This window comes from Bubalus bubalis, chromosome 16 (assembly GCF_019923935.1).
Source record: "Bubalus bubalis isolate 160015118507 breed Murrah chromosome 16, NDDB_SH_1, whole genome shotgun sequence".
NCBI classification, from domain to species: domain Eukaryota; kingdom Metazoa; phylum Chordata; class Mammalia; order Artiodactyla; family Bovidae; genus Bubalus; species Bubalus bubalis.
The window spans coordinates 35982018-36051631 of NC_059172.1; the positions used below are offsets into that span (position 1 = coordinate 35982018).

The 69614-nt window shown below is 38.3% G+C and overlaps 3 protein-coding genes, 1 non-coding gene and 2 pseudogenes across 4 annotated transcripts; 3 read left to right on the top strand and 3 right to left on the bottom strand.

Moving 5' to 3' along the window:
• The first annotated feature begins 9788 nt into the window (after positions 1–9788).
• On the top strand, positions 9789–10745 carry LOC102403348 (olfactory receptor 51H1-like). Its single transcript, XM_006039546.2, has one exon. It carries the CDS (start codon positions 9789–9791, stop codon positions 10743–10745), a length of 957 nt encoding a protein of 318 aa, XP_006039608.1.
• A 13578-nt stretch (positions 10746–24323) lies between these two features.
• LOC112579360 (olfactory receptor 51H1-like) lies at positions 24324–25274 on the bottom strand. The gene has a single exon (XM_025265718.2). It carries the CDS (start codon positions 25272–25274, stop codon positions 24324–24326), a length of 951 nt encoding a protein of 316 aa, XP_025121503.1.
• Positions 25275–34569: 9295 nt separating this feature from the next.
• Positions 34570–45094, top strand: LOC102400121 (annotated as a pseudogene).
• A 7333-nt stretch (positions 45095–52427) lies between these two features.
• Positions 52428–53432, top strand: LOC112579485 (olfactory receptor 51T1-like). Its single transcript, XM_025265930.2, has one exon. The coding sequence runs from the start codon at positions 52449–52451 to the stop codon at positions 53430–53432; it is 984 nt and encodes a 327-aa protein (XP_025121715.2). The 5' UTR covers positions 52428–52448.
• Positions 53433–62899: 9467 nt separating this feature from the next.
• On the bottom strand, positions 62900–63828 carry LOC112579486 (annotated as a pseudogene).
• Positions 63829–68458: 4630 nt separating this feature from the next.
• Positions 68459–68565, bottom strand: LOC112579776. Its single transcript, XR_003104109.1, has one exon. It is a non-coding gene; the product is annotated as a U6 spliceosomal RNA (small nuclear RNA).
• Between the last annotated feature and the right edge of the window lie 1049 nt (positions 68566–69614).

Sequence of the window (69614 nt, forward strand, 5' to 3'; positions counted from 1 at the left end):
ATCTGAGGTTATTGATATTGCTCCCGGAAATCTTGATTCCAGCTTGTGCTTCTTCCAGCCCAGCCTTTCTCATGATGTACTCTGCATAGAAGTTAAATAAGCAGGGTGACAATATACAACCTTGACGTACTCCTTTTCCTATTTGGAACCAGTCTGTTGTTCCATGTCCAGTTCTAACTGTTGCTTCCCGACCTGCATATAGCGTTCTCAAGAGGCAGGTAAAGTGGTCTGGTATTCCCATCTCTTTCAGAATTTTCCACAGTTGATTGTGATCCACACAGTCAAAGGCTTTGGGATAGTCAATAAAGCAGAAATAGATGTTTTTCTGGAATTCTCTTGTTTATCTAGATAAAAATCCCTGCTTTGCTACTTTCTTTCTATAACACAGAACAAGCCACTTCACATTTCCAAGCTTCAGTTTCCTCATCAGTAAAAAGAGTTTGTATGTAAGGTTAGCGAAGTGTCCAGAATGTGCATAACTCCTATTATTTGCTGTATGTGCCCATCAATGTCAGGTCTCCAATCTTCCCTCTTTGTTGTCCAAAGTGGCTTTCTCTCAAAGATGAGTTATGAGCACCTGATATATATCAGATATTATTATAGCCTACAGCAGTAAACAAGGGAGTAAACAAGAGTAGTCAAATTGCTTGTTTCATGGATCTTCCAGTGGGGAGAGTGATAGACAATAAATGAATAAACAATTCAGACAATTCCAGATGGCTCTATCTAAGGTCCATAAAACAAACAGAAAAGGATCATGGGATAATGAATGGAGAGTGGTTGAATACTATAGGAAGGGTGATATTTCTGAAAGTTATATTTAAACTGAGATCTAAATATTGAGAATGAAATAGTCATGTGCTGATATGGACAAAGCAGGTTTTAGGCAAATTCTCAAGCAGTGAGGCAAGACTAAATTTTAGTTTGAAGTCCAAGGAAATACCCTTGGGTGTTTTCAAAGTAGAGAAATGTAAAGATATGATTTATGATTTTAAAAAGCTACATCTACCTGCCATGTAGAGTAGGAATGGACTTAGCAGGCACAAATGGAAGTAGGGAGACCATTTAAGATTATCAGAAGATACCACATGTATGTGGAATCAAAAAAAAAATAATACAAATTAATTTCTTTACAAAACAGTAACAGACTCAGAGACAGAAAAAAAAAAAAAAAATATATATATATATATATATATATATATATGTTTACCAAAGGGAAAAATGTTGGGGGAGAGATAAATTAGGAGTTTGGGGATTAACATACACACACTATTAAATTAAATTTCACTTCATACATTAAATTTTCTCAGTCTTCCCCACTCCCTACCAGCTAACAGTGATCCTCCTGATTTTAAATGCCTTATCTTGGTTTGTGCTTCTTTTACAGTACACAACACATTTAACTTTTCTTATATGTATTTTAATATTTCATTTCTAAATCTATTATTTTGATAGAAAACATATAAGGAAATCTACTATGCTAACCACTTTTAACTGTATAGTTTAGTGATACTAAGTATATTCCCATTGTTGTGAAATAGATTTCCATAACATTTTGTCTTCTGAATCTGAAACTCTGTAACCATTAAACAGTGGCTTCTTTTTTTCCTCTCCTAAAGCTCCAGGTAAGCACCATTCTACTTTCTGTTTATATGATTTTGACTACTTTTGATACCTCATATGAGAATTACAGTATTAAAAGGGCTAGTATTTTTATTGATGTTCATTTATTAACAATACATTAAAATGCATCTTTTTTCCTGAAAAATGAAAATTTACAGGATTAAATATCTGAAATTTAGTCACTGATTTAAGAAGAAACTCATGACATATTCCATATAAATACTCAAAGATAAAGATTTTATCATTAAAGAGATCAATAGTTACTCTTGGTCATATTTTTTTCTATATATACATATCTTTTAAAAAGTCTTAAACTATTTGGTGGATGAAAGGTAAAGTTACACATGGTTATATAGAAAGCTTTTGAAAACAAAGTTTAACCCAATGTTAATTTGTTTTACACAAATGAAATGAAGAGCTTTGAAAAATATCTGCTAAAATAAATCAAAACTGAACAAACAAAACAAACATATGATATAGTTGCAAAAACACAACGCTCTGTTTTTATTCCATTGGTACCCACACAGTGGAGTCAGTATTAATGAAAAAGAAATAGTATAGTCTATTTATACACAGGATTATTATCTTTAATTGCTCAGTGCAATGGGACAGAGATATGAATAACTAGATAATCCACAAGTTTAATATATCTTGTTTTTCACTGTTTTTGACCAATATAGACCTGATAGTGCAATGCAGCTGCTAAATAATGATAGAAAGACATACGTAAAATTTATCATTCAAGCATTTTAAGCAAGATAACTGCAAGTCAGAAAAACAAATCATTTCAATTTAGCAAAAGTATTCACAAAAGATAAAGTAGCTTAATATTTACTCTTTGGAGTGTATGTTCCTTTTGACTACAAACTATCTCCTTAACTAATAGTAAAGTACAATCCAATTATGGAATTTGGCAGGGTCGTTAAATATTTCCAGATGAAAATACAGAAGAAAGGATATAAAGTACAGTTTTGCCTTTCTGTTCTAGAACATTGACTTCACCTTTTCCTTCAACATGGCTTTTTGCTCCCTGGGAGGAAAATGGTGGAAGAGCAATTGCTGCTTTTGTTGGCAGGTTGGTTATATCAGATCCTCAGATAGGGAAAGTGTGACTCACAACAGAAGTCAGAGTGCTTGACACTTTGCCTTTAAATGCTGATATGCAAACAAAATGGTTGAAAATTATTTTAAAGGAGAATTCACAGCTAGGTAACAAACAAAATTTGCATCTTGTGCATGCTAGGAGTGAAAGACCCTCAAGAAAAGGGACAAAAGTCAAATTCAAAATGAAAGGAAAAGAAAAAGAAAAGAGAAGTTACAATTACCTTTCTTGAGAATTTGGAGTCTTTCTTCCATTCAGGGATATCCTGTGTGAAATTCCCTAGAAGAACAATGAGAAAGAAAGAAGAACCCCAAAAGAAGAAAAACAATGGAGTTAAAGTGGATGTGACCATGACGGACAATGCTGCCTAAGCAATCTGGATACCATTCTCTCTTCTTTTGAAACAATATTCACTCTAAACTCCCTAGGCTGAAACTCAAGAAGGAAATTTCCAATTTGTGAAGCAACTTGAAGATTTGACTAGAAAATTGTTCTCCCTCACCCCCCAAAATAGAAAGATTCAGTAAATGTCATTTTTGCCCACTGCCAATGTTGTTTTAGGAACATAGCACTGAGAGGAATGATCCACTCCAGGTTTTATTGCACATCCTTAGATTTAGTATACACCAATACAAGAGTGAGCAGATGTGTTGGTATACACTATTGGTAATTTTTCTCGTTCCCTACTAGCTAATATTCCCTGAAATATGTATGCAATGGAATTCAATATTTTTGCTCATAAAAGAGCTTCTCTTAAGCTAAGAGAGCTTCATGATGGAAAGGGCAAACCAGACTCAGTCTGCATGCTCCCCAATTTATTATTAGCTATTGGTTGGGCCAGGCTTCAGCAATGTGTGAACCGTGAACTTCCTGATGTTCAAGCTGGTTTTAGAAAAGGCAGAGGAACCAGAGATCAAATTGCCAACATCCACTGGATCATAGAAAAAGCAAGAGAGCTCCTGAAAAACATCTATTTCTGCTTTATTGACTATGCCAAAGCCTTTGACTGTGTGGATCACAATAAACTGTGGACAATTCTGAAAGAGATGGGAATACCAGACCACCTTATCTGCCTCTTGAGAAATTTGTATGCAGGTCAGGAAGCAACAGTTAGAACTGGACATGGAACAACAGACGGGTTCCAAATAGGAAAAGGAGTACGTCAAGGCTGTATATTGTCACCCTGTTTATTTAACTTATATGCAGAGTACATCATGAGAAACACTGGCTGGAAGAAACACAAACTGGAATCAAGATTGCCAGGAGAAATATCAATAACCTCAGATATGCAGATGACACCACCCTTATAGCAGAAAGTGAAGAGGAACTCAAAAGCCTCTTTATGTAAGTGAAAGTGGAGAGTGAAAAAGTTGGCTTAAAGCTCAACATTCAGAAAACGAAGATCATGGCATCTGGTCCCATCACTTCATGGGAAATAGATGGGGAAACAGTGTCAGACTTTATTTTTCTGGGCTCCAAAATCACTGCAGATGGTGACTGCAGCCATGAAATTAAAAGACGCTTACTCCTTGGAAGGAAAGTTATGACCAACCTAGATAGCGTATTCAAAAGCAGAGACATTACTTTGCCAACAAAGGTCCGTCTAGTCAAGGCTATGGTTTTTCCTGTGGTCATGTATGGATGTGAGAGTTGGACTGTGAAGAAGGCTGAGCGCCGAAGAATTGATGCTTTTGAACTGTGGTGTTGGAGAAGACTCTTGAGAGTCCCTTGGACTGCAAGGAGATCCAACCAGTCTATTCTGAAGGAGATCAGCCCTGGGATTTCTTTGGAAGGAATGATGCTAAAGCTAAAACTTTAGTACTTTGGCCACCTCATGTGAAGACTTGACTCATTGGAAAAGACTCTGATGCTGGGAGGGATTGGGGGCAAGAGAAGAAGGGGATGAAAGAGGATGAGATGGCTGGATGGCATCACTGACTTGATGGACATGAGTCTGAGTGAAGTCTGGGAGTTGGTAATGGACAGGGAGGCCTGGCGTGCAAAGGGGGTCGCAAAGAGTCGGACATGACTGAGTGACTGATCTGATCTGATCTGATGTTAAAAAATAGGGCTTCCCTCAGAGCTCAGTTGGTAAAGAACATGCCTGCAATGCAGGAGACTTGAGTTTGATTCCTGGGTGAGGAAGATCCCCTGGAGAAGGAAGTGGCAACCCACTCCACTATTCTTGCCTGGAGAATCCCATGGACATAGAAGCCTGGCAGGCTACAGTCCACAAGAGTCAGATATTTTTATTTTTATGTTAAAATAAAAAAAAAAGATAGTATCATTTGTTTAGTTTTATACTCACACTGGCAGTTTATGACAGAAAATCAGAATCCATGTGGGATGTAAATATTCAACCTGCATAAGCAACAAAAACAACAACAAAAAGCTGTTACCTGAGGAGCTGGAATGAAATTATAGTGATTCAATTACTCAAAAACCCTATTTGTCCATATAGAAGAAAATTACAAATAGGAGCATAACTGAGCTGCAAGATGAAACATTTATAGTGAGCACTGGAGTAAGGTAAAACAGGAGGTTAAGCTATTTAAAGTAGAGCAATTTCACATTTTAACTACTTCAAAAGAATTAAAAGAATGATTATGAATTAGAGGTGAATTTCACCTGAGTTAAGGAACTCAATGGCACCCCCACTCCAGTACTCTTGCCTGGAAAATCCCCATGGACAGAGGAGCCTGGTGGGCTGCAGTCCATGGGGTCGCTAAGAGTTGGACACGACTGAACGACTTCACTTTGACTTTTTACTTTCATGCATTGGAGAAGGAAATGGCAACCCACTCCAGTGTTCTTGCCTGGAGAATCCCAGGGATGGGGGAGCCTGGTGGGATGCCATCTAGGGGGTCACACAGAGTCGGACACGACTGAAGCGACTTAGCAAGGAACTCAATACTTTTTTAGAGTCTATAGTATTAAAAAGTAATCTGCACTGATACTTAGTCCAGGATTATCATGTAGATATATGTTCAGTGACTGAGCGCTTAGTACATGATCTCGTTCTCTATGAGCATTTCTCCCTTACCTAGTACTGGTGTCCTCCAGGATCCAGGAAGTCCAGAATCACCTGGGGCAGTGAGGAGTCCCTGCCCTGTTATGTCTAACCTGAGTAATTTCTACAGTTAAATTCTTACTGGGCCAATTCCCAGTGTGATCCTCCTTTCAAAGGAGTATTAAGGTATTAAGGATTAAGGATTATAATGGTGAAGTGTAAAGCAAACATGATAAAATGTGATAAAATTATACAACTGATAATCCTCAGAATTAATATTAGATGTTATTATCACTATTATTAATGCTACTTATGATACTATTATTGTTATTCAGAGGCAGGTAAAGACAGTAGCATTTTCTAAAGATGATAATTTGATATTTTGGAATATTCATTGCCTCCTGAATTTATTAATGACTCCCTGAAGGGCTTCTTGCTTTCCTTTTGCACAGAGCATGATTAGTTTGATACTGAAAACTGAAAAATACAGGTGAATTATGAAGAAAAATTTATTCATTAGAGAATCATTTCAACTTTAGAACCATATTTCTTTGGGAGAGTTTTATTAGTTTTGATGTGTTTTGAGAAAAATAAAGGCAAGTATTATTCATTTCAGGGCATGGAAGAGTGAGGTGCCCAAGATGGCTCTAAGAGAATGTGATTGAATACTGACCAGCCTCTGAATCCTCCACCCCAAATACACACACACACACACACACACATGCACTTTTTGCTAATATCCTCCTCAATACTATCTCATTGTTCAGACATGAGAATCTAGGGCTTGATTTCACAATCCTGGAGAGACCGCCTCAATCTTGGGAGCCCCAGGGAACAACCCTGTTTACCGATCTGTGAAACTCTCCGTGGTCTGGTATGGGGAGGAGTTCAGGAGCAGCTCAGGAAATGAAAGTCTTCATGTGAGTAGAAATGGTTTTGCCAAATGAGCCTCAGGCAGCTGGAGAATCCTCTTCCAGCTAGGGGTACCCTAAGCAACAAGGTAAGTTTTAGAGCAAAATCAGAGGCTAAAGTTGTGCTATCAACAAAATATCTTAAGATAATGTTACGAATGTCTCCAGTTGTCCCCCAACCACTTTCTAGTACTTAGTGAAATGGAAGTGTTTTTGTTTTTCTGCTGTTACTCACACAATAGAGAAATTTTGCAATTTTATTGTCCACTAGTCAATCAAAGATCTCTAATGAGATCATATAACTTGTGGCAGCCTATGGGGCAGATATAAAACACTTACACAATCTTTTTCCATAAATGAGGCAGCTTCCATGGTCAGTAATGGCACCCCACTCCAGTGCTCTTGCCTGGAAAATCCCATGGACGGAGGAGCCCAGTAGGCTGCAGGCCATGCGGTCGCTAAGAGTCGGAAACGACTGAGCAACTTCACTTTCATTTTCACTTTCGTACATTGGAGAAGGAAATGGCAACCCACTCCAGTGTTCCTGCCTGGAGAATCCCAGGAATGGGGGAGCCTGGTGGGCTGCCGTCTATGGGGTCGCACAGAGTCAGACACGACTCAAGTGACTTAGCAGCAACAGCAGCAGAGGGTCAGGTTAGATGAAACTTTCAGAAGAACTTGGGATCTAAGAAACTGATCTTCGCCTGTTTAGTACATCCTGGGAAGTATAATTATGGAAGAAATCAAGGACACATTTTAAGGAATAAGCAACCTAGCCAAGAGATGCCTTTTTAACTTTGTCTTTGCTAGCTAAACCCTCAAGCTTCCAGTATATTTAGTTATAAGTTTCTTTCCCTCCTTTTCTCATCTGTTTTTCTTTTTTTTCCCCACTGACTATGTGTTCAACTCAGGGCAAGTTATTTTCTTTATCTATACTTCAATTTCTTTAATAGTAAAATGTGAAATAGTTCGACATTTACTTCTGCTCTTCTTTGTGTGTGTAAATCACTTCAGTCGTGTCCAAATCTGTGTGGCCCTATGGACTGAGGCCCACCAGGTTCCTCAGTCCATGGGATTCTTAAGGTAAGAATACTGGAGTGGGTTGCCATACTTTCTTCCAGGTGATCTTCTAAACCCAGGGATCAAACCCACATCTCCTATGTCTCCTGCTTTGGCAGGCGGGCTCTTTGCCACTAGCGCCACCTAGGAAGCACCTGCTGTTCTTTGGTTTATGCTTTTCTTTTTTCATTCCTTTTCTCTCCTTCTTTCTCTCATTCTATTACTCTCATTTGTTTACCTCTTAAAAATTCCTTTAATTTCCATTCTATTACAATTATTTGAAAAACTTAAATATTTTCTTTCTCATAAGTCCAAAAACAAAAAATTAAAACAAGTTTGTTGAAAGAGTAGAAAATATATGCTATCTAAAAAGCCAGGGTCTTTTGAACAAAAGGCTAGCTGTCTTTCATAGGAGCAATGGAAAAATGAATGAAAAAAATAAAAGACATGAATATTTTACAGAAACAGAGGATATTCCCTGAATAAGGCTGGGGGAATCTGTGTCAGAAATCTTTCAAAGAAGATCTTTGAGGAGAGAGATTTCAAAACTCTACAATATGTTTTTGATTCATTAGGAGTATGCATCAGTCAGAGATGTATACATAGCCTGGGGTTCAGACACAGTTTGCAGAGTTAGAGGGTAAATTATTCAAAGAAAATAAGAGACACAAAATTAAATGTGATTCTTGCTGATAGAAGAGCATCTGTCAATTTCACTTCCATCAGCTGCAGAGATCTCTGGCTGAAAAATCCAAATCAGAGAGACAAAACAAAAAACAAGAAAGAAAAAAAAACAATATTAACACTGATATTAAGAACATGTGAAGAGAAGAACTTTTTTATTCCAAGGTCTCATAATTAAAAGCACATATTTTGCTTTTTTACCAATGGAAAGATCTTTTGTAACCCTGGCACTGCCCTTTAGCATAGGCATTATTGTCCATGTGCTACGTATATAAGGCCATATATGAGGAGCAAGGGAAACCAGAATCTGATTAGAAGATGTGTGGATCTGGAGTTTACATTACCTTGCCTTTAGTCACCTTGGTTCTCTTCAATTGATGAAGGCATCTGATGTGCATCTTAAGGTTGAGAGAGCTTCTCAAAGAGAGTATGCAGTACCTCTAACTGGTATTCATATCTAAAGTTGAATGGCCCCATCAGGAGGCATTTTGGAAAAAACATAGTTACTGATTCTGGAAATATCAGCATGTTTCTTCCAGATCTCTACTAGGACCTCTATACTGGCCCTCTGAGAGTGTAAACAGCATTATGTGAATGATCACTGTGCCTTTAATAATACAATTTCCAGATGATCCTGATTCTAAAAAAGGCTTCAGAGGAGCCTCACTTCCTTTTGGACAAAATGAGTTAGTCTGAAAAAAGAATTGCTGCTGTTGCTTTCCTAAATATAACTTACTCCCCTGTCTAGATTTCATTAGATTAGAGATGACAAATACATTTCATTTTCTATGATCAGAAGTTTCTGTCTGAGGTTCCTGGGTTGAGAATGATGGAGTCCACATCCAGGCTCAGGGGAAATGGTGGCCATGCTCAGATGCAAGCACAGGCATGTGCCCTGGGCATGTCCATCCCTGCCTTACATACAAGACCCATTGCCTTCATGAGAGTTCCAGTACTGGGCATAAGGAGAGTGATGGGTGGAAATGACATCCTTTGTGAGCAGTCAACTAATTTTTGTTTTATACTGATTCTGTCTTAGTTATTGTGTCCTCAGCCTCTGACTCAACAGCTTGTAAGATATGGATGAGAAAGAGGGAGAAATGGACTGGAGAAAGCAAAATATTTTATCTAATGCAGTGTGTTTTAAACTGAATGTGACTTATTTGACTTAGTGAAACTTTTTCATTGGGACAGTAGAAGTTTCCTCCACAGGATATATCTTGGAAAAGTAATTTCAGGGACTCAGCCCTCCCTTAAACTCTCTCTCACCCGTGTAAAAATAAAATGGTTCTGCTCTGAGGAAGATCAGATTCTAATATATTGTTAATACTTGTCACTGCATTCTTAGGAAGACACACATCAGGATCTCAAAATTTCCCTCCTGTGTTACATTGACTTCATGGCAGATAATAACCACTCTCACTTCCAACATCTCTACTTTGTCTTAACTGGAATTCCAGGGCTTGAACTAAAGTATTACTGGATGGCATTCCCACTGGGTGCTATATATGTCATTGCCCTCTTTGGCAATGGTGTCATCATCTCTACCATCAAGTCCGAACTGTCCCTGCACATCCCCATGTATTACTTTCTGTGTATGCTGGCACTGGCAGACACGGGACTAGCCCTTTGTACTATGCCCTCCATGCTAGGCATATTTTGGTTTAACTACAAGTCCATCGCCTTTGATGCCTGCCTTGTTCAGATGTACTTCATCCATACCTTCTCAGCCATTGAATCTGGCGTGCTGGTGGTCATGGCCTTTGATCGGGTTGTGGCAATCTGGAAACCCCTCAGGTACAGCACCATCCTCACCAATGGCGTGGTCTTCAGAACAGGGGCAGTCATCTTGACAAGGGCCATCTGTGTGGTCTTCCCAGTGCCTTTCCTCATCAAGCGGCTCCCCTTCTACCACTCCAATATCCTCTCCCACTCCTTCTGCCTCCACCAAGATGTCATGAGCCTTGCCTGTGCCAGCACCCGGGTCAACAGTCTCTACGGCCTCATTGCGATTATCTTCACCAAGGGTTCTGACTCCCTCTCCATCCTCCTCTCCTATGCATTCATACTTCGAACAGTGATGGCCATTGCCTCAGGGGAGGGCCGGTTGAAGGCACTCAACACCTGTGTTTCCCACATCTGTGCAGTTCTCATCTTCTACGTGCCACTCATTGGGGTGTCTGTCATTCACCGTTTTGGAAAGCACCTTTCATCACTGACCCATGCTCTCATGGCTAATGCCTATCTTCTCATACCCCCTGTGCTAAACCCCATCGTCTATACTATGAAGACCAAAGAGATACGGAGGAAGCTCATCCAGATGTTTGTTCCAGCCAAGGTCACTGCAGAGGATTAGGGTCTGCCAGTTTAGAGAGGAAAAATCTCTTCTGTAAAGGCTCAATTATGACTATGAAAAAATAGTTTTTATTTTTTCACATTTTTGGTGTGATTTGAATTGGGCAGAGATAATTCCCTGCTCTCAGAACATACTTTCCACTTCCTGTACCAAATCGTCCTTTTTGCAGTATATAAAGAGCGGCATTTATAAGAACCGTTCCATGGACTTTCCTGTGGCCTTGCATTAGAGTTGGCCCATAAAAAATGAAAGGGGCATATTACTAATTCCAATCTGTAATAACTCTTTTGAGCAGAAATAAGCCACAAGCTTAATGTCTTTTAAATTAAAGATCACTGAGTTGATTTAACATTCTAGCTCAAGTGTTAGGAATGGCCTCTATTAGCTTAATAGGGGAGAAATGAATTATACTCATTAAATAATAAGAGAACACCTGGGGATAATACATTGTTAAATAAAACATGGATTAAAAAGATGGTTAAATTTTAGTATTAAGAATATAAATGTATATAATTGAGCAGGGGCCAACCATATTGTATAACTTGAGATCAACAGATGAAGGGTGAGCTTTAACTCTTCCACGTGTGACATTGGATGTTCCCTTCCCTACCTCTAATGGCAATTTCTTCATTTTGAAGCTGGAAATATTATCACTTAACAACCAGTGTGGTAATGAAATTAAATTTAATCATATAAGGACAAGTATTTGTAAACTATGAAGGGTTGTGCAACTATAGTAAGTGCTCAAGAATATTGAATGTAAGACAATAAAAGCACTTATAGACTGTCCACGAAGCAAAAGACAGTACCAGAGCCTTTTACATGCTGTCATATTGGATAACTACAGCATCCGTATGGGGGACAGTGTTGTATGCTGTTTCCAAAGCAGTTCATGTGTTGGCCAAGGCTCAGTCAGGCAGATTTTCTGGGGAATGTTGAACTATCTATATTCTGGGAGACAGATAAAATGGGTTGGGCAGGGTGGGGATGACACTCAGGGTAGAAGGTTAAAGAATTACTACGGATTTAATTTGAAGGCAAAGTATCAGATTGGTCAAAACGTTTATTTGGATTTATCCCTAAGATGTTATGGAAAAACCCAAATAAACATTTTGGCCAACTCCATATATGAAGAAGAAGAACAAAAGCACACATATACAATGTATACTAATGAGCGACTTACACTCTTTTACATGAGCCACATGACTTTTGCTCAAGTTTTTATTTGCTCTTTAAAATCTAACACAAAAGATTCTTTGGGTCTTTCATGGTATGTAGTTACCTATTACTCAAATCAGTAGCTACTTTAGAAGTCTGTCAGAACAGACACTAGCCTAGCTAAGACAAATTTAATAATACTGTGTACCAGAAAGCTTATTCCCATTTTAATACTGCTTTCAGGTTCACCAGTCTTTCTGAATTAATCTTAGATAGGTTCACAACAAAAATTTTTCTTAACTCTATAAAAAACAAAGGCACATTGATAACATTGAATAAAATGAATCTAAAATATCATTTAAACCTTCTGGAATTTGTGGGGAGCCTTGAGTCCTACCACCTCTGGAAGGGCTTGCTAAGAGTTCACCAATACTATCACAGTCCTGAGCCTAAAACAGGAATTGCTAGGGGCTTTGTTAAGAAGGGGTTTCCCTGGTGACTTGGTAAAGAATCTCCCTGCAATGCAGGAGATCTGGATTCAATCCCTGGGTTGGGAAGATCCCCTGGAAAAGGAAATGGTAACCCACTCCTCTATTCTTCCCTGGGAAATTCCACAGAGAGAGGAGCCTGGAGGGCTACAGTCCATGGGGTTGCAAGTCAGATTTGACTTAGTAACTAAACCACCACCAATACCATAGTTAAGAAGCTAGGTCTCTATTTGCTTGTTCTGATATGAGAGCAAAGGTCCTAGTAGCAGTGCAGTGACCAGTATCCTTGGGATGAGCAAATCTCTTTGAGGACTTTCAGCTCTTGGTTGTTTTCACTCATGCAGCTTGACATTTAATTGATGCACCTAATTTCTAAATCACACTCTACATTTCAGAGACAGGTGGAAATGCTCTCCATAACTGTCGTCTTTGGTGCTGTAAATACTTAAAAGCTGACCCCAGAAACAAGTGTATTGGTGAAGGAGTTTTTGAGTTTCCCTCTATCTAGTTTGTGTCTCCATCACATTTCTCCATTAAAGATGAAGATCATGATTGCCACAGCAACTGCAGCATCAGAGTAGCTCCAATTGTATCTGAAGTCTTTCATACTGGCTTCTACCTCAGCTCCCACTTCTCAAGGTCTCAGGGTCACCTTTTCTTAAGACTGCAAAGGAGGAGCTAAGATGGCGGAGGAGTAGGATGGGGAGAACACTTTCTCCCCCACAAATTCATCAAAAGAACATTTAAACGCTGAGTAAATTCCACAAAACAACTTCTGAACGCCGGCAGAGGACATCAAGCACCCAGAAAAGCAACCCAAGTCTTTGAAAGGAGGTAGGAAAAAATATAAAAGACAAAAAAAGAGACAAAAGAGGGAGGGACGGAGTTCCATCCCAGGAAGGGAGTCTTAAAAAGAGAGAAGTTTCCAAACACCAGGAAACCTTCTCAATGCCGAATCTGTGCCGAGCCTTGGAAGCACAGAAGGCAACATAACAGGGAGGAAAAATAAATAAACAATTAAACCCCGCAGACTGCGAGCCCTACGGTAACTCCCCCAGTGGAGAAGCAGCTCAGATGCCTGCACATGCGGCTAGCAAGCGGGGTCTGAGCAGGGAGGCGCTGCGTGGGCGGCATCGCTTGGAGTAAGGATCTGGCCTGAATACCCTGAGCGCTATCTGAGCAAAATAATTTGGGCTAGCAAACCAGACTGTGGGATATCTACCACGTGAAAAGCCAGCCCTAACCTAAGACACCGCCAGGCCTGCGCACAGAACAAAGGACTGTACAGAGATAGCCGGCTGCAGACTGTCCTCCTCCAGTGACAGGCAGCCAGAGCCGGAAGGGGGCAATCGCAGCCCCAGAAAGACGTTATCTATAAAACTGTAAGCAGGCTTCTTTGCTAACTAAAACTTCTTGGGGGTCTGGACGGTCAACATCTGCCTGAGAAGGTGTGCCAGTTGCACACCTAGATAACCGAGCGGCGGGGAGGCGATAAGTCACAGCAATCGCGCTCGCCAAACATCTCATCACCTGAGCTGCTCGGACCTGGGAAGGGCACAAAACGCAGGCCCAACCAAGTCTGCGCCTCTGAGGACTACCCGAGTGCCTGAACCTGAGTGGTGCAAGCAGCCCAGGGCTGGCCACAGATGGTTCACTGGCAGAGCAACCTAGAGCCTGAGCAGTGTGGGCAGGGAGGCTACACGTGCCATGAGCTGGGGCAGACCCAGTGTGGCTGAGGCACTGCAAGCACATGCCAGTGTTATTTGTTTGCAGCGTCCCTCCCTCCCCACAGTGCGACTGAACAAGTGAGCCTAAAAAAAAAAAAAAAAGTGTCCACCACTGTCCCCTTTGTGTCAGGGCGGAAACCAGACACTGAAGACACCAGCAAACAGAAGAAGCTATAACAGAGGGAAACGCCTTGGAAGCTACAGGCAATAGATTAAAACCCTGTGGTTAGTACCGAATACATAGGAAGGGGCCTATAGATCTTGAGAAATATAAGTCGGACCAAGGAACTAGCTGAAAATGAACTGACCCCACAATACCCACAACAAAACCAGAGAAAGTCCTATATATATTTTTACTATTTTTACAATCATTCTTTCTTTCTTTCTTTTAATTTTTTAAAAAAATTTTAAGTCCTCTATTATTCCTTTAATTTTTACTTTTATAACCTGCTATTACTTTGCAAAAAAAAAGACCCTATTTTTTTTAAAGCAAACTTCATATATATATTTTTTATAATTTTTGTGACCTTGTTTTTTTTTTTTTTTTCTTTAACATTGTGTTTTTGAAATTCCAAACTCTACTCTAGATTTTTAACTTTTGCTTTTTGGTATTTGTTATCAATTTTGTACCTATATTTTCTTTATAATTTTTGCGACTTTGTTTGTTTTTGTTTTTGTTTTCTCTCTTTCTTTTCCTTCTTCTTTTCTTTAACATTGTATTTTTGAAAATCCAAACTCTACTCTAGATTTTTAATTTTTGCTTTTATGTATTTGTTACCAATTTTGTACCTTTAAGAACCCAGTCTGCAGTACCCATTTTTCATTAGGGAGCGAGATTACTGGCTTGACTGCTCTCTCTCCCTTTGGACTCTCCTTTTTCTCCACCAGATCGCCTGTGTCTCTTCCCTAACCCCTCTCTACTCTACCCAACTCTGTGAATTTCTGTGTGTTCCAGACCGTGGAGAATACTTACGTAACTGATTACTGGCTGGTTCTGTCTCCCTCCTTTTCATTCCCTGCTTTTATCCTCCTGGCCACCTCTGTCTCCTTCCTCTTTCTTCACTTCTCTGTATAACTCCATGAGCATCTCTGAGCAGTCCAGTTGTGGAGTGCACATAAGGAAGTGATTACTGGCTACCCCACTCTCTCCTCTATTGATTCCACCTCATCTCATTCGAGTCACCTCTAACTCCCTCCTCCCTCTTCTCTTCTCCATGTAATGCTGTGAACCTCTATGAGTGACCCTCACAGTGGAGAAACTTTTCATCTTTAACCTAGATGTTTTATCAGTAGTGCTGTATAGAAGGAGAAGTTTTGAAACTACTGTAAAAATAAGACCGATAACTGGAAGCAGGAGGCTTAAATCCAAACCATGACTCCAGGGAACTCCTGACTCCAGGGAACATTAATTGACAGAAGCTCATCAAACGCCTCCATACCTACACTGAAACCAAGCACCACACAAGGGCCAACAAGTTCCAGGGCAAGACATGCCAGGCAAATTCTCCAGCAACACAGGAACACAGCCCTGAGCTCCAAGATACAGGCTGCCCAAAGTCACACCAAAACCATAGACATCTCATAACTCGTTACTGGACACTTCATTGCACCCCAGAGAGAAGAAATACAGCTCCACCCACCAGAACACCGACACAAGCTTCCCTAACCAAGAAACCTTGACAAGCCACCTGTACAAACCCACACACAGTGAGGAAACGCCACAATAAAGAGAACTCCACAAACTGCCAGAATACAGAAAGGACACCCCAAACTCAGCAATTTAAACAAGATGAAGAGACAGAGGAATACCCAGCAGATAAAGGAACAGGATAAATGCCCACCAAACCAAACAAAAGAGGAAGAGATAGGGAATCTACCTGATAAGGAATTCTGAATAATGATAGTGAAATTGATCCAAAATCTTGAAATCAAAATGGAATCACAGATAAATTGCCTGGAGACAAGGATTGAGAAGATGCAAGAAAGGTTTAACAAGGACCTAGAAGAAATAAAAAGGAATCAATATATAATGAATAATGCAATAAATGAGATCAAAAACACTCTGGAGGCAACAAATAGTAGAATAATAGAGGCAGAAGATAGGATTAGTGAATAAGAAGATAGAATGGTAGAAATAAATGAATCAGAGAGGAAAAAAGAAAAATGAATTAAAAGAAATGAGGACAATCTCAGTGACCTCCAGGACAATATTAAATGCTACAACATTCGAATCATAGGCATCCCAGAAGAAGAAGACAAAAAGAAAGACCATGAGAAAATACTTGAGGAGATAATAGTTGAAAACTTCCCTAAAATGGGGAAGGAAATAATCACTCAAGTCCAAGAAACCCAGAGAGTCCCAAACAGGATAAACCCAAGGCGAAACACCCCAAGACACATATTAATCAAATTAACAAAGATCAAACACAAAGAACAAATATTAAAAGCAGCAAGGGAAAAACAACAAATAACACACAAGGGAATACCCATAAGGATAACAGCTGATCTTTCAGTAGAAACTCTTCAGGCCAAGAGGGAATGGCAAGACATACTTAAAGTGATAAAAGAAAATAATCTACAGCCCAGATTATTGTACCCAGCAAGGATTTCATTCAAATATGAAGGAGAAATCAAAAGCTTTACAGACAAGCAAAAGCTGAGAGAATTCAGCACCACCAAACCAGCTCTCCAACAAATACTAAAGGATATTCTCTAGATAGGAAACACAAAAATGGTGTATAAATTCGAACCCAAGACAATAAAGTAAATGGCAATGGGATCATACTTATCAATAATTACCTTAAACATAAATGGGTTGAATGCCCCAACCAAAAGACAAAGACTGGCTGAATGGATACAAAAACAAGACCCCTACATAAGAGACCCACCTCAAAATAGGGGACACATACAGACTGAAAGTGAAGGGCTGGAAAAAGATATTCCATGCAAATAGAGACCAAAAGAAAGCAGGAGTAGCAATACTCATATCAGATAAAATAGACTTTAAAACAAAGGTTGTGAAAAGAGACAAAGAAGGTCACTACATAATGATCAAAGGATCAATCCAAGAAGATATAACAATTATAAATATATATGCACCCAACACGGGAACACCGCAGTATGTAAGACAAATGCTAACAAGTATGAAAGGTGAAATGAACAATAACACAATAATAGTGGGAGACTTTAATACCCCACTCACACCTATGGATAGATCAACTAAACAGAAAATTAACAAAGAAACACAAACTTTAAATGATACAATAGACCAGTTAGGCCTAATTGATATCTATAGGACATTTCATCCCAAAACAATGAATTTCACCTTTTTCTGAAGCACACATGGAACCTTCTCCAGGATAGATCACATCCTGGGCCATAAATCTAGCCTTGGTAAATTCAAAAAAATTGAAATCATTCCAAGCATCTTTTCTGACCACAATGCAGTAAGATTAGATCTCAACTACATGAGAAAAACTATTAAAAATTCCAACATATGGAGGCTGAACAATACGCTGCTGAATAACCAACAAATCACAGAAGAAATAAAAAACAAAATCAAAATTTGCATAGAAACGAATGAAAATGAAAACACAACAACCCAAAACCTGTGGGACACTGTAAAAGCAGTCCTAAGGGGAAAGTTCATAGCAATACAGGCATACCTCAAGAAACAAGAAAAAAGTCAAATGAATAACCTAACCCTACACCTAAAGCAACTAGAAAAGGAAGAAATGAAGAACTGCAGGGTTAGTAGAAGGAAAGAAATCTTAAAAATTTTGGCAGAAATAAATGCAAAAGAAACAAAGGGGACCATAGCAAAAATCAACAAAGCCAAAAGCTGGTTCTTTGAAAGGATAAATAAAATTGACAAACCATTAGCCAGACTCATCAAGAAACAAAGGGAGAAAAATCAAATCAATAAAATTAGAAATGAAAATGGAGAGATCACACCAGACAACATGCAAATACAAAGGATCATAAGAGACTACTATCAGCAATCATATGCCAATAAAATGGACAACGTGGAAGCAATGGACAAATTCTTAGAAAAATACAACTTTCCAAAACTCGACCAGGAAGAAATAGAAAATCTTAACAGACTCATCACAAACACGGAAATTGAAACTGTAATCAGAAATCTTCTAGCACACAAAAGCCCAGGCCCAGACGGCTTCACAGCTGAATTCTACCAAAATTTTAGAGAAGAGCTAACACCTATCCTGCTCAAACTCTTCCAGAAAATTGCAGAGGAAGATAAACTTCCAAACTCATTCTATGAGGCCACCATCACCCTAATACCAAAACCTGACAAAGATCCCACAAAAAAAGAAAACTACAGGCCAATATCACTGATGAACATAGATGCAAAAATCCTTAACAAAATTCTAGCAATCAGAATCCAACAACACATTAAAAAGATCATACACCATGACCAAGTGGGCTTTATCCCAGGGATGCAAGGATTCTTCAATATCCGCAAATCAATGTAATACACCACATTAACAAATTGAAAAAGAAAAACCATATGATTATCTCAATAGATGCAGAGAAAGCCTTTGACAAAATTCAACATCCATTTATGATAAAAACTCTCCAGAAAGCAGGAATAGAAGGAACATAACTCAACATAATAAAAGCTATATATGACAAACCCACAGCAAACATTATCCTCAATGGTGAAAAATTGAAAGCATTTCCCCTAAAGTCAGGAACAAGACAAGGGTGCCCACTTTCACCATTACTATTCAACATAGTTTTGGAAGTTTTGGCCACAGCAATCAGAGCAGAAAAAGAAATCAAAGGAATCCAAATTGGAAAAGAAGAAGTAAAACTCTCACTGTTTGCAGATGACATGATCCTCTACATAGAAAACCCTAAAGACTCCACCAGAAAATTACTGGAACTAATCAATGAATACAGTAAAGTTTCCAGATATAAAATCAACACACAGAAATCCCTTGCATTCCTATACACTAATAATGAGAAAACAGAAAGAAAAATCAAGGAAACAATTCCATTCACCATTGCAACGGAAATAATAAAATACTTAGGAATATATCTACCTAAAGAAACTAAAGACCTATATATAGAAAACTATAAAACACTGGTGAAAGAAATCAAAAAGGACACTAATAGATGGAGAAATATACCATGTTCATGGATTGGAAGATTCAATATAGTGAAAATGAGTATACTACCCAAAGCAATTTATAGATTCAATGCAATCCCTATCAAGCTACCAACAGTATTCTTCACAGAGCTGGAACAAATAATTTCACAATTTGTATGGAAATACAAAAAACCTCGAATAGCCAAAGCTATCTTGAGAAAGAAGAATGGAACTGGAGGAATCAACCTGCCTGACTTCAGGCTCTACTACAAAGCCACAATCATCAAGACAGGATGGTACTGGCACAAAGATAGAAATATAGATCAATGGAACAAAATAGAAAGCCCAGAGATAAATCCTCACACATATGGACATGTTATCTTTGACAAAGGAGGTAAGAATATACAATGGATTAAAAACAATCTCTTTAACAAGTGGTGCTGGGGAAACTGACCAACCACTTGTAAAAGAATGAAACTAGAGCACTTTCTAACACCATACACAAAAATAAACTCAAAATGGATTAAAGATCTAAATATAAGACCAGAAACTATAAAACTCCTGGAGGAGAACATAGGCAAAACACTCTCCGACATACACCACAGCAGGATCCTTTATGGCCCACCTCCCAAAATATTGGAAATAAAAGCAAAAATAAACAAATGGGATCTAATTAAACTTAAAAGCTTCTGCACAACAAAGGAAACTATAAGCAAGGTGAAAATACAGCCTTCAGAATGGGAGAAAAGAATAGCAAAGAAGCAACTGACAAACAACTAATCTCAAAAATATACAAGCAAGTCCTACAGCTCAATTCCAGAAAAATAAACGACCCAATCAAAAAATGGGCCAAAGAACTAAATAGACATTTTTCCAAAGAAGACATACAGATGGCTAACAAACACATGAAAAGATGCTCAACATCCCTCATTATCAGAGAAATGCAAATCAAAACCACTATGAGGTACCATTTCACACCAGTCAGAATGGCTGCAATCCAAAAGTCTACAAGCAATAAATGCTGGAGAGGGTGTGGAGAAAAGGGAACCCTCTTACACTGTTGGTGGGAATGCAAACTAGTACATCCAATATGGAGAACAGTGTGGAGATTCCTTAAAAAACTGGAAATAGAACTGCCTTATGATCCAGCAATCCCACTGCTGGGCATACACACTGAGGAAACCAGAATTGAAAGAGACACGTTTACCCTGATGTTCATCGCAGCACTGTTTATAATAGCCAGGACATGGAAGCAACCTAGATGTCCATCAGCAGATGAATGGATAAGAAAGCAGTGGTACATATACACAATGGAGTATTACTCAGCCATTAAAAAGAATACATTTGAATCAGTTCTAATAAGGTGGATGAAACTGGAGCCTATTATATAGAGTGAAGTAAGCCAGAAAGAAAAACACCAATACAGTATACTAACGCATATATATGGAATTTAGAAATATGGTAACAATAACCCTGTATACGAGACAGCAAAAGAAACACTGATGTATAGAACAGTCTTTTGGACTCTGTGGGAGGCATATAAATCAAAGACAGAAGGACGGTTTTCAGATATGTGCCTGTATGTTTTTGAATGTTACATGAATCAAGAATTTATACCTTCAGAGAAATTGAAAATGATTATTGTGGGGAAAAGCAAGAGTTAAATATGGCTTGTGTGAGACAGAGGTATACAGAAAACTCCATGCAGAGATTATGCAAAGGTAGTAAAAATTAAGTGTTCGATCTTAAGAGAGGGGGAGGGGAAGGAGAGGGAAAGAAAGACGCATGTGGGTTCTATTTTAAAGCTGTTAGCATGACTGGTATTATGAAGAAAGGAATTTACTGAGGTTACTGAATGGCAAGGGGAGAACTTGGAGAAATACTCACATCATGTGTGAGAGGAAGACGTGAAGGGGGGCAGGTTAGGAAACAAAGAAGGTGGAAGTAGAAGATGCAATAGAGTGCCATGAAAGCAGAAAGAAGACTAAAAGGGAGGGGACTATAAATATTTATAATCTACTCAAATACATCAAGTTGAAGGAGGATTGAGGGGAAACATTTGACTTGCTATTTCAGAATAAATCTGAGCCATGTGAACAGCTTTCATCTAGCAATGGAAACCAAGTCAGACTGCAGGAGCTAGAAAAGAGAGTGTACAGTGAGGATGTGTGTGTATTGCCAGTACCAAAAATTAGATTTTTGATCTTGCCACTGCATGGGTACATCAGAGAATCAAAGATTAATGGACAATTTCTCCTAATTGCCTCTGTTATCACAGTATTTGAACACTGTAAACATAATCCATGGTGGTTGGCTTTTATCTCTAATTTAAGGATTTCAAGTTTTGGTTATGTAATTGTATAAGAAAAAACAGACACTTTTTAATATATTTTTTAAATGAATTAATTTATTTTAATTGAGGCGAATTACTTTACAATATTGTAGTGGTTTTTGCTGTACATTGATATGTTTATATTTTATGTTTATTCATTCAAATATTGTATATAGGCACACTGTACTAACATGTATATGACAACACATTAAGAAAAATAAACATTTTTTAAAGATGAGATAAATTTAAATGAAAATAAAAGATCTTTTATTTCCTCCTTATAGGCCAATTGACTATAATGTGCTTTGTTTGGGATTCATGTTTTCCATTTAGATAGCATCTATCTGGGGAAGGCAATGGCACCCCACTCCAGTACTCTTGCCTGGAGAATCCCAGGGACTGGGGAGCCTGGTGGGCTGCCGTCTATGGGGTCACACAGAGTCGGACACGACTGAAGTGACTTAGCAGCAGCATGGTGAGGCCTTGGATGATGTTTGCATTCTGCACAAACTAACAAATCTCAAGCAATTTTGTAACATTGAAAATGTAAACTCCAAATCAGTCTTGCAAATTTAGTCTGATTCAGCCTCTCTTTATTTTTTTGGGCTCCAAAATCACTGCAGATGGTGACTGCAGCCATGAAATTAAAAGACGCTTATCCCTTGGAAGGAAAGTTATGACCAACCTAGACAGCATATTGAAAAGCAGAGACATTACTTTGCCAACAAAGGTCCATCTAGTCAAATCTATGGTTTTTCCAGTAGTCACATGGATGGGAGAGTTGGACTACAGAGAAAGCTGAGTGCCGAAGAATTGATGTTTTTGAACTGAGGTGTTGGAGAAGACTCTTGAGAGTCCCTTGGACTGTCAGGAGATCAAATCAGTCATTCCTAAAGGGAATCAGTCATTCATTGGAAGAACTGATGCTGAAGCTGAAGCTCACAATACTTTGGTCACCTGATGTGAAGAACTGACTCATTGGAAAAGACCCTGATGCTGGGAAAGATTGAAGGCAGGAGAAGGGGACGACAGAGGATGAGATGGCTGGATGGCATCACTGATTCGATGGACATGAATTTGAGCAAACTCTGGGAGTTGGTGATGGACAGGGAGGCCTGGCGTGCCACAGTCCATGCGGTCGCAAAGAGTCGGACACAACTGAGCCACTGAACTGAACTGACCTGAAATAACATTTCTATAATATTGATTACTAACATCTCTCACACATCACATCTTAGGATCACTGGTTCTTTCCCTCTACCTCAAGTTTTCTTGTAGGTCTAGAAAACCCTGAGACATGTGTCAAGTCTCAATTTATAGGTTTTAGAATCAACGGATCTAAACTTGAATCGAGTTCTTCCACTTAGAAGCTGTATGATTTTGAGTAAGTTACTTAACTTCTTTAAACCTTATTTCCTCATGTATAAAATGTGATAACATTATTCTCAAAGACTGTTTGGAGAATTCACTGAGAGAATATATAAAGGCAACTAAAACTACTAGTATAGCAAATTAAATGTGATGTTGTAATGTAATACCTACTTGACTTGTATACATATTTCCTTGCAGAGAAATATGCCAGAAACTGCAGAAAGTTGGTGTATTTTTCTCTGTGTCTTCAGGGACCAGAACACTTCCCAGGTGGAACAGTGGTAAAGAATCTGCCTGCCAACGCAGGAGATTCAGGAGACTTGGGTTTGATCCCTGGATTAGGAAGATTCCCCTGGAGCAGGGAATGGCAATCCACTCCAGTATTCTTGCCTAGAAAATTCCATGGACCGAGGAGCCCGGTGGACTACAGTTCACGGGGTCACAAAGAGTTGGATACAACTGAGTGATTGAACCCACATGCAGGGTCCAGCATCACGACTGGCATTTCATTAGTGTTAAATGTACATCTATTTAATAAGTCATCCCTCTAGCAACTTGATGGTGTAATGATTAACAAAATACATACAGCAGGTATGAGCTTCAGTGCAAAGACACATTGCCTTTGACATACTCATTCCCACACATGGGTACCCTGCTTTCTTAAACTTCCCAGTGCTGCAAGTGTTCGCTTGTCCTTATACAAAGCATGGCAGTACTTTTACTTGATAAAGTTTTGCTGGGTCCTTTGTACACAGCAAAATAGAGTTCACTCCTGCTGGGTTTAAAGAGTAAAGGCAGAGCACCTGTTATTCTACTAAATATGTGACTGAAAACTAGAACCATAAAGAAGTAATAACCCTTAAATGAAAAGGCACATGTTAAGTAACCACACATGTGTTTGTTTTAATTTTAACATAGGCACTCTTTACCCAATAAACATGGAAACAACAAAATAAATGCTGTTTGATTATGGAACAATTTTCTTTCCCCATATTAAGAAAAAATATCTCAGACCTTTCAGCAGTGCTGTATAGCATTTTGAATCTTTCCTTATCTAATTATTTAATTAATAACCAAAGAACAATATTACTTAACATTATATGAATAAACACTCAAAAGTGTTACCTGGATAAACAGGTGATGATTTATGTCTTCACTGATGCTCATCTCCAGTTTCAGAGAATAACAATTATATTAATTACATTAGGTTTGTCAAGTGACACCAGATATCAAAAAATATGCATTCCAAAATGGAGCATATACAGAACAAGAAAGACTTTCACCTACAAGCCTTGCCCACTTTCAATTTTCCCAGATGTTTATAATTTGACTGCATTATAGCTGCTCAAAATGCTTCTTATTCTCCATATTACATTTGATTACACTACCCTAGACCCTGTTCTTTCTCCTCTGGAACACCTGGATGATCCTCCTCTGTATCTGCTTGGTTTTCACACTATAGACAACAGGGTTTAGTAAAGGAGGCAGTAACAGATAGGTATTGGCCATGAATGTGTGTACTACTGGTGACAGATGTTTCCCAAACCTGTGGATCATGGTGACACCAATGAGAGGAACATAAAAAAGGAGCACAGCACAGATGTGGGAGAGGCAGGTGTTGAGTGCTTTGAGCCTTTCAGCTCTGGAAGCGATATCCAGTACTGTCTTCAGGATGAGCACATAAGAAAAGAGAATGATGAGGGCATCAAACCCCAAAGTGAAGATGACTACTATGAGGCCATAGAGGCTGTTGACACGTGTGCTTGCACAGGCTAACCGCATTGCATCTTGGTGGAGACAGTACGAATGAGACAAGACATTGGAATGGCAGAAGGGTAGCCGCTTTATAAGAAAGGGCACAGGGAAGACCACACAGACTGCCCGGATGATGACAGCTATTCCAATCTTGCCAATGATGCCATGGGTGAGGATGGAAGCATAGTGCAGTGGGTCTCGGATGGCCACAAGTCTGTCAAAGGCCATAGACACTAATACTCCTGATTCTACCTCTCCAAAACTGTGGATGAAGAACATCTGTGTGATGCATGCATCAAAGGGAACCTCAGGGGCATTAAACCAGAAGATGCTGAGCATGGAGGGCAGGGTGGACATGGAGAGACCAACGTCAGTCAGAGCCAAGATAGAGAGGAAGTAGTACATAGGCTCATGGAGACTCCGATCTACCTTGATGATGGCTAGGATGGTACCATTTCCCAGGAGAGTCATGGTGTAGAGAAATCCCAGGGGAAAAGCCATCCATGGGTTTTTATCTGGCATTCCTGGGATACCTGTCAAAATGAAGCTATGGTGGTTGACATGTGATGAGCTAGTGTTCATCATGATGTTCTTACCACTGTTTGAGGCTGGACTCTCCCACCTGGATTCCAGGTCCTAAATTGAAAAAAGGTTTTTAGATAGGTAAATGGCTTTATGGATGTAGAAGTGGAATAACAGAGGGGAAAACGATGTTTAAATCAGTGTCTGAGAGGTTTTTGCATCTTTTTACTTCTTAGACAATCACATGCGATGACCTCCACTCACTTGAATTTAATTTGCTTATCTTAAAAAGGGAGATAAGATGAAACAACTAGTGTTTAGACAGAAGAAAATTTTGATATCTTCCTTTAACAACACTGAATATTTGGCAGAAAAGAAGCAGCAACATCCAAGGACCTAATAGCATTGAGAATTTTGCTAAATAATCAAAGAACAGAACTCACAGTATCATCACCACAAACACACCTACACAAAATTTCATCACTATCCAAACCTACATCCCTCATCTATATAAACCCATGTGTATGCATGTATATATATATATATATATATATGTATATATGTGTGTGTGTGTATGTGTATATACATATGCATATATTCTCTTACACACACATATATATGTGTGTATATATTCTTGCACATGCCTAAGCATCTATTTCACTGTTTTTATAATGGTGGCTAAGCAGTAAAGAATCTTCCTGCCAATTCGGGTTCAATCCCTTGGTCAGAAAGATGCTCCAGAGTAGGAAATGGCAAACCACTCCAGTATTCTTGCCTGAAAAATTCTATGGACAGAGGAGCCTGGTGGAGTTCATTCCTGGGGTCACAAAGAGTCAGACAGGACTGAACTACTGAGCCCATATATACATTTGTCAATAGACACATTAGTGGACATAACTGTTCAAATTAATCTTCACAAGTTTTAACTTATAACTTTCCATAACCTCATTTTAAAATATCAAGGGATAAAGAATAAAGGCTATTGACCCAGAAACAACCACATATATGATATGAGAGTAGCCATTCACAAAATCTTTATTTCGCGAGTCTTCTAACACTCCAAAAACCTGAGGCCATTCTTGAAACCTCTTCTTTCATTAAACCAACACTTAATGAATTTCAAATTTGTCTCCAAAACATACAAAATCATTATTTCCTTTATTCCTTTTGTGTGTAGTCAAAAATAGCATAGTTCATTTCCTCCAGGTACCCTAACTTATCATCCTCCACCCATGAATGCCCCCTTTCAAAAATTCCTTTCTGCAGTCAGAATGCACTTCGAATATTTAGAAAATTATTTATTCACCCAAAGCAAAAGGTCCCTCAAGATCTTCTATTGTACTTAGAACAGAGTCCTAAATCTTTATCATTTCCTTCAGCCACACCACAATTCAGCCCATGTGTACCTCTCTAGTGCCAATTCACACCATTCCCCACCCACCCCTCCCACTTTGGTCTCTTCAATCCAGCCAAATTTAAGTTCCTGGATCTCACTAAAAAACTTCCAGATATGGGATTTCACATGTGTCCCTTCCTGTTTCTTGTGCCTTCCTCCACCTTCTATAAAGTTCCTCTTTGCCTAATCAAAGCCTATCTATCCTCAAATAGAAATAAAAAGTGAAAGAAAGTGAAGTCACTCAGTCATGTCCGAATCTTTGCAACCCGGTGGACTGTAACCTACCTGGCTCCTCCATCCATGGGATTCTCCAGGCAAGAATACTGGAGTGGGGTGCCATTTTCTTCTCCAGGGAATCTTCCCAACCCAGGGATCCAACCAGGGTCTCCCACATTGCAGGGAGATGCTTTACCCTCTGAGCCACCAGGGAAGCCTAAATAATAATCCTTCTCAAATATGTCTTTTCCAATTCTCATAAGAGTTTAAGACTCCTCAGTACATAGTTTTTATATTCTTCTTATAAGTAAGTACAGTTAATTAAACATCACATAGATATTTGTTTAGTGTCTATCTCTCCTACTAGAATTAAACTTCCTGAAGGAAAGGACTCTGTTTATCACCTAAAAGATCATATGCTGGGCTTCCCTGGTGGCTTAGTGGTAAAGAATCTACCTGCCAATGCAGGAGAAACGGATTTGATCCCTGATCCCAAAAGACCCCACATGCCATAGAGCAACTACACCTGTGCACCACAACTATTGAGCCTGTGCTGTATACAGTCCATGGGGTTGCATAAAGTAGGACCCATGTGTCTAGAGCCAGTGATCCACAGTAAGAGAAGCCACTGCAATGGGAAGCCTAGACACCATAACCAGAGAATAGCCTCTGCTCACTGCAACTAGAGAAAACCTGCAAGCAGCAACGAAGACCCAGTGCAAGCAAAAATACATAAATAAATCAATCTGTAAAAGACCATATGCCAAGCATATGTTAGCTTTCCGTATGTGTTGAATGAAGGAATAAAATCAAGAATAAATGAACATGGATGATTAAATAACATTCTTTTCAGATATTTTACAAACTCTCAAACTCCTCCCTGATTTTCTGCATGTGGGTTGAAAATCATGGATCTAGATAAAAATCTCTTTTTCTAACAGGCACAAAAGCTTAAATGAAGTGTCTTTGAGAGGAATTAAAGTTTCTTTGTTATCATCCAGGTACTGATTGTGAGAAAGGAGAAAGAAAAAATCAATGAGTGTTTCTGGGAGAGTTGGGGATGGGAGGTGGTGGTGTTGACAGGTACACAAGACCAGGTGGGCTTCCAGGCTCATTCTTCCACCTGTTTGCGTGCTGTGAGAGGAGAGTTTGTGGTTTTGGGACAATATGACAGAGAAGTTATTTTGCAGATTCTGATCTGACACAGGGGGTCTTTGAAAGATTCTGTAGTCTTACAAAGGTTGTGCTGTGTGTTGAAAACAGAATCCAGATGTCTCTCCAAATAAGTCACAATGCTCAGATCTAAACAAAGCACTCTGTGCTGCCCAGCTAACCCTCTGGAGCACTTTGAGGAAGGGACATTTTTATACTTTATAGCTTAAGTGAGAGCCCTTCAGTTGGATGGTCCCTCTTCCCAAGAAATTGGTGATGGCTTTTACTTGAGAAGAATCAGTTGGCTCATCCCTATTAGATATTTTTCTTGGAAAAACTTATAAAATATTTGATAGTCTCTGATTAAGTCCCCAGGGCCTGCTGAAGCACTGCTGTTCTATGGAAACTGCTGACTTTATTTCCCCCTTTCTTTTATGTGCCTTTGACTCTGTTTTTCTTTACCTGAATATGTTTTACCCCATCTTCTCCTTTTTAAACAATCTCATTTCTGTCTCTAGTCTTCATCTCTTTTCCATTCTCCCTGATTTTTCAGAGCCTTATTTTCTCTAGCTTCCAATTCACTTTTCATTTCCTCTTCCATCCACTTTTTGTTTCATTTTTTTCTATATGATAGATCCTCCCTCACAGTGTATCTCTTATTTTACTCCCAATAACATTACCTACATTTTACTTTTTTTCTCATCTTTTCTGTGCCTTCCAGCAACCCGATGACACTGGACACTCTCTAGGTGCTTCTCATCTGCCTTTGTCATTTTCCTCACCAGCATTTTTATGAAGATTTAATGAAATAATGTGCATAAATAATCCTACACAGAGCTTGGTATACAGAGCTAATGCCAAAAGATTTTAAGATAAATTTATTACCTGTATCAACCTCTGTGCTCGTATTCAGAATTAATTTGGCTTCTTTCCTTCCCTGAGACTAGTAAACAGAGCACTTATGAAGCCTCCTCAAACTTCTGTTGGTGTCTCAGCCATCATGGTTCTGTATGATTTTTAATTCCTCTGGAGAAATCCTTTGAGGCCTGTTATGTAGTGCTGCCTGACCTATTCCATCGTGAATTCCCAAAACTCCAAGCTGCTCCTTCATCTGCAAAATTGCCTTTTCTTCTACCAACACCTGTTTCAAAATTTCCTTCATTTTGATTATATTTGTGTCCTCTCAGCCAAGACTGAGGAAGGAAAAAGGATCTACTTCTCCCAAACACACACACACACATACTTTATACATATATGTGAGTACGGCTGTGTATATGTGTGTGTGTGTGTGTATATATATATATATATATATATATATATATATATATATCTAACTAAAGAAGTCCTAGAATTCCAGCCTAATTTCTCCCTAGAGCTTCTGCTTCCAAAACCAGTTTCAGTCTCATTGCTAATATAGTGCTGAGATTTACCTTGAAATAGCAGTGAAGTCTATTGTTGTTTTGGATAGAGAGAAGAACTGCTTGGAATTTCCATTAGGAACAAAGAAGACAGAGTTCTTTAAATTTGTTGGACTGCATTATTATTCTAATATCTTAAATATAATTTCTTTCATTTGTTTTAATGCATTTTTCTATAATAATATTTTTTCATTAATGACGTAATTCTTAGGATTGTGGAAACAGCTCGTTATTCCATCAGTGTGTGCCTTTGCATGGTCAGTCATTAAAATGCCCACAAACCCTTTCCATCACTTCTTCATGTTTCTTTTCATATCATTTCTTTACCTTCATAGGCATATTTACATTTTTTAAAATTTTATTGGAGAGTAGTTGATTTACAAAGTTGTGTTAATTTCTGCTATATAGCAAAGTGAATCAGTTATATAACACATATATCCACTCTATAACTATATAGGGTTAGGGTTATAGAGTATTGAGTAGGGTTTCCAGTGGTGTACAGTAGGTCCTTATTAGTTATTTCTTTTATAAATAGTAGTGTGTATATGTCAATCCTAATTTCTAAGTTCATCCCTCCCCTCCACTTCCTCCTGATAACCATGTTTGTTTTCTACATCTGTGGTTTTATTTCTGTTTTGTAAATAAGTTCATTTATAGCTTTTTTAAGATTCCACATAAAAGCTCTCTATCATATAATACTTGTCTTTCTCTGTCTGACTTAATGAGTATGCTAATCTCTGGGTCTGTTCATGTTGTTGCAAATAGCATTATTTCATTTTCTTTTTTTGTGTGTGTGGCTGAGTAATATTCCATGGTATTTATGTACTACATCTTCTTTATCCATTCCTCTGTCAATGGACATTTAATTGCTTCCATGTCTTGGCGGTTGTAAATGGTGCTCTACTGAACATTGGGATGCATGTATCTTTTTGGTTTATGGTTTTCTCTGGATATATGTCCTGGAGTGGGATTGCTGGATCATATGGTAGTTTCACAGATATAGATCTTTTGTGCTTTGTTTTGAATATTTTTCTTAAAGCCCAGAGTGTTATACAATGGAGTATTACTCAGCCATTAAAAAGAATACATTTGAATCAGTTCTAATGAGGTGGATGAAACTGGAGCCTATTATACAGAGTGAAGTAAGCCAGAAAGAAAAACACCAATACAGTATACTAATGCATATATATGGAATTTAGAAAGATGGTAATGATAACCCTGTATGTGAGACAGCAAAAGAGACATAGATGTATAGAACAGTCTTTTGGACTCTGTGGGAGAGGGAGAGGGTGGGATGATTGGGAGAATGGCATTGAAACATGTATAATATCAAATATGAAATGAATCGCCAGTCCAGGTTCAATGCAGGATACAGGATGCTTGGGGCTGGTGCACTGGGATGACCCAGAGGGATGGTACAGGGAGGGAGGAGGGAGGGGGGTTCAGGATGGGGAACACATGTATACCTGTGGCAGATTCATGCTGATGTATGGCAAAACCAATACAATATTGTAAAGTAAATAGCCTCCAATTAAAATAAATGCATTTATATTAAAAAATAAATAAAATAAAATGCAAAAAGAATCACAAAATATGGGGAAAAAATTCTGAGAAGTCTGTACTCTAGAACAAGCTAAATATTCTCTAGAACAAATAAAATTTACTATTCCTCTTCAGTCAAAAGTATATGCTAAACTATTTGTTATTATTTAAAGGTTAAAATGGTTTTCATAGAATTTTCCTAAATAAAGCAGACTAATGTGCTTCTGCCATATTTACATTTTTAACAGCAGAAAACAAAAGCCAGATATAAACAATTCTTATGAGGATACTTATTTTCAGGTATGATAGAGAATGTATGGAAGAAGTTTATCTACTTATTTTTAATTTGGGTTTTTCACTTTAAATTGGGTTTAAATTTAATTTGGGTTTAAATTTTTAATTTAAACCTATTAAGAAATATGTGTATTATAATCTTCAGGAGACTAACTTTATCATTAATGTGAAGGGTTGGTGTTTTATAATAGATATTTCTGTATATTTTTTAATATGAGTATGTGACTACATATAGAAATCTATAATTTTCTGTATATTTATATTTTACATAATCCTTTATGTGGGCTATATACATGTATGTATGTCTATATGTAAATGTAGATATATATTACTCTATATATAGTGTGTATATATATATATATATATATATATATATATATATATATATATATATATAAATTCTTACATTTCTTTAAGCATCCCTTGCCATTATGTGTAAGGAGTTAAAGGATGAAATCCTTGTCCTCAAGGAGTTTCTAGTCTGTGAGAATATTTAATGCTTCCCAATCTCTCTTGAAGTGCTGTTAGAGACAGAAATAGACATACACAAAATGCTTGATCTGAGTGTTTAATGGATGACTTGGGCTCCTCTGCAAACATCAGGACTTGCCTTATCCATATCTACAGAAACTGTTGTCCCCTTTAGAATAGCTTCATTCAGGAATGCCCCCATATTATTCGAACAGAATTTCCTAATATCTGGAGTTCTACTTTATGAAGGGTATGCCTTTCCAGACCCAAAATGGTAAAATTCAGCAGAAAGAGTAGAGTCTGTGAAATCAGATGCACCTTGCTTGAAATCACCATTTTAATTTTCTGGAAGTTTGATCTTAGAGAAAGTCATTAATTTTCTTATTCAGTCAACATTTCCTTGTTATCTATTACTAAACAACATCTACTGTTTAAGTCCAGCTGTTCCCTCTCCTCTCCATCTGCATTGATGAGCCCAATACACTTAGAGGAGATCATACAACCATATTGAGTACTGTATTCTTACTTTAAATGTAATACCAAAGACCTAATGTACTCCCTCAGAGCTTTCAAAGTATCATTTTTTATGTCTCTTCTTCTACTCCATTACATCTTTCCAAATTCTTATTCTTTGTTGATGACTTTATTACCTACATCATCAAGAAAGTTGAATGATCAGAAAACAGCACCCAGTGCCCCGACCACATTTACTCGTCTATTAACAGGGTCAAATATATGCTGATTTCTTTGTTACCTTGTATAAATTAGATGAACTATTCATCCTCCTTTCTAAAACCAATCCTTCCATTTTTGTACTAGATCCTGTCCTTATCATTTACTCAGCAATATCATTTAGACACTTCTTTTTATCACCTTTTTATCATAAAGTTTTTACTCTCTGGTTGGTTATTTTTATCACTATCATATGTGATGTGATATTTTTCATCAGAAAGAAAGTGTTCCACTGGTATTGTCTTGTTTCTTTGCTTCCCTTTAATGTAAAATCTCCAGAGAAAAAAATTAAAAAAAGATGGATTTCTGCCTACTTTAAAAGGAAGAGGTTGGTGAATACTCTCTTCAGAGAAAAAAAAAGAAAAAAAATAAATACATAAACCTGGATAAATTAATTTTTAAAATATAACAACAAAAGATTCTAAGGTTCTAGAAGTTGACCAAAGTTGAACAACAGATTGAGAAACATATTTGAAAACTTTTTACAGCTTCAGATAAGGACACATTCCTTCACAACTGATTTAATAAGCAAATTTTTAAAAAGTAGTTTTACCAGGTTGGAGCTGGCTCAGAGCCAACTGCTATGGTCTCCGAGAGTACAGAGTCAACTTGAGATGGAGGGAAAAAAATTTGAGGCTTTGTCAGCTATCAGCAAACCTGGCAGCAGTGTTACCCAAAAGTGAGGCCCAGCTGCTTACCACTCTGAAACCAAAAAAGTCTTGTACCAACTTAATATTAGCAAAACTTTCATTCATCTAATTAAATTCAATCTAATCTTAATCCTGACAATGTACAAGGTTCTTTTCTCAAATTTCCTTTTTCACAGACTTTTTCTCACTTTCTGGATCCAAATTAATTTGTCCCTTATTATCCTAATATACATAAGCAACCAGCTCTAGGACAAAGTGATTTTCCTTTTCTTTCCTCAACAAAAATATTGCTAGTCTTTATACTTTCTCTCACTGACAACACATATCCTAATGCTTAACATACTGAAATATTTCCCCTATCATTTAAGTAGATTTAATTACATATTCTAATTTTTAACTTTTAAAGAACCTTAACAAAACCAAGAAACAAGTAACAACTGTTATATCAGTATTTTCTTATTGGTAAACTTAAGAACATATTCCATAGCCTCTAAAAACATACATTTTTCTCATACCACAATTTCCCTTTGATGTAGTACAAGATGTGTGTTTAATGAACCCAAATATATTTTAAAGTTCTACTAAATAACCCAATGCTGAGGCTTCAAGCAAACCGGGTTGTCGTGTATTTCAAGGACACTGTAAGAGTTTACTTCAAGCTTTCTCTTAGGCATATTTTTGTTCTCACAGGGTCAGATTCTGAAAACGGTATTTTGTCAAGCTGCTGCTGCTGCTGCTGCTGTCGCTTCAGTTGTGTCCAACTCTGTGCGACCCCATAGACGGCAGCCCACCATGCTCCCCGTCCCTGGGATTCTCCAGGCAAGAACACTGGAGTGGGTTGCCATTTCCTTCTCCAGTGCATGAAAATGAAAAGTGAAAGTGAAGTCGTTCAGTCGTGTCCGACTCTAGCGACCCCATGGGCTGCAGCCTACCAGGCTCCTCCGTCCATGGGATTTTCCAGGCAAAAGTACTGGAGTGGGGTGCCATTGCCTTCTCCAATTTTGTCAAGCTAGCTTTCTCTAACCGTGTATGCAAAAAGTATAAGTTTTTAAATTTCAAAAGAGCTTCACCTTAACCAAGTTTCTTTGGAGTCTAAAGGATACTGTTAACCATACAATGTTTAATTTATTCATGATTTCATTGTTAATTTTTTTCTCATGAATTGACCCTGTAGTTCCCGTTTTACAAAAGACAGCAATGACACCAGTCACACAAATGGAATATATACTCACACATCAGAAGACAGAACTGTCACAAGTCCCCCAGGAAGATGACCAAATAAATACTTGCCCAACACAAACAGTTCCTGATATGACACACGTCAGATCAATTGGCAAAATGTCCAAATAACACTCAGCGTTCACAAACTGACCCTCAATGGTAGACACATGTCAGATCAATTGGCAAAAATGTCCAAATAGTACTCCATGCTCACAGATGGTCCTTGACATCAGATACACATCAGAACCAATTGACAAAATGCCCAAATGATACTCGGTGCTCACAAACTGTCTTTGGTGTCAGATACATGTCAGAATCAACTGGCAAAATGCCCAAATAACACTTCGTGCTCAAAAGAGAAGTTTGCCTGGGTCCACACCAGGAGACTTACTGAGTCTTGGAGCTTCTCAGATATCCAGATGTTCTTTCTGTTTCATCAAGGAAAAATGTAAGTTGGCAGCCAAAGATTCTGCTGGAAAGTGAAAGTAAAGTGAGATTTGAAAACTGGTTGATATGAATGTAGAATTATTCAGCACACTGGTAAACAGTCTGACATCTTTAAAATTAGACAAACACCTGTCACACTACTCAGTAATTCCTTTCCCTGATACATACCCAAACATGCCAACACAAAGACTGTCCATCAATGTTTGTAGTGGCATTATTATAACAGTAAAATGCTGTAAACATCCAAATATATATCAACTAGTGACTGGATAAATAAACATGCTTTATTTGTACAGTGACATGCTGTTCATTAAAGGAAAGGAATGAATTATGAATATATTCAGCAACAGGAGTAAAACTAGTAACATTGCCTTAAGTGAAAGATATTGATAATATTATGTGATAATATATTGTATTACTATGTCTCCATTTATATGAAATTTTTAGTAAAGGCAAATTATGTAGATAGAAAGTGTATCAGTGGTTTCCTGGAGCTAGAGACAGGCCCAGGACTGACAAACCACCATCAGGGAATATTTTTATGTGATGAAAGTCTTAAAATCAGTTTTCTATGATAGTTGCACAGTTGTATAGATTTACTGAAACTCTTCAAATTGTACATCTAAAATGAATAAATTCTATGGTCCATAAGTTATACCACAACAAAACAAACAAGTAAGAAAATTAAAAAAATCAATAATTAGGAGGCTATTGCTATACTACAGATGAGGGGTCATGGTGACTTTACTAAAATGATAGAGGTGAAGAGGAAGAGAATTTGAAGTATGTGGAAAATATTTTGGTTTGGACTTAATAGGAATTGGCAATGATGGAAGAAGGTGAAAAAAATCTGTAGTTTTGATTTGAGCAGCTGAGTGAATTATATGGTTAGTCTGATTTCTTGAAATTAACCAGCAAAAAAGTTTACAGTATTCATCATGCTAATTTTTAGCTTCCTATTTGATATCCAAGTGGAATTATCAAGTAGAAAGCTGATCCTGGAGATTAAGGCAGAACTAAATCAGTGTATAGATGGTATGTGAAGCAATGGGACTTGAAAATATCCTTCAGTAGGAGAATGGACCTAATAGGAGATACATTAACATTTAGTGATGTAGGAAGAAGATAAGCCATCAAAGGATACTGAAGAGTGGACATTAAAGCTAAAGAAAAACATGGTGTCACACACATAAAAAAGAAAACAAACAATGAGAAAAACAGAAAAGAAAGCAATTCAACATCTAGGCAATTTTCCACTGTATTGAATTTTGCTGAAAAGAAAAGTAAGATAAGGAATGTTTGGCAATAAGCAGACGATTGGTGACATACACAAAGATAGTGTCAGAGGAGTGGGAAAGAACTCTCACTGAAGCTGACTGAAGAGAAAATGGGAAGCAAGTGGGAAGAGGGACCACAGATCACAGCATTGAAAGGCTTTACAATCACGAAGCAGAAAAAAGAAACAAGATAGTATGTGGATACAAGACTGAGCTCCACATTTTCTTTTAGTTTCTTTCCCTTTCTCTCTTCTTTCCTTCCTTCCTCTCGCTCCCTGCATCCCATCCTCCCTCCCCTCTTTTTTTTTTTTTTTTGACTGAATTGTAAAGATTAGGCAGTAAAATATATCTGTAATTTGATACAGTTGGTGAAGTACCATTCATATGAGATTCAGATTGATTCTGTATTTGAATGTCTGTCATTACAGGTTTGCATTAGGGAAAATTAGGTCCAACATGCCCAGAAGCCTGGGTCTATATGGTCTATGCCCCTGCTGACATCTTCAGCAAGACTGATACTCTTGTCTCCAGAGGATCACCCCAGAGGGGATTCTAGACTAGATGCTGCTAGTTTATAATCCCAGTTTTACTGCTGTGGCTGTCAGTCAGCATCAGAAGTGATTCTCATTTCCTAGACTGGATTTTCGGTAAGTTGGAGACCAAGACTTGGGTGATACTTTTTCTAGGATGCTGTCACAGAATGCAGGGAACTGTAGTATATATGGTTTTTAGGAAAAAAAAAAAAAAAGGTCAGTGAACTTCCAGATGTGCAAAGAGGTTTTGAACATCCTCAAAAAGGCAGCGGAACCAGAGGTCAAATTGCTAACATCTGCTGGATCATCGATAAAGCAAGAGAGTTCCAGAAAAACATCTATTTCTGCTTTATTGACTATGCCAAAGCCTTTGACTGTGTGGATCACAATGAACTGTGGAAGATTCTGAAAGAGATGGGAATACCAGACCACCTGACCTGCCTCTTGAGAAACCTGTATGCAGGTCAGGAAGCAACAGTTAGAACTGGACATGGAACAACAGACTGGTTCCAAATAGTAAAAGGAGTACGTCAAGGCTGTATATTGTCACCTGCTTATTTAACTTCTATGCAGAGTACATCATGAGAATAGCTGGACTGGAAGAAACACAAGCTGGAATCAAGATTGCCGGGAGAAATATCAATAACCACAGATATGCAGATGACACCACCCTTATGGCAGAAAGTGAAGAGGAACTAAAGATCTTCTTGATGAAAGTGAAAAAGGAGAGTGAAAAAGTTGGCTTAAAGCTCAACATTCAGAAAACGAAGATCATGGCATCCGGTCCCACCACTTCATGGGAAATAGATGGGGAAACAGTGGAAACAGTGTCAGACTTTAGTTTTTGGGGGGCTCCAAAATCACTGCAGATGGTGATTGCAGCCATGAAATTAAAAGATGCTCACTCCTTGGAAGAGAAGTTATGACTAACCTAAACAGCATATTAAAAAGCAGAGACATAACTTTGTCAACAAAGGTCAGTCTAGTTAAGGCTGTATTTTTCCAGTGGTCATGTATGGATGTGAGAGTTGGACTGTGAAGAAAGCTGAGCGCCGAAGAATTGATGCTTTTGAACTGTGGTGTTGGAGAAGACTCTTGAGAGTCCCTTGGACTGCAAGGAGACCCAACCAGTCCATCCTAAAGGAGACCAGTCCTGGGTGTTCATTGGAAGGACTGATGCTAAAGCTGAAACTCCAATACTTTGGCCACATCACGGGAAGACTCATTGGAAAAGACCCTGATTCTGGGAGGGATTGGGGGCAGGGGGAGAAAGGGACGACAGAGGATGAGACGGTTGGATGGCATCACCGACTCAATGGACATGAGTTTGAGGATCTCCAGGAGTTGGTGATGGACAGGGAGGCCTGGCATGCTGCAGTTCATGGGGTTGCAAGAAGTTGGACACGACTGAGGGACTGAACTGAACTGAGCTGAACTGATATATATATATATATTTATTAGTAGAGAAATAACATTTCTAACTATAAATGAGAGCATTAGGTGGAGAGTGTGTCATTTTACCAAAGGCCAATTAGAGAAGTAACAAGATTCCCCAAAATTTTGCCCTTCCCTCCTAAGTTCCAGCTCAAGGCCAATAGCAAGTACATTTCTTCTCAAAGTGAAAGACTGGTCTACGGTTCCTCAGAAGACAAATCCAAGGGACCAGAACTCTGTTTCAGCCTGCAGCTCAGAGACTTTAAGAGTATAGATTTCTCAGTCAGTCCTTCAGAGAATAGTTCTCCCTGTCCGCCTGGTGGTAAAGAACATTGAATGCTACTTCAGTGTTCTTCAATGTTGTGAGTAGAAAAGGGAAAAATCTCATTTTCTACTTCTCCTCCACCTCCCCACATACTCTTCTTAAGCCATAAAGTTTCTGTCCTTTTGCTGTGAGGGAAGTTTACATTTGATCTTCTCCACTGTTTGTCACTAGTTCTGATGGAGACAGAGTTAATTTGAGTCCAGCTGAGGCTACATAGGTGAACAAGGTGAACGTACTGACCCATCTGTAAAACTTGTTTTTATTCAACCCAGGCACACATTCTACTCCTCTTTCTGATCTTGTTTTTCATGTGTTTTTTGCTAAGGGTCTTGGAAGGCAAAAAAAAAAAAAAAAAAAAAAAAATCTCATTTTGAGCCTCTGATTTTTGTGACTTGTCTAGAACGTAGTAGGCATTCAACAAAGTCATTTATCAGTAAATTAGTTAAACATGAAAGCTTTCCTGGGTTCATCAGATCTTAAGGAATCAACAGGCTTACGTACAAACCTCATCTTGAATTCTGGATGGCCTGTGTTAATCTCTGGGATGAATCTCCTCAGACGGTCAGTGCAGTGTTTGTTCTGTACTCCTAGTCCCTCAGAATCAATGTTCCTTAGTCCTCTCTTCCTCTTACTGATTTTCACTACCTATGATTTCTAGGAGTGTATTATCCCTTCATCTCTATTTTATCTAGGATCTGCTTCCAATAAATTCTTCACAATAAGCATCCATGATTAATGAAGAGTCACTGAGCACAGATCAGTAGAGTTCATGACCTTGAGCACTGCAACAATCGCTGCATGCAAGCCACTGATATTAAGTGATGGAATAAATTCACTGATGGATACAAAGATTTAGATAACATAGAATTTGATTAAAATACCTCAGTAATATATGGGTAGGTAGATATACCTACCCATACCTACAAGTGTGTAAATAAATTCCACAGCCTATTGATATTTTTGAGACTAATTTTCACAGTTAGCCAAATATGACAAAGTTCAGAGAAAAAAAGATGCTCATTAACTATAGCTAAATTTTGAGTGTTAATTTGTCTGGTGCTTAACAAAATGTCCAATATCCCCAGTGAATACTCTTAACTATCCCACTCATTTTTAAAAGATGAGGAATAAATCACAGAGATTCTTAAGTAACTTGTCTAAGGAAATAGAACTATGATTCAAACCCAGGTGGTTTCTCTCCAGGATCTTCAGTTTTAGTGATACTTTCCTATATAATTTCCAAAAAAAAAAAGACAAAGACAGAGAGATAGGTAAAGAGAGGCAGAGGTTATGCAGTATGAAAGACTCTTAAATCCACTTGGAGCTAAGATTTGGCAAGAGGTCAGCTAGAATATTGGTTTTCTCTAAATTTGCAGTCTGCATCACTAATTTTTCAAATCTTAATAGAATTTTTTGGAATGATGCAAACATTCTACATCTGTATTTTTCAAATAGAGGAGTCACTGGCAACATGTAGCTACTGAATACTTGAAACACAGGGAGGGCAACTAAGGTACTGATGATGTAATTAGTTTAATTAATATAAAGAAAAATGGGCACAGGTATCTAGTGACTACCAGAGTGGACACTGCAGCACTAAGCTATCGACTCTCAAGAAACTTGGAGCAACTCTTTCCTGTCTGCATATATTCCCAAGCATCCAGAGTTTTCTGACCTTTGTGTCCAACCCTAGATTTTGTCTAGTGACTTTGCTCTTTCTTTTTTTTTTAATTTAATTTTATTTTTAAACTTTACATAATTGTATTAGTTTTGCCAAACATCAAAATGAATCCGCCACAGGTATACATGTGTTCCCCATCCTGAACCCTCCTCCCTCCTCCCTCCCCATTCCATCCCTCTGGGTCGTCCCAGTGCACCAGCCCCAAGCATCCAGTATCGTGCATTGAACCTGGACTGGCAACTTGTTTCATACATGATATTTTACATGTTTCAATGCCATTCTCCCAAATCTTCCCACCTTCTCCCTCTCCCACAGAGTCCATAAGACTGTTCTATACATCAGTGTCTCTTTTGCTGTCTCGTACACAGGGTTATTGTTGCCATCTTTCCAAATTCCATATATATGCGTTAGTATACTGTATTGGTGTTTTTCTTTCTGGCTTACTTGACTCTGTATAACAGGCTCCAGTTTCATCCACCTCATTAGAACTGATTCAAATGTATTCTTTTTAATGGCTGAGTAATACTCCATTGTGTATATGTACCACTGCTTTCTTATCCATTCATCTGCTGATGGACATCTAGGTTGCTTCCATGTCCTGGCTATTATAAACAGTGCTGCAATGAATATTGGGGTACACGTGTCTCTTTCCCTTCTGGTTTCCTCATTGTGTATGCCCAGCAGTGGGATTGCTGGATCATAAGGCAGTTCTATTTCCAGTTTTTTAAGGAATCTCCACACTGTTCTCCATAGTGGCTGTACTAGTTTGCATTCCCACCAACAGTGTAAGAGGGTTCCCTTTTCTCCACACCCTCTCCAGCATTTATTACTTGTAGACTTTTGAATCGCAGCCATTCTGACTGGTGTGAAATGGTACCTCATAGTGGTTTTGATTTGCATTTCTCTGATAATGAGTGATGTTGAGCATTTTTTCATGTGTTTGTTAGCCATCTGTATGTCTTCTTTGGAGAAATGTCTATTTAGTTCTTTGGCCCATTTTTGATTGGGTCATTTATTTTTCTGGAGTTGAGCTGTAGGAGTTGCTTGTATATTTTTGAGATTAGTTGTTTGTCAGTTGCTTCATTTGCTATTATCTTCTCCCATTCTGAAGGCTGTCTTTTCACCTTGCTAATAGTTTCCTTTGATGTGCAGAAGCTTTTAAGGTTAATTAGGTCCCATTTGTTTATTTTTGCTTTTATTTCCAATATTCTGGGAGGTGGGTCATAGAGGATCCTGCTGTGATGTATGTCAGAGAGTGTTTTGCCTATGTTCTCCTCTAGGAGTTTTATAGTTTCTGGTCTTACGTTTAGATCTTTAATCCATTGTGAGTTTATTTTTGTGTATGGTGTTAGAAAGTGTTCTAGTTTCATTCTTTTACAAGTGGTTGACCAGTTTTCCCAGCACATCTTGTTAAAGAGATTGTCTTTAATCCATTGTATATTCTTGCCTCCTTTGTCAAAGATAAGGTGTCCATATGTGCGTGGACTCTTCTCTGGGCTTTCTATTTTGTTCCATTGATCTATATTTCTGTCTTTTGCCAGTACCACACTGTCTTGATAACTGTGGCTTTGTAGTAGAGCCTGAAGTCAGGTAGGTTGATTCCTCCAGTTCCATTCTTCTTTCTCAAGATAGATTTGGCTATTTGAGGTTTTTTGTATTTCCATACAAATTGTGAAATTATTTGTTCTAGCTCTGTGAAGAATGCTGTTGGTAGCTTGATAGGGATTGCATTGAATCTATAGATTGCTTTGGGTAGTATACTCATTTTCACTATATTGATTCTTCCAATCCATGAACATGGTATATTTCTCCATCTGTTAGTGTTCTCTTTTATTTCTTTCACCAGTGTTTTATAGTTTTATATATATAGGTCTTTAGTTTCTTTAGGTAGATACAGTCCTAAGTACTTTATTCTTTCCGTTGCAATGGTGAATGGAATTGTTTCCTTAATTTCTCTTTCTGTTTTCTCATTATTAGTGTATAGGAAGGCAAGGGATTTCTGTGTGTTGATTTTATATCCTGCAACTTTACTATAGTCATTGATTAAGAAGAAGTAAAGCTCTCACTATTTGCAGATGACATGATCCTCTACATAGAAAACCCTAAAGACTCCACCAGAAAATTACTAGGACTTTGCTCTTTCTGTGACTCAGGCTTCTGTTCCATTTTCTTTAATATGGATCCTGAGATGGGCTTCAATAATATGTGAACTCATTTAATTTCTATGCAGAATTTTGCTCATATTCATGTATGTGTATATATGAACACTTTTATTTTATAAACTCATTATGAGATACTCAGGAAGGATCATAACACATGGTTAAGAGTCATTATAGCACTGTTTTTTCCTTCAATCCTGAATTCTTATCATTTGTGGCTAGATTGACCCCCCCAAAAGTGATATCTCAGCTGTGCATTTGGGTACATCTTCCTAAAGATAACAAGTCATTGAAATAGAAGATATTTAATTGTATGACACCAAGATGTTAATACTGATCTTTGTTACTGCAACTGTTAGGCACTAACATCTAGAATGATTTATAAGTTCATCTAGGTCTTACTCAGAATTACAATAGGAAATAGAGCTGCTGGAAACTCAAGGAGATTACTAAAGTAGCTGCACAGTAGTGGGAATGCATAGAATGAGAGATCTCTATGCAAGAACAGGGAAACGAAGTCCAACTGTGTTCTCAACACCAAGGCCAAATGACTTCATGAATCTGAGTAATGTTTGAATCTGTCTTTTGGGAGATTCTCCAGAGATGGCTTTCACCTGACTGGGTCAGTTTTTAGTTGTAAAACTCATCACAAGTTCTATCTGGCATTCTCTTCTTTCAGGTGTAATACAGGAAAGGATCTCAGAATTCTTTTCCGGGTATACCTTAGGACAGAGAAGTCTAATTTCCACGAAGAAAAAGGACAGGGTCTGAATAAATTAGACTGAATGGGAATATTGGGAATATTTCTGAAAAGGGGTTAAAGCAACTCTCCTCTGGCTCCTCTGGATATCAGTTTTCTTCTTCTCCCACAAAAAATTACCATGAATGTAGTGACTCAGCATACATATATTTATTATCTTACAGTTCTGCATGTCAGAAGAACAACATGGTTCTCACTGGGCTAAAATCAAGGTCTCACCAAGTCTGCATTCCTTTCAGAGGACTCCAGGGAAAATTCTACTCCCTTGCCTTTTCCAGCATCTAGGGGCTACTCACATTTCTTGGCTCTTGGTCTCCCTCCTTCATCTTCACAAGTCCTGCTGAGTCTTTTTCAAGTTGTTGTCTCTCTGGTTTTCTGCAGCTGGGGACTTTTCTTCACTTTTGACGACTCATATGATCAGATATGACCTATCTGGGTAATCCAGGATAAACTTTCATCTGAAGTCCTTAACTTAATGACATCTTCAAAGTTTCTTTTGCCATACAAGCCACTATATTCACAGGTTTCAAGAATTAGGAGGTGAACATCCTTAGAGACTGTTATTCTGTTTATCATAGTGGGTCCTTATAAAATTCCATGGAAAGCCAAGTAATTTCTTCCTTCATCACTTGCTGTAATCTCAGGTTCTTTTAGTACCCATACACTACTAGGAATGCAGATAGTCAGAAGTTTAGTCCTTGAAGACTATCTTTCTTATTCTGTCCCACATCATGCAAGTGGAAAACTTGAGTCTCAATGAGGATTTTGTCTAAATCAACAATTTAAGATCATAATTAAGATACATACAGGTCTTCATATATGTGTTCATGAACACTTCTTATGTCTTGTTTGTGCCTGATAATATTTCTTTTCTGGTTATTTGCATCAGTTTTTATGACCCAGATAAATGTACAGCATCATTTTTTCCTTAGAAAGGAGGCAAGCAACTACTCCATGTATCTAGGTGAATTGTATTCCAAATAGCTTAGGTGTTGATTAAAGTTTTTTGTTATTGTTCTCCTAGATATTTTAGCATATGGTGGTCAGTAATAGAATTGCTTCACTGGGGTAGGAATATCAGTTTCTGTATCAGACTGAGAACATAAAATATTTGTCACTGCCTCTCATGGTTACCATCTCAAAACTTATTGTCAGTGATTCTAATTGAAGCTGATTGGCTTAATGAGTTCTTTTCTTTTTGCCTAGTCAAACCTTTGATCCACAGTGCTGTCATTCAACCAAACTATTAACAACCATCAGACCTTCACCCTTACTGGGATTCCAGGAATGCCAGAGAAGGACTTCTGGTTGGCCCTGTCCCTCTGTCTTCTTTACAGTTTCACATTCCTGGGTAATGTCACCATCCTAGCTGTCATCAAAGTTGAACAACATCTCCATGAGCCCATGTATTATTTTCTGGCAATGCTAGTTGCCACTGACATCAGCCTTTCATTGTCTTCCATGCCCACCACGATCAGTGTTCACTGGTTCAGCTGGTGCTCAGTAACCCTTGATGTCTGAGTCACTGAAATGTTCTTCATTCACACCCTTGGGGGAGGGGAATCAGGTGTCCTGGTGGCCATGGCCTCTGATGGCTTTACAACTATTCGCTTTCCTTTGCACTATGCTACCATTCTCACTCATGGAGTCATTGGCAGGATTGGAGCAGCAGTCCTGCTGCGGAGTGTGGGGACTGTGCTCCCTGTGCCTTTCCTCATCAAAAGGTTACCTTTCTGTCACTCCAACACCCTCTCCCACGCATACTGCCTCCATCAGGATGCCATGAGGCTTGCCTGTGCTGACACCAATGTCAACAGCATCTACGGCCTCCTGGCGGTGATCTTCATCATTGTGCTAGATGCCTTGATCCTCTTGGCCTCTTCCTTTCTAATCTTCCAGGCAGTATTGGGCATTGCTTCCTGGGAAGAGAGACTCAAGGCTCTCAATACCTGCCTCTCTCATATCTGTGCCATGCTGCTCTTCTATGTGCCTCTCATTGACATGACTGTGATTCCCTGCTTTGGGAAGCATTGGTCACCCATAGTACACACAGTCATGGCCAGTACCTACCTGCCACTGCCTCCTGTGCTCAGTCTGATTGTATACAGTGTTAGGACCAAGCAGATCCGTCAGTAGATTGTCCAAGTGTTCCGTGGGGGCAGGGTGGGCTCTTAGGACTTTTGTGCAAACACAATCGAGCCAGAGAAGAGGATCAAGTACAGCACTGTCCAATAGGAATTCCTGCAGTGATGTTATATGTTCTAAATCTCTGTTGTTAATATAGTAACCACTAGCCACACCTGGCTATTGAGCACCTGATACTTAGCTAGTACAACCAAGGAACTGAATTTTTAAATTATATTCAATTCTAATAAATTGAAATGAAGCTTTAAATAGTCACGTGTGGTGAGAAGCACCTAATAGGTTTTTATATGCCATTGCATAGTAGTTTTGATGAGAGCAAAAATTTAACTTGATACAAATATGAATGTTTCTTTCTCAAAATGCTGTATAGCAACTTTTCAGTATTTATATACTATAAAATTTACTGGTTTTGGTATATAGTTCTATTAAGTTTTCACAGATGCATAGTCATGCAACCACCACTGATACCTAGATATAGAAAAATTATATCACTCTTTCAAATTACCTCATGCTGCCCCTTTAGTCAACCCCTCTCTCTATGCCCAACCCTGACAAGCTCTAATTTGTTTCCATGCATATAATTCTTGTTTTTCCAGAATGCCATGGGCCCTTCAGCACATAATCTTCCATGTGTGGCTTCATAGTGTAATGCATTTGAGATTCACTCATGTTGTTGTGGGTCTTTGTAGTTTATTTCTCTTTATTGCTGACTAATATTCCATCAGAGAAGGCAATGGCACCCCACTGCAGTACTCTTGCCTGGAAAATCCCATGGACGGAGGAGCCTGGTAGGCTGCAGTCCATGGGGTCGCTAAGAGTCGGACACGACTGAGCGACTTCACTTTCTCTTTTCGCTTTTATGCATTGGAGAAGGAAATGGCTACCCACTCCAGTGTTCTTGCCTGGAGAATCCCAGGGACGGGGGAGCCTGGTGGGCTGCCGTCTATGGGGTTGCACAGAGTTGGACACAACTGAAGTGACTTTGCATAGCATAGCATAGCATAGTATTCCATTTCATACCAATCTTTAACAACTTATTTAAGAAAAATTCTGATTGTTTTTGCTCCATTGTAAACATGCTGACATATATTGTTGAATATAAGATATGTCTTATTTTGTCTTTAGTGTTTATTTATATGTTCTGTAAATATATTTCATAAAAATAGTGTAGGCATATATAATGCATTGGAAGCAGGAGAGAAATATATTAAAAATAAAATAGCAAGTAAAAAGTATGATGAATTCAGTGAGCTAGAATAATAGGGAACTCTGTATAAATTTTTGATATAAATTTCAACTTTATTTCTGTCCAGAAGACTTTTCTGACATGCCCTTTATTATGTTAGAGTTTCTCACAGTATATGTGCTCTAATTACCTAATAACATTGTGTCCCTGCTATTCTACATACTTCACAAGAACCATATCATGAGAGGCCCTTTTTATACTACATCTGTCTATCTCAAGTATGCACTTAATATAGTTCATAAGATATGTCCTTTGTGAATTAATGAATGAGTGAAAAGTCTATTTTACTAAGATTGAGTTCATGCTTCTCTGTCTCATTTCTTTCAAGTAAGTCTCATTTTAAATTTCCAGAGTCACTCATTTTTGCTGAGAATAGCCAGTGGGAAAGGATGGTATTTACATATAAATCTAAACATTACTTGCTGTATAAACAGTTTATGCTGTAACTTAATCTCTCTAGATATACATTAGGATAGGTATCTCCATCTTTGCCCAGTGTGTCTGGCTATGATATAATGAGACATGGTTGGAAAAATGTTTCAAGAAGGATAAAAAGTCAAGAATGATTAGATATGGTGTACACATGCTAAGTCGCTTCAGTTGTGTCTGACTCTTAGGGACCCTATGGACTGTAGCCCACCGGGATCCACCGTCCATGGAATTGTCCAGGCAAGAAGTGAGTTGCCAAGCCCTCCTACAGGGCATCTTCCTGATCCACGGATCGAACCCATATCTCTTAAGTATCCTACATTGTCAGGTGGGTTCTTTACCACTAGCACCACCTGGGAAGCCCGTTAGATATGGTAAGAATTATTAATTTACTGCCTATAATGGAGAGACATATTCTTGTCAAAATGAGGCTAAAATTAGCTATAAGCACATAGTTCAGAATCAAGCAATCTATAGAATGGATAGATTGAGAACCATGTATTACAATCACATTTTCTGAAGTATCAGTGGAAGCAGTTGACCAGAGAAGACAGTATAGCATATTGTTTAAGACTAACAGCTTTAGAGTAAGATAGACATGGGTGAATACCAGTTCTGTAACTAGCTAACTTTTACAGTTATTCAAAACCTCTTTGACATTCAATTTCGTCAACTGTGCAATAATGGAGAATAATACTTAACCCATAAGCAAGATAATAAATAAATACAACAATGTGTTTCAAATGTTAGTGTTATTTTTGGCAAGTGTTATGAGCTCATCAAATGCTAGTTTAATTATGCTTAGAACAGTAGATGGGCTGCAGATGTGATTCAGATAATAAGATGGCTTCTTAGAAAGGGATCCTGAGTAAGAGGAGGAACACAGGAATGACAAGGAGGACAAGATTTGTTAGAAAGAGTACATATTGGAGCTGAGAACATAGGGATGACTCTCTCTGCACTCTCCTGAGCCTGCTCTGACATCAGGGAGCATCCCGGGCTAAGAATCTGTAGCCTAAGGCAGGGTGAAGAGGAATGGTTGCAGTTTTCTGACCCAGGCAGGCAGATTTTGAAGACACCCGTTACTGTCAGCCCCCAGGGCCAAGGCTTTGCTTACAGCCCCTGATATATGGAATTTGCCTGGGCCTGGGAGCAGGGTTGGAAGCGTGTCAGGGAGATGTGTCTGAGCTGTTGGAGAGGAATATAGTCTTATGGGCACCATAACTCTTGATCCAACCAGTTCATTCATCAGCCCTCTGTTGCCTGGCGACTCTTCTAATCTTCCTATAAAGCCCCCACTCTTGGGAGCTGGCTTAGTGCCTGCTCTGTGGTGGGACTGAAGAGAAGTTGGTGCTATTTCCTGATGACTTGAACAGGTAAGAAGAATACATTAGTGGGTTGGAACAGAAGGGAAGGGATTAAAAAGTGAGAAATGCTAGGAGAAAGAGGGAAAGAGAAGATCAGTGAAGTGATGGAAACTATAAAATAAGGGAGGATGAAGAAACAGAGGGGTGTGATGGAGCCTTGAAGAAATTGAGACAGGAAAATGACATGAGGGAATGGGAGGAAGGAAGAGAAAAAGGGATAGAACTCATAACTCTCTGCCTGTGGTCAAGATCATTTAGAAATCAGTCAACAATAATTAAAGATTTGTGTTATTCCATATCCTCCTTTATGTAGCTAGCACTAAGAGAAGAAAATCAGGCATTTCCAAACCTTTAAGAAACTCACGCTCAAGGCAGAAAAAGGAGATGGTGCTTGCATATGTAACTTACCGATCAATATCAACCATACCTCATTATTGAGTCAAATGTAAGATTCAACCCCAAAGTGGTACAGAGAAATGGAGGCGAAGTTTCAGGTTAATATGGCCTGGATATGTCATGACAGGGTTCCAGATTGTGGAAAGAATATATTTTAGTGTTGAGAAATGAATAGAAGAAGGTGAGGATTGGTCTATACTTTACTGATGCCAGTAAGCAGTGATGCTGTCCTTTGGATCACTACTTTATTTAGTTGGGTGGATCTTATCCAAGTCATTCAATCTAGCTTTCTGTATGTGAATGGACAGATGTTACCTTCTGCCTGACCTGTCAGGTCGACAACTGGTGCTATAAAGCACTACCTACTCTTCTTGTTAGTAGGTCGTAGGGTGAAAATCTTGACAAAATTAGGTGCTGAGCTTTGTCCTATAACTTGTTCCAGAGTGCATGGGCTTACGTGAGCTGGAGAGAAAGCCTTCTCCTTCTCCTGCCTACATATCCCTATCCCATTGGAAATTATTTTTCCAGTAGCATAACGAACTGAAATGCATCTCCTTTCCTCCTAACCCCTCATATCATCCCATATTATCTTTTTGTCCTTTATAAGATACATTTCAAATAAGAGAAGATAATTGATGTCTGATTTTTGGTCATCTTTTGATTACATTCCCATTCTAAAACTCCTCTCTACATCCACCAGCACATGGAGGTATACACAATACAAATATATGTGGACATCCATGCATATTTTTACACTGATTGACTCCACAAATATTCTTTAAATAAGCCATAAGGACATTGTTCTGTGTTTTACTTATTTCTCATCTCTATACTTCCTCTAAGTCACATACTAGTATATAATGGAAACTGTTCTTTCATTTTCAAGGAAGAATATCACAGTGTTCAACAGTTTAACTTCTCTCATAAGCCTGATTTCTCAAATCGTCTATGGTTTAATAAAAAATGGTTTAATGGATTTTGCAGTTAGTAAATTTGGCTTTGAATTTTGAATGTGTATGTACAATTTTACCTTGTCAGTTTCATTTCCTTTCTCTAAAATAGAAGAATAAACATCTGTATCAATTTTTCCTGGTATTATATAAAATTACATATAAATTGGCTAACAAATGGTGACACATATAAAAGACTTTAATTCTTTTCCTTTTCTCTTAGCTTACTCTCCTTCTTCTCCCAATCAATAAGAGGATTAATTACTCTCCTTATGCTCCCCATATCTATGGAAACAATTTGCCCTCAAAACTTCCAGTCTCAATTTGTATTTCTCTCATCTAGTCTTTATCTGGAGAAGGCTATGGGACCCCACTCCAGTACTCTTGCCTGGAAAATCCCATGGATGGAGGAGCCTGGAAGGCTGCAGTCCATGGGGTCGCTGAGGGTCGGACATGACTGAGGCGACTTCACTTTCACTTTTCACTTTCATGCATTGGAGAAGGAAATGGCAACCCACTCCAGTGTTCTTGCCTGGAGAATCCCAGGGATGGGGGAGCCTGGTGGGCTGCTGTCTATGGGGTCGCACAGAGTCGCACACGACTGAAGTGACTTAGCAGTCTTTATCTATCTCTCTATTATCTATCTATCCACCTGTTAAAACACCTAATGAAAACTAGTTTATCTGAAGTTTTATCACCATGCTTTGTCTCTGGAGAAAATATAAAGATGAACACATATGTTTTATGTCCAGAGCCAGAATTTTAGAGGAAGAAAGAAATGTGATCAACCAATAGAATACTAATGTAATAAAAAGCATATGTAAAGCACTGTTGAAAGACAGTCTGTAGATCGAGCCCCTTTATTGAAGAGAGATTCCAGGATGGTTATCACAGAAAAGGAATTCACTTTTAATATCTTTGCTTATCAAATTGAAAAGAAATTGTCACTAGTCTTCCTGATTCTTTGTGTTTTATTCTCAATCAACTATAATATAACAATACTAAATATTATAGCAGAAAAAGCAATTAATGTTTTTTTTCCTTTGGTGTAACAAGTAATTTTATCTGTAACTATCTAGAGTAGATTGAAGGATGGGAAGAAAATAACCAGCAATCCCTCATATATCTTTATAAAACAACTGGAAGGATCTGCTACTCACAAATTCCTTGAATTTATTCTGTCACTGGGGCAGAAAGCCTACACTAGTGAAAAATAAGAGTAAGAATATTATGATTGGCTATATCTCCACAATGGTTAGGCTAGGTATATCATTCCCTTTTTTTTTTTCTTGATAACTAAATGTCCCAAGTAAAAAATTAAAATGAGCAATGACATTAGAGCTTATTGAAAGTGTCTTAAATAGAATTGCAGAGCTTATTGAAAGAGTCCTAAATAGAATTGCAATGCTTGTCTTAAATATCAGTTACAGATTCTGCCTCCCTTATGACATCATCTGTGTGTGTGTGTGTGTGTGTGTGTGTTTGCAGCTATTATTCTATGGGCTTTATCACTCAGCGAGCTACCTGATATTCCAGTTTATGATAGCACCTCATCCTGTCTGTCTCTGATTGTCTCTCTTTAAGCTCTTAGTCCCTACTTCCATTCCATTAATGCTTTTTACAGTCATTCATTTCATTTTGCTGAGGACCTCTCACATTTTTTTATACAAATATTTTGTCTAGCCTTACCCACTATCCCTAGATTGCTGCTGCTGCTGCTGCTAAGTCGCTTCAGTCATGTCCGACTCTGTGTGACCCCATAGGCAGCAGCCCACCAGGCTCTGCTGTCCTTGGGATTCTGCAGGCAAGAACACTGGAGTGGGTTGCCATTTCCTTCTCCAATGCATGAAAGTGAAAAGTGAAAGTGAGGTCGCTCAGTCGTGTCCGACTCTTCGCGACCCCATGGACTGCAGCCTACCAGGCTCCTCCATCCATGGGATTTTCCAGGCAAGAGTACTGGAGTGGGGTGTCATTGCCTTCTCCAATCCCTAGATTAGTATGCTTCAAATCATGTATTCTAGAATATGATTTGAAATTTTTCACAGGATTCTTTAGGACAATCTACTCACAGTGAGTTGGTTACAAGTTACATGGTAGAGACCTGTGGGAAGGAGTCGAAAGAAGTACTAAAGTGTAAGCTTGGAGAAAAGGAAGACAGCATCTTGTTTTTTTCAGTAGACCATGAACAGGATTCAGAGAAACAGAATTAGAGCACAAGATGATGTGGAGTAGAGGAGAGAGGAATTAAGGAAGCTACTCCATTAAAGGAAAAGAAATAAAGAAGCTCTGATACCTAAAGGACATTTCTAATAGAGTCCACTAGGAGAGAATGGCTAATAACTCAGGTACAAGGGTATTTCTGGATATAAAATCCAAGTCCATCTTCCAGCAAGAACATTATGAAGTATGCTTTCACAGGTGCCCTTAAGAAGTGCCCTTAAGCACTTCTCCATTATTTCTATAACAACTCATATAGCTTGGAGACTTTTTTTCTTGAGTGCACCACACAGCATGCGGGATCTTAGCTCCCCAACCAGGAATGGAACCCATTGTTCCTGCAGCAGAAGCTCATTAGTCTTAACTGCTGGACCACCAGAGAAGTCCCAGCTTGGAGATTTAATACTAAGACCCAACAGTTGTAATCATAGTTGTTGTTTTGTTGGTGTGTGTACATGTGTGTGACATGTCTAAAAGTATTTCCTACTTCAAGTCAGGGCTGGTCTGGGCAGTAGGGTGGGATGAACCTAGAGAAATATGAACCTAGAGATATTGATGGTTTTAATTGGGAGATGGTAGAGAAAGAAAAACAGGGTCAAGTCTGATAAGAAAAAATTTAAGATACTGGAGAATTATGTGATAGGTATCATAATTAAATTGGAGGTTTTGAATACAGAGACATGTGTAATTTGGGCAGTTTATAGAAGAGTTAGTGCTTGAAAAAGGATCAATATGACAAATAATATATCTCTTTTTTCAGAGCATGTCCTCAACCCACCATGATGATTTTCAATAACACCACATCCTCCCCTTCAACCTTCCTCCTCACTGCATTCCCTGGGCTGGAACTAGCTCATGTCTGGATCTCCATCCCTGTCTGCTGTCTCTACATCATTGCTCTCTTGGGAAATACTATGATCCTGTTTGTCATCTTTGTTAAGCAGCGTCTCCACAAGCCCATGTACTATTTCCTCTCTATGCTGTCAGCTGCTGATTTGTGTCTGACCATCACGACCCTCCCCACTGTGCTTGGGGTTCTCTGGTTTCATGCCCGGGAAATCAGCTTTAAAGCTTGCCTCATTCAAATGTTCTTTGTACATGCTTTCTCCTTCCTGGAGTCCTCAGTGCTGGCAATTATGGCTTTTGACCGCTTCATGGCTATCTGTAACCCACTGAAATATGCCACTGTCCTCAAAGACATGATTATCATGGTGATCGGACTATTCATTTGCATACGACAACTAATTTTCATCTTTCCCATGCTTCTAGCCTTGAAGACTGTATCTTTCCAGGAAAGAAAGGAGCTTTCCCATCCATTTTGTTACCACCCAGATATAATCAGAGATACACATTCCAACCCCTGGATCAACAGCTTTTGGGGCTTGTTTCTTCAGCTCTACATGACTGGTACTGACTTAATGTTCATTCTTGTCTCCTATGTCCTGATAATCCGTGCTGTCCTGAGCATCGTGGCCCCCAAGAAGCAAAAAAAGGCTCTCAACACTTGTGTGTGTCACATCTGTGCTGTCACTATTTTCTATGTGCCAATGATCAGCCTGTCCTTTACACACCGCCTCCTTAGCTCTACTCCGAGGGTGATCTGTAGTATTTTGGCCAATGTGTATTTGCTCTTACCACCTGTAGTGAACCCTATCATTTACAGCTTGAAGACCAGGACGATCCGCCAGGCTATGCTCCAGCTATTTCAAACTAAAGGTTCATGGAGCCATAATGTGAGGGGTCTTAGAGGATCATGGGACTGAAGGGGAGAAATTGTCAGTACATAAAGTATATTTAAGTAGGAGAGGGATTTATATCCATGTCATCCTCAGGCACTGCAGTTACTAAGACAATTTCAGTTAAATTATAGGAGTAGGAAGATGAGAATCCCGCAAATTTATCAAAGAGTTCAAACAAATAAACAATATTCAAAACCAAATTAATTGTGTATTAGTCCCTCAAACATTTGGGGCTTCCCTGGTAGCTCAGTTGGTAAAGAATCTGCCCGCAGTGTGGGAGACCTAGGTTTGATCCCTGGGTTAGAAAGATCCCTTGGAGGAGGGCATGGCAACCCACTCCAGTATTCTTTCCTGGAAAATCCCCACGGACAGAGGAGCCTGGTGGGCTAGAGTCCATGGGGTGGCAAAGAGTCAGACATGACTGAGCGACTAAGCACAGCACAGCACAGCCTTCAAACAGTTAAAACCACTATGTGGACTTTTGTGCATATTAAAAGCACAGAAAGACTAAACACACAGAGAATGAAGTCATCTTCATCCATCCAGTTAAACAATTTAATTATCTGCTTAAAAATGATAATTCTAAGGACCAAAATAAATGACAATAATTTTATTTTTCATTCACTGAACCAAACCATTTATTTCTGTGGTCAAATTTCCCAGTGGTAATTGAAGATTTTTGGTTGAGCTGGTAAACAGAAGAGTTACATGTGTGTGCAAAGGTTCACACATAGAAATTTGTAATTTAAACCTAGGTAATTATTGTACACTGGCTTCATTTCTTAGATCACCTCCAGAGGCCACTGCCTCCTTCTGGATACATGCCCTAAATTTCTCTTTTTGTTTTCTCCCTTTAATCTTTTTCTTCCTTAACAAAAATGAAACTTTCCAAGTTCTGATTTGTTACAACTCCAATGACTGCAATTTATAAAATCACACATTGCCTTTTATTATTTTCCTACTGCCTTGACAGTTTAATGTAGTTCTGATTCTGATTCTATGCCCCTCTTCAGTATCTACTGTGCCCCAGGACTGAAACTTCTCTCTATTCACCTTGGTTTCTTGAGTTCTTAATTTTCTCCCTAGCTGTTAGGCTCCTTGACCTTTTTGTGTACTTGTTACCATAGAAGTGCACAGTGGTTTTGATACTTTTTAATATGACACATGTGGATTACCTCTATTAACAATATTTATTTTGTGAAAAAGTAAAGGAGTATGTCAAGGCTGTATATTGTCACCCTGCTTAGTTAACTTCTATGCAGAGTACATCATGAGAAACGCTGGGCTGGAGGAAGCACAACCTGGAATCAAGATTGCCAGGAGAAATATCAATAACCTCAGATATACAGATTGTACCACCCTTATGGCAGAGAGTGAAGAAGAACTAAAGAGCCTCTTGATGAAAGTGAAAGAGGAGAGTGAAAAAGTTGGCTTAAAGCTTAACATTCAGAAAACTAAGATCATGGCATCTGATCCCATCACTTCATGGGAAATAGATGGGGAAACAGTGGAAACAGTGTCAAATTTTATTTTGGGGGGCTCCAAAATCACTGCAGATGGTGACTGCAGCCATGAAATTAAAAGATGCTTACTCCTTGGAAGGGAAGTTAGGACCAACCTAGACAGCATATTCAAAAGCAGAGACATTGCTTTGCCAACAAAGGTCTGTCTAGTCAAGGCTATGGTTTTTCCTGTGGTCATGTATGGATGTGAGAGTTGGACTGTGAAGAAAGCTGAGCACCAAAGAATTGATGCTTTTGAACTGTGGTGTTGGAGAAGACTCTTGAGAGTCCCTTGGACTGCAAGGAGATCCAACCAGTCCATTCTAAAGGAGATCAGTCCTGGGTGTTCTTTGGAAGGAATGATGCTGAAGCTGAAACTCCAATACTTTGGCCACCTCATGCGAAGAGTTGACTCATTGGAAAAGACTCTGATGCTGGGAGGGAATGAAGACAGGAGGAAAAGGGGACGACAGAGGATGAGATGGCTGGATGGCATCACCTACCGGATAGATGTGAGTCTGAGTGAACTCCGGGAGTTGGTGTTGGACAGGGAGGCCTGGCGTGCTGCAGTTCATGGGGTTGCAAAGAGTCGGGCATGACTGAGCGACTGAACTGAACTGAGCCTCAGTATAGAGTTGACAGGATATTGAGAGAATTCTCCGAACTTTTGTTTCACACAAAGGGTTATGAAATCTTAATTCCACTCAGAAATTCCTGTGTAAGCTCAATGGACCAAAGGGATAATCTGATCTGAGCCACTTATCTCCTCCCTCTAAGCCAGCTTCCTATTTCTAGTAGACATGGAGTTGTTGTTGTTTAATCTCTAAGTTGTGTCTGACTCTTTGTGACTCCATGGACTGCAGCATGCCTGGCTCCTCTGAACTCCCCTCTCTCTCAGAGTTTGCTCAAATTCATGTCCATTGATTCGGTAATGTTATCTAATCATCTCATCCTCTGCCGTCCCCTTCTCCTTTTACCTTCATTTCCCCCCATAATCAGGGTCTTTTTCAATGAGTCAGTTCTTCGCATCAGGTGGCCAAAGTATTGTAACTTCATGGATCACAGCGTTGTAGTGGTGATGCAGCTTGCATAACTCAATGAAGTTATGAGCCAGGCTGCACAGAGCCATCCAAGATGGATGGGTCCCACTGAAGAGTTCTGACAAACCGTGGTCCACTGGAGAAGGAAATAGCAACCCACTCTGGTATTCTTGCCTGGAAAACCAGACAGGGAACCCCACTCCCAAATTGTGGTGTGTTTGCCTCAGCTTTCTGTTCAGCTCAAGCACTAACAACCCTGTAACTCTGCTTTGCCCAAACCCCAACCCGCTTTTCTCTAACCATAAGCAATGATATCCACATATTGTTTATAGTGAATATTATCTGTATGATTTCCTTTTTATACAGAATATTCAGATTTTTTTGATATCTCACTGGAATCACTTAAATGTCACACAAACATGTATGCCTGAAGCCAGTATTTTATGTGGAGAAAAATCAATGTATGAGCATACAGAAAGTAGTGCAAATGGAAATAACATTTGTTTTTTTAGACTCCAAGACCAGCATCACAGCACAGAAGCTCTTTTGGCCTTGTGTATTTTGTGGGAAACCTTTATATTTCATCATACCACAATCAGTATTTCAGATTTCAATGTTCCATCTTCATGTTGCTGCCAAATGTCTCTTTGGTTATAACCCCTTCGATGGGATAGAATATAAGTATTATGTAAAAGTTCAATAGTCCCAAGGTATAGACATAAAATATCTATACCTCATCAAAGAAAAAAGGATTAATAATGGAAGACATTTTTATTAATCAGGCAGCCTATTAGTAAGCCCAGAATGAAAAAAAAAATCTTAAGGAAAGAGACTTAAGTCAGAGAATTTTGTGAATTTAGGTAAGAATTGTAGGAATGGGGTGAGGCAGAAAAACTGTCACAGAACTGGGCATGTTCTAGATGAGGTTACACAGTACTCTTTGAGGACTCCAGGGAATGACGTAAAATACCAAACAATGTTTTTCAATATTTATGTTTTTGAGTCCAGATATTACTCCACCTAAAGAGGAAAGAGGGCTTGTATAGCAGCTATGAAAGGCTGGTGGAAATGAAGAACTATGAAACAAGAAAGAAAAATATTTCTCTTTAAAGAGCATTTTGATATTTGGCAAAACTAATACAATTATGTAAAGTTTAAAAATAAAATAAAATTAAAAAAATAATAAATAAATAAAGAGCATCACACTACAGCAGAGACTATCACTCTGAAACCATCCTGTGGCAGAGCAGACAGCCCACACCACACCCTAAGCTAACCATCCAAACATTCCTTCACCAGTTCTTACCAAAATCAATGGCTTTTTAATTGCTTATTTGGAAGAGATTTCTAAGTTTTTTTTTTCCTTTTTTTTTTTTTTTGTAGATCCAAAACACTTCACAATTCATATATTTAAAAACATCTTGAAAAATACATATATATATATATTTAAAATTTTCATGTTTGGTACCCAAATGTATTAGCAGCAAACAACAAAGCTAACATGAACTGTTGTGAATATACTTGTGGACATTATTTATTTCAATTGTGTGAATATTAACACATTTCACTTCAGTAATGTAACTGTGTTAGAATACAGGATAATGCCCCAAGTGTTACAGGGCCTTTCTAAAGTATAAAAAATTCTGAGTTCTGAAGGTTTTAGGTGAGCAATTATAAAAATGTGTAATCGTTCTTCCAGTTTTATGATGGTCAGTATATAAAGCAGCCTGCTATATGTGTTAATCTTTCATTCCTCCGAAGGTACTTTTCATAATCAACTCAAAATTCAATTGCTCAATACCAAAACTGTCTGCTCAGTGTTGAAACACTTCATCAGTGTACTCTATAGTAGTTGCTATTAGTAGATGACTTTGCATTTTGGTGTTATTTCAAGCAATGCATTTAATATATTTGGGATTTTCTTAAAAAATTATAAACATCATATATATGTATATTTATATATAATTAAACTTTTGTGAATGTGTTGGGAAATACAGAAAAGTATTTAAAAGATAACAAAAATCATTCACAATTCTACCATTGAGAAATATTATATGATCTATGACCTAAACTCTTTTTAATAAGCCAACGTAGTACACACACAACATATATTTATGAACCAGGGTAGTAGTGAATATTTCAACATATATTTCTACTTGTAGATTTGCCTGATGTTACTCACTATTCCTCATTAAATCATATTTTATATTAGATTAACTTCCTTTAGGAAGCTTTCCTCTGATTCTTCACTAAAAAAAGCAAACTGCCATTCTTTTGTGATTTCTTATGTTCATGCTTAAGCTTACTGTACTTTACTCAATGAACTTAACTATTTGTTCGTTCTCCCTACCACCAGACTATAAGCTTGAGAGTAGGCCTATGTTTTATTTTCATTTAATCCTAAACATCTAATTTAGTGTTTAGCAAATACTGCTTAGTTCTGACTGCTGTGTTGTATGGGTGAATAATATTTAATATTATTTGTCTATCCTGGTTTATATTATACTTCCTATTATTTAACATTTCAGTATTGTATAGTATTTTTATCATAGAAAATAATTCTCAAAATATATTCTTATAAATACATATTTGACCACACATAGAATGTGAATTGTTAAATTGAATGGATTAGTTTGTAGGCTCTGGAAACACACTGCCTGGGGTAGATTCAAGTTTTTAACACCATAGTTCTGTGTTCCTGGATAAGCTAACTGCTCAAAGCTTTAAATTCTTAATCCCCATAACAGGGGGGAACTCATAAAATCTACCATGCTCTTGCAAAAATTAATGGAGTTAATGCAGGTAAATATTTAGCCCAAAGTCTGGTACCTGGTAAATGGTGAATGTTGCATATATCATATTATTATCTTCTAAATTGCAATGATTTAAAAGCCTTTCAAATATCTAATTGCTTTTCATTTTTCCTTTCAGCTTTTACATTTTTCTTATTTCTTTAGAAAATTGTTCCCATCCAGACGTTAATTTATTTACTTATATTAAAGTAGATTTAAAAGTTAGCTTTGAACATACTTATTCATTTATCTTATTTTTGTGTGTGATTAAAGATCACAAACACATGTGTAGTTTAAATAGGTGCTGATTTTTTCTACCATAATTATTTGAATAGTCAACCTATTTCAATATTGTTTTGATATTTCTTAATTATATATTGTTGTCATATCATGTATGGTATATTGAAGTGTGTTTTTTATATTTCCTTGTTTTTCCCATTGATTCATTGACCAAACTACACAGAATTTATAGCTGAGTAATAGTTGTTCTTACTATAAAAAGCCTTGTTACAATTTTTATTTATTATTATCATACTCTTCAGTTTAATCTTATACATCTATTTTTGGAATTATTGGGTAAATTTCTAAATATGCTACTGGGAGCTTGATTGAAAATGCATTAAACCTGTATGGTAATTGAGGAAAAGTGACAAACTGAAACGTATTTACTCTTCTGATCAAGAAACATTTATTGACATCTTATGACTTGAGTTATTGTAAAGATTTGAATTTCTGAGTTGAGAGTAAACACTAAAAAGAGAATAAGTATTATTTCTCATGTTTTTCACGACAATGTATTTGCTCTTTCTTGTGGTTAAACAGAACACTAACTGTTTTTTAGGACAGCTTCTTTAACCTAAAATGTATAGTTACTCCTTAATGATTTTGGCAGTAGGTTTTCTATCATTCCGAATATTCTGTATGCCTGAAATTTATTATCATATTCTGAATTGTTAAGAGTTTTTACTGCTGTTGTTCAGCAATAAAATGTGTTGAGAGTTGAGAAATGTGTCAGACTACTATTCAGATGTCATTTCCATACAAGTGCTGGAGATATGCCAATCAGTGTGATGTGTGCAGTTATTTTAAAGAAATGAATTACAAGAAAGAGGCAGACATGTGAACTAGTAAACATAACATAATTGGAAACTGTTAGGGTCCTCAGAGAATTAATAGTATAAACTGGGAGGATGTACAAAAGGTTGTCCTTCATTTTCCTAAAGAAGCTATAGACATTGAGACATCAGTTGTTGAACAAGAGCTCAGTGAAATTCACCTGGGGACATCAAATCTATAGTAATATTTAGCCATCTGAGAACAACTTCTTCAAATGCTGTTTGGGAACATCAATACTATTAATTATTTGTGATTTTGACTCACGAAGTAAAACATTGAAATTTATTAACAGTAATTATCTCTCACTGCACAGTACAAATTGTTGGTTGCTTCTAGGGTGCTTCAGTCGTGTCTGAATCTGTGCGACCCCATAGACGGCAGCCCAACAGGCTCCACCCTCCCTGGGATTCTCCAGGCAAGAACACTAGAGTGGGTTGCCATTCCTTCTCCAACGCATGAAAAATGAAAAGTGAAAGTGAAGTCTCTCAGTTGTGTACGACTCTATGCGACCCCATAGACAGCAGACTACCAGGCTTCTCTGTCCATGGGATTTTCCAGGCAAGAGTACTGGAGTGGGTTGCCATTGCCTTTTCCAAATTGTTGGTTAGCTTATTCTAAATTTTATGCTTTCTATCTTTGTCCCCAACTAAATACTCGTGAGTAAAACATTAACAAAAACCAAATGACATAATTTATAGGAAATAATTTACCTTTTTAAAAGTGCAACTATATATGCATGAATATTATTTTATATTCCTTAATATATGTCTAATATGTCATTTTTTCTATTAGCTCAAAATTATTTCCAGCATTCTTAGTGTAATTGAACATGCCAAATACCAAAATACCAAGTATCTAAAAGCATTGAAATCATTATTTTAGAACATATATTTAAGGCATCTAAGAATATCAGTGCTTTAAAAATTACCGTGCTACTATTAATAGCTTTCCTATTTCTTACTAATAGCAGAACTGCCCCTCTGTTCTTTTAGTAAATATGGCTTTTTGGAACCCTGTTGTAAGTTAGAGGAAAAGAAAAGCAAACCTACTCTGCTTTAAGAATATTATGAGTTTATTGTCAGTTCAAGGCTGCATGCATGCTCAACTGTGTCTGACTCTCTGTGACCCCATACATTATAGTATACCAGGTTCCTCTGTCAGTGGGATTTTCCAGGCAAGAATACTGGGGTGAGTTGACAGTTCCTCCTCCAGGGGATCTTCCTGATCCAGGAATCAAACCCATGTCTCCTGCATCACCTGCATTGGCAGGCAGATTCTTTACCGCTGAGCCACTTTGTCTCTATTTGATGGTTAAAAATAGAGCAAAGACAACATCACTGATTATTAGAGAAATGTATATCAAAACTAAACTACAATGAGGTATCACCTCACACTGGTCAGAATGGCCATCATCAAAAAAATCTACAGATAATAAAAGGGTATAGAGAAAATGGAATCCTCTTATACTGTTAGTGGGAATGTAAATTGGTGCAGTCACTATGAAGACAGTATGGCAGTTTCTTAAAAAACTAAAATATAGTTACCATGCTTGCATGCCTGCTATGTTGCTTCAGTCGTGTCTGACCCTGTGAGACCCTATGTAATGTAGCACAGCAGGCTCCTACGTCCATGGGATTCTCCAGGCAAGAATACTGGAGTGGATTGCCATGCCCTCCTCCAGGGGATCTTCCCAACCTAGGAATTGATAGTTACCATATGTTCCAGCAATCCCACTCCTCAGCATATATCCAGAGACAACACCAATTCAAAGACATTCATGCACCCCAATGTTCATAACAGCACTATTTGCAATAGCCAAGACATGGGAGCAACCTAAATGTCCATAGACAGATGAATGCATGAAGAAGATATGGTATATTTATACAGTGAGATATTACTCAGCCATTAGAAAGAGTGAAATAATGCAATTTGCAGCAACATGGATGGACCTGGAGATTATCATACTAAGTGAAGTAAGCCAGATAGAGAAAGACAAGTATCATATCATATCACTTATATGTGTAATCTATAAAAAGATACAAATTAACTTATTTACAAAACAAAAACAGACTCACAGACTTAGAAGACAGAGTTAGGTTATCAAAGGGGAAAAGTGGTGAGGATAAATAAATTAGAAATTTGAGATTAAAATACACACTACTATATATGAGAGATATTTAATAAAGACCAACTATATAACATGAAAAACACTACTTAATATTCTGTATTAACATAAATGGGAAAAGTATCTGAAAAAGAATATGTAACTGAATCACTTGGCTATATACCTGAAACTAACACCACATTTTGAATCGACTATGAAAAGTGAAAGTTACCCAGTTGTATCCGACACTTTGTGACCCCATGGAATTATCCAGGCCAGAATACTGGAGTGGGTAGCCTTTCCCTTCTCCAGGGAATCATCCCAACCCAGAGGTCAAACCCAGGTCTCCCACATTGCAGGCAGATTCTTTACCAGCTGAGCCACAAGGGAAGCCCAAATCAAATATAACCCAATGTAAAATTAAAAAAAAATAAATAAAAAAAAAAACAAGAGCAAAGGGAGAAAATATATAAGCAACTCATATTTGAAAACAGACTTTTTTAATTTAAATGGGAAATCAAGAATTTAAATTGAGTCCCCACAGTAAATACATGTCTGAAGGCTGCAGGAAAGAAAATCAGTAACTGGTTTGGAGTAATGTCTTTAGACTCCAGCTCCTCTGATATTCATTCTTTATAAGGGAAAACAATCTCTACTTCCATTTTTACATCCTTGTGTTGTAAACACTGTAACTAAAATTCCACATCCATGTATTGGTTCATGATTTTAATTATATTACAAAATTATCCCATATATACCTATAAATGCCCATGTAAGTCCTAAGCTCACAGACCTCAATGCCCAGACCACATGTTGTTGTACTGATTACATTCATGATTAGGAAAGATAAGAATGACCCACCCATAATACTTTGCTTAGAAAGGTATTGTTTTATTCCCTGAACCTGGCTGACCCTGCCTCACTTTTCCCCATACCTTTATTTTAGACCAAATTTCCCCAGAACCTTCTCACGAATTTGCTGTGTCTTCATACAGTAGACAATGGGATTCATCAGAGGTGGCACTAGCAAGAAAATGTCAGCAATGAGGATCATGGCCACTGGGCACTTGAGCTTGCCAAAGTGGTACATGGAAGCCGAAGTGATGATGGGCATGTAGAAGATGAGCACAGCACAGATGTGGGAGACACAGGTGTTGAGGGCCTTGAGCTGCTCCTTGTGGGATCCAATTCCCATCACAGTCTTCAGGATGAATATATAGAACACAGCAATGAACACGCTGTCTGTCATCATACAGAGAACAACAAAGAAGCCATAGAAAAAGTTAACTGTGTTGTCAGAGCAGGCAAGCTTCATGACATCTTGATGGAGACAGTAAGAGTGAGAAAGTAGGCTCTTCCTACAATAGGTCAATCTTTTAAGAGTGAAAGGAAATGGGAGCACTAAGAGCGTGCTTTTAATGAGGAACACCAGACCCATTTTGGCCACTCTGGCATTGGGGAGGATGGAGCTGTATCTCAGGGGGTTGTGGATGGCCAAAAAGCGAACAAAGACATGACCAGGAGCACTGAGGACTCCAGATTTGTGAATCCATGGATAAAGAATTCTTGAGCAAAGCAGGCACTTGGGGAAATTCCTGTAGCATTGAGAGCAAAGATCAGCAGCATAGTGGGGAGGGTTGAGAGGGACAGACTCAGGTCAGAGACAGCCAACTTGGAAAGGAAATAGTACATGGGTGCATGGAGTGAGGGCTCTGTCCTGATCATGAAGAGGGTGGTGCAATTGCCCAGGATGGCCACCAGGTACATGAGGCAGATGGGGACAGATACGTGAACATGCTCCAGTCCTGGGATCCCAATCAGGAAGAAGGTGGTGATCTCTACCTTAGAGGAATTGAGAGTGTGCATGATAAATTGATTGGGAAGTATTTATTCCCAGATCTGAAATGGCACTTTCAGCATAGGTCTGTTATGCACGTCTCCCTTCTTTCAGAACTTTTGTCTGAGACATAAACAGAGAAAACACAGTTTTGAAAGACTTCTCATAAAAGAATAAAGGAATAAAATAACAAGGAATAAAGAAGTTTTGAAAGACTTCTCAGAATAAAAGAATAAAAGAATGAGGTATTTCTTACAAACAGACTATTGATAATATAGTCAGATAATGTTAACTGACAAGGAGAACCATGGATGTCACACTTCCCCATCAGGTCCTGAGGAAAAAAGTACCCACATAAAGATATGTCCTGCAAATAAATTCCCCTTTTACTATTAGGTTTTGCCCCTCCCCACCTATAATCTAATTAAACAATTTATACAGTCAGGCTGAACTATAGGGTAGCTCTTTCTCTTTGATCCAAAATGAAGGTAGAATTAAGAAGAAAAAAAAACAGCAAGAAATAGATTTTAGTAAAGCAGTTAGGAAGTGGTTTCTCCAATTTCTAGAGATGTTTGCTCCAAACACTTTTCAGGCCAGGCTTCTAAAGCTGATTTCACTTGCAAGCTCTCTGTAGAGCTTGCTACCACTGTTGGTAACACCATCCACCAAGTAGAAACAACTGGGACACCGTAAAGGTATAAAATCAACACTTGCTCAGTCAGATCAAGAGATGAAAATGAGAGACTGCTCTTAAGCTGTAAGAGGGAAAAAAAGGAATAAATATGTTAGAGAGATTAAAAAGAGAAAACATCAGAAACTATTACTCTGTGCTAGTCATTCTTTAGACAATTTTTATGCATAGTTTCACTTTCAAAATATTTGTTCCATTTTTATGTGAACTTAAATATAAATGTTTATCTGTGAAATTTCATACACTTACTGATGAACAGGAGATAGTAAAATAACAGAATTACTTTGAGGATAAGAGACAGTGGGCAAAGTCCTGATCAGTCTGAAACACAATAAATCTCTTACTAACAATCAGTTCAGTTCAGTTTAGTCTCTCAGTCATGTCCGACTCATTGAGACCCCATGAATCACAGCACGCCAGGCCTCCCTGTCCATCACCAACTCCCGGAGTTTACCCAAACTCATGTCCATCGAGTTGGTGATGCCATCAAGTCATCTCATCCTCTGTCATGCCCTTCTCCTCCTGCCCCCGATCCCTCCCAGCATCAGGGTCTTTTCCAATGAGTCAACTCTCCGCATCACGTGGCAAATTATTGGAGTTTTAGCCTCAGCATCAGTCCTTTCAATGAACACCTAGGACTGGTCTCCTTTAGGATGGACTGGTTGGATCTCCTTGCAGTCCAAGGGACTCGCAAGAGTCTTCTTCAACACCACAGTTCAAAAGCATCAATTCTTTGGTGCTCAGCTTTCTTCACAGTTCAACTCTCACATCCATACATGACCACTGGAAAAACAATAGCCTTGACTAGAAGGACCTTTATTGGCAAAGTAATGTCTCTGCTTTTGAATATGCTATCTAGGTTGGTCCTAACTTCCCTTCCAAGGAGTAAGCATCTTTTAATTTCATGGCTGCAATCACCATCTGCAGTGATTTTGGACCCCTCCAAAAATGAAGTCTAACACTGTTTCCACTGTTTCCCCATCTATTTCCCATGAAGTGATGGGACCAGATGGCATGATCTTAGTTTTCCGAATGTTGAGCTTTAAGCCAACTTTTTCATTCTCCTCATTCACTTTCATCAAGAGGCTTTTTAGTTCCTCTTCACTTTCTGCCATAAGGGTGGTGTCATCTGCATATCTGAGGTTATTGATATTTCTGCTGGCAATCTTGATTTCAGCTTGTGCTTCTTCCAGCCCAGCATTTCTCATGATGTACACTGCATATAAGTTAACTAAGCCGGGTGACAATATCCAGCATTGATGTACTCCTTTTCCTATTTGGAACCAGTCTGTTGTTCCATGTCCAGTTCTACCTGTTGCTTCCTGACCTGCATACAAATTTCTCAAGAGGCAGGTCAGGTGGTCTGGTATTCCCATCTCTTTCAGAATTTTCCACAGTTTATTGTGATCCACACGGTCAAAGGCTTTGGCATAGTCAATAAAGCAGAAATAGATGTTTTTATGGAACTCTCTTGCTTTTTTGACGATCTAGTAGATGTTGGCAATTTGATCTCTGGTTCCTCTGCCTTTTCTAAAACCAGCTTGAACATCAGGAAGTTCACGGTTCACACATTGCTGAAGCCTGGCTTGGAACATGAGCATTACTCTATTAGCGTATAAAGGGCCCAGTGCGTTTGTTTCTCAAGTGTAGTGACTCATGTGGAGAAATTAATCAAGAATTTCAAGTAAATTTATTGCCTTGAGAGGAGACAGTCCTACATGTTATTACTAAAAAGAATTAAAATTCAGGGATACTATCTCTAAGATGAATGATATCTCAGACTCTTTATATACACTTCATTTAATTCTCAGAGAAACCATGTGAAGCAGGTACTGCTATTAGTTCTGTTTTATAAATTAAAAAAGAAATAAATAGCTAATCATTGGTAGATATGCATATATGTGCTGCATACTCAGTTGTCTCTAACTCTTTGGGACCCCATGTACTGTAACCCAACAGGCTCCTTTGTCCATGGAATTTTACAGGCAAGAATACTGGAGTGGATTGCCATTCCCTGCTCCAGGAGGTCTTCCTGACCCAGGGATCGAACCTGAATCTCTTGTGTTTCCTGTGTTGGCAGGTAGATTCTTTACTACTGCACCATCTGGGAAGCCCCAGTCATGGAACTAGAATTCAAACCCAGGTGTGTCTTATTCTCTGACAGAATACTAAGGACTGTCTTAGACTGCACCTTACAGTACTTTCCTTGCAGTCACATACAACTTACCTGGAGTAGCTAGATTGCTTCCAGGTCCCTCTTCCAATTAACATGAGGCCTTAATATCCTCTCACTTGCCCTTTCTTCCAAGACTAAATAAAGTCCTCTCCTCTGATTTGAGTCTAGTGACTAAGATGCTGTCATCCATGGCCAGACTTCTGTACCCATGTATACCTTCCTAATCTTTGCTTAAATGAATACACTTTACTCTTTCAGCTGATGAGTCTGCCTATTTCCCAGTTCCTATCTCACATAGATTTCCAACTCTATCCAGCATTTTCTCTAACTGTGCATGAACAACTGGACGCTTTCTCAGATGAATGGTGAATTGAAAGTGGCAATGTGTAGAACTGTAGAAAGTGTAAAAGAATTGTAGAATGCGTACAAGTAGAAAGGTGAATTGAACAGTGGCAATGGATGGCTAAAAGCATTTTAGTGCATTTTTACATTTTCATAGCTTCTCCAAATTTAAGTTAAAAGTATCTTCTTATCAGGTAAATATATCACCAAGAGAAGCTCCCCTACCCGCTTCCCCCATTGCAATCTTTTTGTTTTTGTTTTTTACCTTTGAGCCCTTCCTATGTCAAAAAGTCATCCTTATTGAGCTGCATTAGGCATTATTGACATTTATTCATCATCCTCTCTAAGGCCCAGTTCAGTTTCCATGTTTCAGACACACTCATGATACAAAGCCATATTATAAGACAATGTTATGTTAGGGCCCTACTGCACGTACCATGTAACCACACAGTGAAACAGAAATGATTTTAGGTTAGAGGCTTCTCAGCCTCAGTGTACCACATCTGTTGACCAACCTTCATCTACAGATCACTCTTTGAGCTGTCTTTTGAGTTTTGTACTTATGGCACACCAATTCCTATAGCTCTGCTATCCTCTGTAAACAAATGATTTCCCTGAGAAACTTCCTAGAAATTCCCAGAAGAGAGCCTGATACAGGATTGTAGTTTTAACTCACTGGTTCCCATAAGAACATGAAAAGGTCAGACTGCAATATTCCACAGGTTTTGGAGACTTGAACATAACTAGGAGAGCCTGCCTGAGAGATTAGAGAAAGCAGTTGAAGCTACCAATACATTATTTAATTCCAAATTAACTGATACATTATTTTAGGCTCATCACTTCTTAGTTTCTTTTTATTTTCTTACAGTCAATGAAGATGTTTTCGCTTTTTAATTTTTAAAATGTAAATTACATAGAGTAAGATGGATACATCTACACATGCAACAAAGTAGCATAGAAACAGGAAAGTGCTAAAATCTCCAAATCTGATTAAGAATTTGTCTTTTTCCAGAGAAGGAGAAATATCATATGACATCCCTTATATGTGGATTCTAAAAACAAATAACATAACTTACGAAACAGAAGGAGACTCAGACTAAGAGAAAGAATTTATGGTTGCCAGGGGGAAGGATGGGGGGAAGGGATAGTTAGTTTGGGATGGACATGTACAGATTACTACATTTGAAATGGATAACCAACAAGGACATACTGTACAGCACAGGGAACTGTGCTCAATGTTACGTGGCAGCCTGGATGGGAAGGATATTTCAGATGAATGGATACATGTATATATATGGCTGAGTCCCTTCACTGTTCATCTGCGACTATCACAATATTGTTAATAGGCTGTACCCCAATACAAAATTAAAAATTAAAAAAAACCTGTCTTTTTCTTTTTAGTACTGTTACTTTTTCTTTGTGTATTTTGAACCTTTCCTGTTACATGTATAAACAAAGGGCTTGTTCCAAGAGCTTGCATGTCATCCTTGTTCAGGGGCTATTCTAATCTTCTCTGTATGGTTCCAATTTTAGTGTATGTGCTGCTGAAATGAGTACTTATATGCTTTTAGCAGTGGTTGGAAGTCAGAGTAGGTTGATGTAAGAGGATGCAAGGGGATTCAGACAAGGGTAAGGAGGCAGGATTCCCTGATTAAGAAGGCAGTGCAGTGTGGCCCACAGGACCATGGGCTTTAGAATCAAGTCTGTTTTCACTCATGTTTCCACCATTTATTTACATGCTGGGTGATACCTTAGACAAATTATTGTATGCCTTCTTTCAGATAGGAATATTAGCACCTACTTTATACGATTATTTGGGTAGAAACTAATGACACATCTGCAATGTTTGAGGGTACCTATAATTGATAGCTAATATCTTAATAACAGCAAATTGTCACGTAATTAGGAGATGAGACTGATGGCAGAGAGATGTATTTGATAGTACTGTATGGTGCTCACACTAGAGGTGTTGGATGAGAGGGGTGGGAGGGAGGTCTAAGAAGGAGGGATATATGTATACTGATGGCTGATTCATGTTGTTGTATGGCAGAAATCGACACAACATTGTAAAGCAATTGTCCTCCGATTAAAAACAAATTGAAAAAAAATAGTACTGCATGGTTCTCATAGATGAGCCTCTTCAGGTGGAGAGACAGCAGACTTACATATTTGTAACTTTTGTACCCAAGTGTTAACATTTCCCAGGAAAAAGTGTATAAATAACTTAATCAGAAAAATCAGAGTATATTTACAACTAACTTTGCAAATTCCTAAAATAGTTTAATACTAGAGTTGGGGTACATTTTCTATAAAGGGTCAGATAGTGAATATTTTAGGCTTCTTTAAAATTTAGGGTCATACAGTCTTTGTTGCAACTACTCAACTTGACATTGTAGCACAAAAAGTTACATATAAGACTTAAACAATAAACATAGATGTCTTCCAGTGAAACCTCACTTATGGACACTGTAATTCAAATTTTGTATAATTTTCACATGTTATAGATATTTTTTATTTTTTTCCTGGCCACTAAAAAAGGTAAAGCCATTTGTAACTCATCAGTTGTATAAAAGCAAGTTGTAGACCATACTCGACCTGAGAACCAT

Coding starts and splice junctions, on each gene's coding strand:
- LOC112579485 (XM_025265930.2), top strand. CDS start 52,449: ATGATGATTTTCAATAACACCACATCCTCCCCTTCAACCTTCCTCCTC.
- LOC102403348 (XM_006039546.2), top strand. CDS start 9,789: ATGGCAGATAATAACCACTCTCACTTCCAACATCTCTACTTTGTCTTA.
- LOC112579360 (XM_025265718.2), bottom strand. CDS start 25,274: ATGATGAACACTAGCTCATCACATGTCAACCACCATAGCTTCATTTTG.